Raw genomic sequence first — 69194 nt, forward strand, 5'->3', positions numbered from 1 at the left:
ATACACCATGAGCCTAGATATTTCCATATTATTAGGTAGAATTGCAGTATGATACTCTTTTTTCACCAAGATAGATAACCCCATAAAAAATTTGTTCATCCTAGACATTGATGAAGATTCATGAATTACAACATTTTTTTCTCCCTCCAATCTCACGGAAAAAAACTATCAAGAAAAGTCGTGTTGAATACTTCCCAATCTACCGTAAGTGTCTCTCATCCCTCCATCGCTCAAACCACACTTGTGCCACATCCTTGTGTTGATAAACGACTAATTACGCTTTCTCTCTAGGATTCACACCCATATCATTAACCCCCTTGAACACCTCATCCAATAAACTTTGTGGGTCTTCATCAACCCTAGTGCCAAGAAATTAGGAAGGTTCATCCTCATTAAATCCCGAATTCTAGAAGTGGAGCTACTTACATTGGGTTGAGATCCATCTCGTTTGTTAGCTTGGGCAACCAAATGGTTAGTCACTCCACGAGTTTGGGTCGTCCGGATGGGGTCATCCGTAAGGGAAGCCCTTAGCTCCGCATTAGTCATATCCCCTTCAACATAGGGAGCTCAGGGACCTTGGGGCCTAGGAGGAATTTGGGGGCACTTGAGGTCCTTAAGGTTCTTGAGGCACTTGAGGATCTTAAGGGGGAACCACCTCATTCAGTTTGTCTTGGTAAACTATAGGGTCTTGTTCACCACGATGAATGATCCTCTCATTAACTACTCCTCCATCATTCTTTCTAGTGGGTATTCTCCTTGTATTCATATCCTATAAGCACAAGAGAAGAGGTTGAGAAAGAGATCCTATTGAATTCAAATCCACGGCACGACACTTGAATAATGAATAATGTGAAACACCTATCTCCTTATATCCTCTAATTCATTTATGTGCCGTGATGCACACTGGTGAACAGGACTCTACTATACGTGTCTTTGTAGACTTTAGAACCTAAACTATTTCACATAACCTTATGCTTTGATACCAAGTCTGTCACGACCAAAAAGTACCCCCTAGAAGTTAGGGCAATCATTGGGTTATAACAATTGCGTACTTTACCTTTCGGATCTCTTGTATTAGCCTTTTCCCTATTATTCATTATATTAGACATGAAAAGTACTGTGGAATTAAATCTATTCACGATATTCATAATAACAAGGAAATATGTTTTATATATACTAAATGATAGTCTCATCATTACAAGCCAACTTGAAGACACAACTTAAATTTTTTAGTCAAACGACCATTGAAATTGAAAGAACGACATAATAAGTTTTATATAAGTCTTAAAGAAAAAAGAAAGAAAAAAAGACTGTGCACTAGAATATAGAAGGACATACTCAGTCTTGACAGAGTATGTTCCTACGTTTTCCTTCAAAACATCCACTTCCCTCAAACCTATACCTATAGAATATTGAAAAGTATGGGGTTAGTACAAATAATTTACTAAGTATGTCATTATGAAAAATCATTCAAAAGAGGATATTTTAGTAAAAATAAGCTTTCATGCTAAATAAATGAAACCTTCATGAATATAGAAGTAAAAAAAACATATCAATCATTATTTAACACAGAGAGTAGAACATCCCTAATTTTTACACCAAAATGCACATTACAGTGAACTTAATAAAACCATATAGTGAACTCATTTATTTCAAACTCACAGTGAAATCATTTCCTTTAAACTTACACTGAACTCATTTCCTTTGAACTTACTGTGAACTCATTTCCTTTAAAGTTTCCCTAACAAAGGTTATCTTATGAGTTACTACCTCCCATACAATCCTTTTGATACACACCTAAGTGATCCTCAAGACTACCCATTATAGGCTAATGTCGCAAGGTAACATGTCCATATTACTATAACTAGACACTAGAGAAACATGCTTGCATTTATGAACTTCACATAAGTTTCGTTCTCCAAGTTGACTTAAAAGTTACACAAAGTTCAATATGAAAGTAGCATCACAATATACTACTCCCACAATGTGCTCCTTGAGGATTCCATTACCTAAGGAACACGACATTCATCATTCTTAAACTTCATCATACAAGACAAGACTTTAAGATGCTTTCTTGACATAAGACATTATGTGACATAACTTCTTTATATCACATAATAAATCATTCATACATTTCCATATAGAGACACACCAATACTCCCTTTTCAAGTGCCTACTCGTGCAATGGATAGATTGAACCCCAGACCTCAACCATCCCTAAGTGGTAGACAATTTAGAAGACTTAGTTCATTACAGTATTTTGTGGGGGATAGTTCTAACCGACATAGACCATCAGACCTAGACATGGAAGTTCGATATCAACCCTTACCAAATGAGGGATCCCCGCTTGCCTAGGGGAAGGGTCAATCTCTTAAACTTTACATGGAATCTCCAATAGCTATATCAATGCGGGCGCATGGTTAAGGGATAAGCATATTGCTTTTAAAAAACTCATTCTCTACTAACGAGAAGTACTCATCTCAAGAGGTACATTGGATACAACATCTCAACTCATTAAGTGTAAGCACCATTTCTTCAAATACTTTCGGTGCTAAGCATAACTTCCCTACAGAGCCTTATACATTCATTACTATAGGTTAAGGGATAAATAATTGACAACACATCTCAACTCACAAAGGTTATCCACCCTCTAACCTATCTTAGAAATCTCTTGAGAATGGTGAGTTTGCTACTAAACACTTCATGTCAACTCACGAAGAATGTTCACCCAAAACTTACCTCTTCATTACTTGAGTCTTTTAGGAAAAGTAGGGGATGGTCTAGACACTTCATCTCTATTCACGAAGAATGTCCCTCGTAGAATCATCTATTAGCAAACATTAGCTTCATTCATTCATTCAAAGTGTGTGTGTATACATGTGAGCACACCTTTCAGATAATCACAAGTTTCATAACATTGACTTCTAAACATGCTTACATCTTTATTCATCATCTTTCACAAAGTAGCATGCTGCACATATACACATACTTCATTTAGACAAAATTTATACAAGTTATACAATTCAAGATTCATAAAGCATATCAAAAAGAGAATCATCATTTTAACTTTCTTCACACAAGATGACTTCATTGACATACTCACAACACACATGAAAAACACATTCATATACTTCAAGTAAACATTGCCACCAAAGGTAGGCTATACAACTCAAGAAAATTTCAATGGACATTATACAAGATAGAGCAACTTATAGTTCATCAAAGCATTCACCACCTTTCATCAAAGCCACATAATAAAGCACGCATAGGCGGTAGCTAACCCAAGATACATCAAAAGAAACTCAACTCTAACATTATCTGGCTAAAAGGAATAAACCCACTTCATAAGCCTAAAGTTTTTAATAATCATAAACATATGTTCATTGGGGTTTTGACATAAATATCACCATGTAACACTAAGAGCAATTAATTTTAATCATTAAAACGTTTTCATGCAAATACCCATACTTTGAAGAAGTTGAAGTTTGAAACACTTTTAGAATTGGCTCCTTGAATGAAAAAACGTCAAGAATTACTACCACACCTAAATCAGAATAAATCCATGAAATATCGATGAAGAAAACGTCCAAAGCCTTTATTCAAAGATCTAGCTTCAATGGTGTTTTGACAGGGTTTTTCTTGAGGGAGGGGTTTTGATTTGTTTTTTTAAAATAATCAGTTAAAGGAGGGTTTTAAGGCTTTAAACTATTAATATTTAATGATAAAAACCTTTTAAAATCAACCACAATTAATAAAACGTAAATTAGGATAAAGTTGAATATCCAATTTTGGACAACCCGCCCAGGGACCAGGACCACCTTCAATGTCCCTAAAGGTGTTTCATGACCCCTTTGACGGACCGTGATCCTCGATGCAGTGGCTTCATTGACTTTCCAGGTTTCCATGAGACTAAAAAAGGTAAAGTACAATCTTCATTGACCGTGGTCAACGCCACTAGCCGTGATGTAGTCCGTGAACATTGAGACAATAAGTTGCCATCTTGGGAAAGCTTTTTCCCACAAGTTTGATCCTCCTCTAGGGCCCCTTTGGTTGGTATTTTGGACTTTTTACCATACTTTTACTGCCCAAATACCGTCATACACATGTTAGGAACCCTTCATATCAGTTTCGACAAAAACTAACATATAAAACATGGCAAAAAATACTAAGACACGCAAGCACACTTCAATTAAAAAATTTCTAAGGTCTTGAATATTCTTAGATGTTTGACCTCAAAACTTAACAAAACATTAGAAAATTCTTATAGACACCATTATAAACAATTTAGGAATATATAACCTCATGACACATGTGTAAGCATCTATCTTCACCTAAGTCGTTTTAGAGGTGCTTCATGGCGTATGAGATTTGGTTTGATATGATTACTACTTTATTAGAACGTTATTTTCTCTTCGTTATTATTTAATGTTTTTATGTTATTACCGTTGTTATTTGAAATTGGCCAATGAAAAAAAATCTCTCTATTTGTTTTAGTAGCGTCCCCAATGTTAAGAGATAGAAATTTAGTTTAAATTTATATTATTTTAATGTTAAATTGGCTGATGAAGAAATTACTATCGATTTCCATGGCCTCCCATGTTAATAATATGTGTTAATAATTTTTAAGTTATTATTTTGTTTATTCATAATTATGCATTACTAACACTTTTACGAAGTATTTTTACACGTACCGAAGGTGCTTCTCATTAGAGCTATTTGAATTAGGGTCAAATTATACCCTTATTCATTATTGTATATTATTGTCGATATGAAAATTTATTCTCCTTCATATATAATTGTTTCATAATTACTTGTGTATATTACATCTTTACTGTACTTGTACATTAATTTATTCGCCTCCTCAATTTGAAAAAATCAATTCAGCAGTTGAGATCTTCACTTGTGGATTTTGAAGGATGCCTAACCCCATCCCTTCTCCATAATTTCAACCCTTACCTAGAATCATATTGGTTTTGTAGATATTTTTCAAAAATATATTTGTTAATTGGTTTCCTAGTTTTCCTTAAAAAATTAGTGGTGATTACCTTTAATCCTTATAATTGACAAGATATTAAAATTGAGTAACCCCGATGTTTTGCCGTTTCAAAGGATGTAAACATATTGACGACTCCACTCGAGATATAGTGGTTCTAATCATTATAGGTTCAATTTTTCAAATTGAGGAGACTAGTGTTTTATTGTTTTATTCATTATATCTTGCATATTTTGTTGATTATTTGCACATTATACTTATTATTTATTCATTATTTGTTGTAAATTTTAATTGTATTACTTGAAATTATTTCCTGAATTATTTCCTCCAAATTTATAATAGAATGCATTAGGATAAAGGTGGTTTTGTGGATTTTCATGAATGTCCTTCCGAAATACACCTTTGAATTATTTTTAAGTGATAAACGAGTAATTAGCTTGTGGTCATCCAACGTTGTTTAGTACACCTTACCCCATAGTTTGTCCAACTCGGGTAAGCATTTACCCTACCAAAGCCCATTCTTAGTCAGCCAGTGTCCATAGAGGCCAAAATATCGTATTTAGCGCATTTGCTTAAGATGACACAACATTCAAGACACATTTATATTAGATATTTATTCATTGTTTGTATATTATGTTGTATACCACTAATACTTGAATATATTGTATAATAGTCCTAACTCACGCTAGATATTCTATGACCTAGATTAGATCTTCGAAAAATGACTAATGATTATTTTAGACCTTAATAAGTGTTATAAAACTTGTTTGAGAATTGTTCGAACCAAAACGCTAAGAAACGACCATGACGTCCGAAAATTAGAGAAATTGAATTAGTGAACTTCCGTAAGTATTTGGAAAGTTTGGGAGTGTTGTATGAAGTCTAAGGCATGTAAAAAGACCTTAAATAGATAGAATAATGTATATATGGTTAAAAATTATAGGAACGACCCCCAAAAGATTGCCCGAGGGGTCCATGAATGGACCCCACTTTGGGCCAAGCAAACTTCCAAGAGGAAGCAACTTTTGTACTTAGAGGGAGAAAGTCTGCGTCACGAACTTGAAAAAATGAAAGCCAAAAGTATAGTATGTGTTGCTGACACATCGCAGACTCTTCTATTTTAAAAATTGATTTTTGAAATATTTCGGGAACAACTCCGCGACGTGGACTTTTTCTCTGATGAAAAATATTAAAGTTGAATTCATGTTTGACTTCATTAAATGGTCAGTTTAATTGAGGGGTCTTTTGGGTAATTTAGGGGAGAGTTATATATTAATTTTCCATCAGTTTTCGTGCACAGTGTCTCACTCAAATCAAAACCCCAAAACAATTCCCAAAAGCTCTTCCTTCTCTCTCTAGTCATCTCCCATTGAAAAAGCTTTGATGCTTGGAGAAGAACACCATATCCCACAAGTTTCTACTTAATTTCGTGGTGATTCATCTTCAAGGTATGGATTCTTTCACACTTGGGATTTATTTCTCCAAGAGGTCCCTACAAAAGATGATTTTTAAGTACTCCAAATCTAGGGTTTTCTTCCATGCATGGGTCTTCTTTAAAAATAAAATTATGAATCAATTGTGATGAATTATGATGAATTAATGTTGTTTAAGTATATATTTATGGTTACATGCTGATTTCCTATGAGATTTCCTTAGGATTGACACCCGATTTTGGCTCTCTCCTACGATAATTAATTTTTGAGCTTCTTCATTCTTAAACAATCTAAGATTATTAGTTTTTATAAAATTTTGAGGAAATACAAGCTTACAAATTTTTTGAATAACTTTGACAAATTATATTAAATAAGTTTGGTCACTTTTTTGTATTTTTAGCAATATATAGGCACGTTTAATAAAGCTTTGTACATAAAAAAATCTATTTTATAGATATTTCGAAAAGCATCTCAAAGGATTTTAATTCCTAGTAAGTATATTGGCTAAATTAATTTGGTAAATTATGGTTATAATTTCTAACCATCGCTTTTTAATTAAGTTAATTATTTTGTCTTTTTAAAAATCAAGAAGCTCCTAAATTTATTACATTGGTTCTTTTTGTTTTGATTTTAACTATATTCGGGATTGAACACAATATGGGTGATTTAATACGTCATGTAAGACCGATTGTGGGCCTGAATAAATTTTCTCAGCAGCCTACTCCCCTTATGGTTTCATCTTGCATTCGTCCAAGCCCATTCCAAATCGGCCCACATTTACCCTTAACCCGGTCCATAGCTTTGTCGCATTCCACAAAGAAAAGATCAGAACACATAGTAACCAAATACACCAAATTTCAGCGCGTCGATAGCAACCCTCAATTCCTAGCAGCCAAATCAGGTGTGTCGTGACAAAAATACCAGAACGCTCAGCTTCGTCTCCTCGCCTCTCCCTACAAGGATCCTGCGTTTACAACAACGACCAAGAACTCCAACTTGTCCTTGGTGGCGTGAGATCATACCATGTCAACGCCAAGGACGATAGAGTCGATCAAGACCATCAATGCAATCTTACCTGTTATGGGTAAAGGCAATAACCTTCAGAAAAGCTTTTCGATCCAAAATTGGAAAAGGGTTTTGAAATTTGAATTTGGGTTGGCCTTTCCCGTCATGATTTGGTCGTTTTCCCCCAAAAATCCAACCCTAATTTTCCCAATATATATATTCTATTGCTCACTGTGAAAAGGGAGATTCGATTTTTCTTGAGATTTTTGGAGACAAGGGGGATTTGATTTTTCTTGAGATTCCAAGAAGAATAGAGGATAGATTTTAGTTGAGAAGACAAGTGCAGAAGAAATTTAAAAGGATTTTAATCAAGGTTAAGAAAATAGTTTGAGCGGTCAGTCCCAAAATACATAGGCAACATATTCGAAGAAGGGTGAACCGGATTTCTCTCGCTGTTCTGTTTGGGTTTATGTGGTTGAGGTTCATCTTCCTACTCGTGTAGTGCCTGTTCCACTGCCCATAAAAAGGTAAACATTTGGAAAAACTTTATTACATTAAGAGTTCGGTGTGTTGGTGTTGAATCCTGCTCTTAATCTACTTTTATATGTCTATATGGTATGTTAAAGTCTTTAAGTCCTAAATTACATCTTTGACTTTCTGAAGTTTTATAATGTGTTTCCTTAAGTCGATTTAGCGACATTTGAAGTCTGCTTCTCTGTTTTTTTATTCCCACTAATGTTGTACCTTCTTTAAATTGTGCCTTGTTTTGTCGTTTAACGAGGGCATTGTCTATTATCTATTTGTTATGTGGTTGGAGGGAGTGGAATGCATTAGATAGCTACACTTTTGATTGTATGGATATAGATTAAGCTAGCGTTTGGCCATAGATTTTCAAATATTCTTGACAAATATTATTTGAGTGAAAATTTGGTGTTTGGCTATAAAATTTGGAAAATATATTTCACCTTTTTAGAAAAATATGATTTATCAAAACTAACTAAAAGTTTGTATTACAAGTCAATTGAATGTTGGTTACAACAATAACAAATAATGTCCATGAGACTGAAGCAATGCGGTAATTTGGAGGGAGTGCAACAAGAATTATTCGATACATCGTGAAGTAGATAAAGTACATGACTTTGTTACCTAAAGCCAATTTTTAATAATTTTCATCAACAATCATATCATTATTTAATATTCACTAAATATTTCATCACTATTTTAGTGTTCACATAAAAAATGATGTAATACAACGCAAACAAATAGTAGAGAGGGTGTTTTCGTAAAAGATAAAAGATTGGGGTAAAATTTTAATTTTTAAAATATCCCAAATAATGATATTTGGCCCAAATACTAGAAAAAACTAGTATTTGGAAATTTGGGATATTTGCCAAAAATATTTGCTAAATAATGATAAATTGTATGGACAAACATTATTTGCCAATTTTTTCCCAAATATTATTTGGAAAATTTATGGCCAAACGGGCCCTAAATTTTGGGATTGTGTCTCTTTATTATTTTTTTTATTTCTATATTCATATCATGTTCTGCATAAAATAAAGAAAATTTTTTTAAAAAATCTTCCATACATGTCCTCCGCGTTATATGCTGCTCACTGCCTTCCCTCAAGAAATTCAAACTCTTCTTTTGCATTTGTTGTTCCGGTCAGATGAGGTTGTTCATTTTTTTTCTCTTTCTTCTCTTCTGTTCTTTTTTTGAAATTTGTCCTATTTGCTGAATGGTCCTATCTTCAACTCAATCTAAGACGTTGTTATCTTGTTTAGTGATGTTGAATAGACTTTTCTTTGGTTCGAGCCTTGCTGTGATTTTCTTTTAATAGGTTTATTTAGTCGAACATCCGTCCTACTACTGACATTGTTCTACTGGTTATTTCATTCTTTGTTTAATTTATTCCTGTTTTCCTTTTATGATAAGTGAGGTGAAGTTTGAAAACCAATTAATTGGTAAGAAAGATGTGTATATTGTTTTATGGCCTACTTACTTCCATGCTCTTTTATCCTAGATTCCCACTGCCATATTAACTAAATATACGATTGTTTTCACTTTTTAGCATATCTAAGTTCTTCCTATCTTGGTTTTCTATTCCTTTTGGCCTAGCTTGTTTCCTATTTACCAAATTGCTTTCCTATAGCTAGTCATATTTTGTAGTTGGATTTTTATTTAATGGTTGTCTCCATCAGCTATCATTTCATATATCATTAGATAACTTCATTGCCTAGCAGATCTCGTTTTGTCCATGTTTTGTCTCCATTTTTACTAAGATTTTAACTGAAAAGTGCATATTTTGTTGTTCAAGTGCAAATCCTTTAGCATGTTCTCCACCTTTGTGTAATGTCGTTATAGGATTGTCTTACGTTAGTTCTTCTCTAGTAATTTTTCTTTGTATTATCTTTCATTGTTCCTTAAGATTGATTACATTTATTATACTCCAAAACACAAGATGAACATATAAAATTATTAGAAAAATTTATACACATAATTAAACACTCAGGTATAAGTTTAAGTAAAAGTAAAGCAGAAATTATGAAACCACAGATAGAATTTCTAGGGATACAAATAGATAAAAATGGAATAAAAATGCAGACTCACATAGTACAAAAAATTATCACTATTGATGAAAATATAGATACAAAAAAGAAATTACAATCATTTTTAGGATTCGTAAATCAAGTAAGAGAATATATACCAAAATTAGCAGAACATTTAAAACCATTATACAAAAAACTCAAAAAAGATATTGAATATCATTTTGACAATATAGATAAAGAACACATAAAAAATATTAAAAAATTATGCAAAAAATTACCAAAATTATATTTTCCTGATGAAAATAGAACTTTCACATATATAATTGAAACAGATTCAAGTGACCACAGTTACGGAGGAGTATTAAAATATAAATATGACAAAGAAAAGGTAGAACACCATTGCAGGTATTGCTCAGGATCATATACTGAGGCACAAGCAAAATGGGAAATAAATAGAAATGAATTATTTGCATTATATAAATGTTTGTTAGCATTTGAGCCATATATAGTTTACAATAAATTTATTGTAAGAACAGATAACACACAGGTAAAATGGTGGATAACAAAAAAGCTAGATGATTCAGTTACAACAAAAGAAATAAGGAGATTAGTATTGAAAATATTAAATTTTACATTTACAATTGAAATTATAAAAACTGATGAAAATCTTGTTGCAGATTACCTATCAAGAAAAAGGAACACAAACTGAACCAGATACAACAGAAAAAATACTCAAAGCTATTACTACACTTTCTACGAGAGTAGATAGTATGAGTAAAGAATTACAAAATTTGAAAACTAAAAGTCAGCAGCATGACTATAAATATGCGGAGCTATGTCAATCGGAAGACACAAAAATTCCAGAGCTACAAGGAGACGATGGGATACTCCAAAAAACCCATAACATTTGTTTAAATGCAGCTACAGCCAGCACATCTACAGCAGGACAATCTACAAAAAAGGAGGAGACTAAAATAAAATACACAAATACAAACTTGAATAAGTTATTCTCAAAACCATATACTCCTCAAGGTACCTAGAAAGATATATTCATACCACCACAGGTAAATACCTACAAAGCCAGCTTAGATTCAGATAAACAAACATATAACCACATTACCAGAATGTATATAGAAAACATATACAAAGTACAGACTTTTCTAAACAAAAACCCTAAAGCCAAAAATACGAGAAACCCTGAACAAGACTACATAACCCAACATCTACAAGGATACAATAAACTAATTGCACAACCAGGAACGAATCCGAACCTAGTAGCAACTTGCTACAATTACGGACTTATAAGCACAGTATATACTATTACAGGAGACGAAGTAGCTAAAATACCTGAGCTACATAAGGCATTTCTGCAATATAAAAGAATAACAAAAGGAACTTTATTTTATATAAAGTTCTACTCAGCAACAGCAGAGATACTATATGAAGAAATTAAACCTACAATACAAGTTATTAAGATAGGTTTAACTAGAGATATGATAATACTAGAAAAAATAGATACACAAGAAGAGATACAGAAGGTGGATATCCCAGATTTTTATGCAAACAAAAGGACTATTGGGATAACTACTATATTAAATGAGTTATCAAACAACTACCTAAATGAAAATGCAATTTGGAGTTATTACAACAGAGATCAGACAATGATATACTCCAATTGTAAAGACATAAGAGTAGCAGATATGGAAGAAGTACGACAATGGATATTAAGTCTACTGAAGCCAGAACAAACACCTACAACAAGGGCTATCAGAAAAAATTTCATTTCTCAAGACTTGATGACCAGATACTGCAAACTAATTGGACAAAAGTATCCAGACCATCTATGTTCAAAATGCAATGGCGAAGATAACTATGTCCCCAGAGTACAACTGGAATAGACTAAGAAAAAGAAGATAAGACATAAAAAAAAAGAGTTATTATTGTTATTGTTGTTGGCTGAATATCAGCCATATGTATAAAGTGAGAGTCTTTTTATTTTTGTCGTCTTGCGTCGGCTGAAAAAAGCCAAATGTACAAAAGTCGTAAAGTAAATAGTTTGTCGGTCAATCATGTAAAAAGTTTGTCGGCCAATTATGTAAAGTAAATAGTATGACGGTGTAATTTATGTGTATAAATAGAGGAGCTTTCCTCATAAATAAAACACACCTTCATCCTTACATCTCTCTTCTTTCTGAATACTCTCTCTCTACGCTTCCACCCCCAAATTGGTATCAGAGCTAGTTAATTAAATAATTATGGAGAACAAATCAACTATGTCGGAAGATCTACAAAAATAGGTATACTATTTTATACTTATGAGTAGCTAAATTGATTTATTCTTGAAAATCTCTTGTTAATTATAATTGTTTATCATGTTTGAATAATGTTATAATAACCATCTTTAGAAAGTTTGCTACAGAAATATTTTTCGAATAAGTATGCCTAGACTATGCCATCATAAGGTTGAAACCGGTAGGCAGAGAAGGCCGTTTAGGGAAGTAAACAAAGTTGAGGCGCTGTTAGGGTAACTTATCAAAGAAGAAAGCTGTAGTAGTGACCAGACGAGATGATTATTAAATCATTATTTTTGCATAATAAGCAAGTATAATTTATTAAGAGGTTGGAAGGAATAAAATTTTAGTGAAAATAAAAATGATAAAAATGGAAACTTACCTATTAAACGATGATGTTGATTATAAGATATTATTACTTTATATATTAAAAAATCTTAATACTGATATAAAAAGAGAAATTTATGATAAATTGGTAACATACGAGATAATAGAAATAACAACCCAAGGTTGGACTGAGTTAACCATACAAAGTATACAAGATGAACTTTATTATGACATATACGATTTATATGATGATTTAGATATTGGAGATTAAATATGACTGAATATTGGCTAAGGCGATATGGTAGAAATTACAGGTTAAAAAAGATTAAATATCCAGATAAATTAAGTAAGCTTTTTAAAATATTATATAAAAGGTTATGATGAATAAAAATAAAAATACTAAAATAAAAAGAACTAAGGTAGATAAAAAGGTAAGAAAAATATGGAAAAAATTAAGATCTTTATACATAGAATATGAACTATCACAACTAGTCAAAACAGATAATGATAGAAAAGATCAATTGATAAACATAATTTCAAAAACAGAATATAAATATGTCTGCTATTTGAAAAAACAGTATGAACAGAGAAATCTATAAACAACAATTAATAGAAGAAATAATGGAAAAAATGGCTGAAAAAGAACAAGAATTACAACATAGAAAAAGAAGATTAGAAGAAAACATATTAGCAGGAGTATGTAATAAATCACTACTAGCACAAAGAAAAGATATATCCATGTTAAAATTAGAATTAGATTGTCTTGAATATGAGTTACAACATAATATAATACATAGATTATAATGAATAAAGAAGAATTTGCAGTAGACGAAAAAACATATGAAAATCAAGACGGAATGATAATAAAAATAATATTTTCAAATCTAGGAAAAAGATATAAAAAAATTGGAAATAATTTATACTTAATGTTAGAAAAAGAAACGGCAAAATTAGAAGATAGTTTAACAGCTATGATAAGAATAACAAAAGAAAACGAAGAAATAGACAAATCAAGAGAAATTGAAAAAATAAAAATACAAGCAAAACAAGAAGTACAACAATTAGAAGAAATAAAAAAATACAAGAATAAGTGAATTAGAAAAAGAATTAGCTAGGTTAAAATTATTATATGAAAATAAGCAAAAACAAAAGGAAAAAGATAAAGAGCTTGAATTAACTAATGAAATAAAAGAAATGGAACAAAAATTAAATGAAGATATTGAGGTAAATGAAGTAAATGAAATAGATGAAAATGAAAATGATCAAAAATCAGAAATAAGTGACATAAGTGAAACATATACAGAAATCTTAGAACAGACAAATAAACTAAAAAAATTAGAAATAAACACAGGAGATATGAATAGACCTAGTACGTCAAGAGTCAAAACCCCAGATAATAGTCCCAGAAATAGCCCTAGAAGTAGTCCTAGGTGGACACCACCAACTTATTATACAGAAAGTTATCAACAATCAGATAGAAATAATGCAATATGGAACAGTAGATTAAATAAAAATTGGATACCGAAACCAATAAGTGAACAATATAATTTCTTAGATTTAGACTGCGTCACAGACATAAATAAAGCAATATTACTATGGACAGGAAATATATCCAAGCAGTTAATAGATAACAAAATAGAAACAACAAAAACACCAAGATATATAGAAAGAACATTCATAGGAACGGCAAAATTATGGATAGAAAATCTACCCCCAGAAAGTTTAGAAGTACTTAGAAATGATAAGAAAATGGATGGATCCCCATCAGCAACAAATATAGATATACTAGACAAATATGAATCAGCAATAAGAAATGAATTTGGTGGTATGACCAGGGATATAAGAGAACAAAATAGGGAAAAAATAATAAATAGACAACTTATGACAAAATTAGCTATATGTAAAATGTGTTATATAGAAGAATATACTTGTGCATTCAAAGAATACTATTACAAATCTAAATACAATTTAGACGAAGCAAAAGAAATAAGAAAACAATATTTTACAAAATTACCAGAACCGTTTAGCACAAAAATAATAAAGGATTGGAATAATGAAGGAATGGTAGATACTTTAGGAGCTAGAATAAAATTTCTATCTCAATGGTTTACACAATTATGCGAAAACCAAAAAGAAAAATTAAAAATGGAAAAAGTACTAAATAAAAATTTATCATGTTGTAAAAATAAAATGGCACCACAGTTTGGGTGTACAAATAAGAAACAAAAATCTAGAAGATATAAAAATTATAGAAAAAATAAAACTAAGTATAAATATAAACAACCAAGACGAAGGTATTATGTAAAAAACTATAAAATAAAAAGACCATATAGACCAAAAAGAAAGATATCCCAATGAACATGTTATAATTGCGGAAAGATAGGACACATAGCTAAAGACTGTAAATTACCAAAAAATCCAAAAAGAAAACAAATTGCAGAAATAGTTATAGGTAATGACGAATATATGCAAATAGAATACATAGACTATGAATTAAGTGAAAACGATAGTATATATGAAGTATCAGATATAGAAACTGAAAATGGAGAAGAAAAACTAGATAATGAAATAGAAGAAGAGGAAGAAATATAATGTCTGAAAACGAAATAATATCTAAAGAGAATTATGAAGATGAAGAATCATCACACCAAAAAATCATATTTGATAATACACTTTTTGAACAAATAAAAGGAAAAGAATTAGATTTAAGTGTTGAAAAAATACTTGACATACCTATACTAAAAAACTTTTTTAAAAGACAGAAAGAAGAATATTATGTGGTTAGTCAAAAAGAACATATCATAGACGGAAAATATACAAGTGGAAAAGCATATATACCTATAATAAACAAACGAATAATAAATAAAGAAATACAAAACATAAAAAATAAAGAAGCTATAAAATATGTACATTTAGGAGGAACAGAAATACTAATAAAAGCTTGTTTCAGAGAAGGAATAGATACGCCCATTGAAATATATTTAGCAGATGATAGAATAAAATATCCTATAGAAAAAGCGTAATAAGTGCAGTTAAAGGAAATTTAATATACCAGAAATTTAAATTTATAATAAGTGCTAATTATACAGTAGCATTAACAGATACAAATATAGACAAATCATTAGTATTATATTGGAAAATGTCAGGAATAGAGTTAGCACCAGGAAGTAAGGTATTCACAGCAAGATGTAAAAATCTTTATATATTAACAACAAAACATAAAATAACAGCAAAAAAAAAAATTGATAAAATAAAAATAGAAAATCCTTTTGAAAGAATAATTACGGTAATAGATAATAATGACTATAGTTATAAAGAAATGGATACAGAAGAAGAATTGGAGATAGTAAAAGAAAGATTAAGTACCTCAAGTATACCAAATACAAACTCATTAAATATGATGACTAGAGCTTCCTCATCAAGAATGAGTTCATCTAAAAGAAAATATGAAATATCACAAGATTTAGGAGAAATAACAATATATCATTATTTTATAACAGGAATAATGGACCAAAGAAAATATAAAATCTTGATAAACATAGGACAAGAAGAGAATCATATAACAAGAGAACTAGTATTAGAAGAAGAAATTATGAAAACAGGACACATATGCCCTGGATTACCTAGTGAAATAATAAATACAAATGAAGAGACAACAGAAAAAGAAATAATTATAGGAGGAATTCCATTGAAAATACAATTTAAGATAAATGAAGGAAATCATAATATCACATTAGGAATAAAATGGTTAGAAAAAGTTAAACCATACAACATAGAAAATGAACAATTAACAATAACTTGCCAAAATAAAAAAATAATTATAAAAAGAACCAAAAATGATTAATGAAAATATTCATACTTGCAAAAATTATTGTAGAAGGACATCACAACAGATATTATACACCTATGATAGATACAGGAGCAGAAGCGAATATATGTAAATATAATTGCTCACCAGAAGATAAATGGGAAAAATTAAAAACACCTATGGTAGTAACAGGATTTAACAATGAAGGAAGTATGATCAAATATAAAGCAAAAAATATAAAAATACAAATATGGGATAAGATACTAACAATAGAAGAAATGTATAATTTCGAATTTACCACAAAAGATATGTTATTAGGAATGCCATTTTTAGATAAATTTTACCCTCACATAATAACAAAAACACACTGGTGGCTTACTACGCCATGTGGCTATAAAATAGGAGCAAAAAGAGTAAAAAATAAACAACGAAAATCTATAGAATGGATTAGAGGTAGTGAAAAAATAAACCAGGAAATGAAAAATATAAGTGAAAAACAAATATCACAACTAGAAATCATTATATTTGCAATAGATAAAGTTAAAATAATCAATGAACAGCTAGAACAACTATATAATGAAGACCCATTACAAGGATGGGAAAAACATAAAACAAAAGTAAAAATTGAACTAATAGATGAAAATAGTATAATAACACAAAACCATTAAAATATAACTTTGATGATTTACAAGAATTTAAAGTACATATAAATGAATTACTAGAAAAAAATTACATACAAGAAAGTAATAGTAAACATACAAGCCCAGCATTTATAGTAATAAAACACAGTGAACAAAAAAGAGGTAAAAGTAGAATGGTTATAGATTACTTAAATCTAAATGCTAAAACTAAAACATATAACTACCCAATACCTAATAAAATACTTAAAATAAGACAAATACAAGGATATAATTATTTTAGTAAATTTGACAGTAAATCAGGATTTTACCACCTAAAACTAGAAGAAGAATCTAAACAATTAACAGCATTCACAGTGCCACAAGGATTTTATGAATGGAATGTATTATCATTTGGATATAAAAATGCACCAGGTAGATACCAACATTTTATGGATAACTATTTTAACCAATTAGAAAATTGTATCATATATATAGATGATATATTATTATACTCCAAAACACAAGATGAACATATAAAATTATTAGAAAAATTTATACACATAATTAAACACTCAGGTATAAGTTTAAGTAAAAGTAAAGCAGAAATTATGAAACCACAGATAGAATTTCTAGGGATACAAATAGATAAAAATGGAATAAAAATGCAGACTCACATAGTACAAAAAATTATCACTATTGATGAAAATATAGATACAAAAAAGAAATTACAATCATTTTTAGGATTAGTAAATCAAGTAAGAGAATATATACCAAAATTAGCAGAACATTTAATTCAAAAAAGATATTGAATATCATTTTGACAATAAAGATAAAAAACACATAAAAAATATTAAAAAATTATGCAAAAAATTACCAAAATTATATTTTCCTGATGAAAATAGAACTTTCACATATATAATTGAAACAGATTCAAGTGACCACAGTTACGGAGGAGTACTAAAATATAAATATGACAAAGAAAAGGTAGAACACCATTGCAGGTATTGCTCAGGATCATATACTGAGGCACAAGCAAAATGGGAAATAAATAGAAAGGAATTATTTGCATTATATAAATGTTTGTTAGCATTTGAGCCATATATAGTTTACAATAAATTTGTTGTAAGAACAGATAACACACAGGTAAAATGGTGGATAACAAAAAAGCTAGATGATTCAGTTACAACAAAAGAAATAAGGAGATTAGTATTGAAAATATTAAATTTTACATTTACAATTGAAATTATAAAAACTGATGAAAATCTTGTTGCAGATTACCTATCAAGAAAAAGGAACACAAACTGAACCAGATACAACAGAAGAAATACTCAAAGCTATTACTACGCTTTCTACGAAAGTAGATAGTATGAGTAAAGAATTACAAAATTTGAAAACTAAAAGTCAGCAGCATGACTATAAATATATGGAGCTATGTCGATCGAAAGACACAAAAATTCCAGAGCTACAAGGAGACGATGGGATACTCCAAAAAACCCATAACATTTGTTTAAATGCAGCTACAGCCAGCACATCTACAACAGGACAATCTACAAAAAAGGAGGAGACTAAAATAAAATACACAAATACAAACTTGAATAAGTTATTCTCAAAACCATATACTCCTCAAGGTACCTAGAAAGATATATTCATACCACCACAGGTAAATACCTACAAAGCCAGCCTAGATTCAGATAAACAAACATATAACCACATTACCAGAATGTATATAGAAAACATATACAAAGTACAGACTTTTCTAAACAAAAACCCTAAAGCCAAAAATACGAGAAACCCTGAACAAGACTACATAACCCAACATCTACAAGGATACAATAAACTAATTGCACAACCAGGAACGAATCCGAACCTAGTAGCAACTTGCTACAATTACGGACTTATAAGCACAGTATATACTATTACAGGAGACGAAGTAGCTAAAATACCTGAGCTACATAAGGCATTTCTGCAATATAAAAGAATAACAAAAGGAACTTTATTTTATATAAAGTTCTACTCAGCAACAGCAGAGATACTATATGAAGAAATTAAACCTACAATACAAGTTATTAAGATAGGTTTAACTAGAGATATGATAATACCAGAAAAAATAGATACACAAGAAGAGATACAGAAGGTGGATATCCCAGATTTTTATGCAAACAAAAGGACTATTGGGATAGCTACTATATTAAATGAGTTATCAAACAACTACCTAAATGAAAATGCAATTTGGAGTTATTACAACAGAGATCAGACAATGATATACTCCAATTGTAAAGACATAAGAGTAGCAGATATGGAAGAAGTACGACAATGGATATTAAGTCTACTGAAGCCAGAACAAACACCTACAACAAGGGCTATCAGAAAAAATTTCATTTATCAAGACTTGATGACCAGATACTGCAAACTAATTGGACAAAAGTATCCAGACCATCTATGTTCAAAATGCAATGGCGAAGATAACTATGTCCCCGGAGTACAACTGGAATAGACTAAGAAAAAGAAGATAAGACATAAAAAAAAAGAGTTGTTATTGTTATTATTGTTGGCTGAATATCAGCCATATGTATAAAGTGAGAGTCTTTTTATTTTTGTCGTCTTGCGTCGGATAAAAAAAGCCAAATGTACAAAAGTCGTAAAGTAAATAGTTTGTCGGCCAATCATGTAAAAAGTTTGTCGGCCAATTATGTAAAGTAAATAGTATGACGGTGTAATTTATGTGTATAAATAGAGGAGCTTTCCTCATAAATAAAACACACCTTCATCCTTACATAAGTTGGATCCCCTTCCCCTTTGCGTAATGAATCGTCACATAGAGGTCAATCTTCCTTGTATGTGTTCATTTGGATAAACATATTAGTCTCATTTTTCTTTTTGCATCATGCATAACTAAATTTTTCACATGAACATGTTCCCTATCTGTAGAACGGATTACCCCGAATATTGTGTTACATTTCTCCTTCGAATTTTTGTGCACCCAATACCGTCTTGGTAGTGATTCATGTTTTCTTTTCTTTTCATTTTTTCTTCTTTTTCTTTTTCCAATTTAAATTAGTTAATTATGAGTCAATTGTGTATATTTGGATCCTATTCTCTCTTATGTTTAAAGAATATGCAAAGTATGTTTGCGTTCTGTGGGACCTAGATAAATTGTGTCCATCCAATCACTGATGACATCTTACAATGCATTTACCGTTTTCCTTTATTTATAAGTCCGTTTTGTGGTTTATTTAATTATTTGTATCGTTGTCTTAATACATTTATATTCTCCATTTTGAATGTGAATCCGCTTGAGTACTCCTCAAACTCTTTGTCCTTACGTTTCGAGAGAGTCGTAAAGGGTCAACTGCTCCATCGAGTCTCTTAGCTTTAAAATCGACGGACAGTTTCCAAAATCAAGTTATACGGTGCAATTGAAGAGTTGAAGAATTCGAAGCCATTAAAATTAAAAATTTATTTTAAGTCATGTATGGTTAAACGTAGAAATATTTAAACGACTTAAAATCGAATCAAGATCAAGTAGTTAAAAAATAATAACTTTTGCAAGGTAGATATTTTACTTAGATAAAATCTAAGTTTTCATTTCTCAAACAACCCGAATAATTTCTATTTCTCACAATTCTTAGCCAAATAGTTAGTTGCCAGAAAATCGCATTAGTGAATATTTTAGGTGCCTAACAGCTTTCTTAAAATATAAATAAGAATACCCGAGCCCTTTTTAAAGTTTCCAATGATTTTCGGTTAAGTCTTTTGAAAACAAAGGTTTTTTGAATTCTCTAAAATTAAGTGGAGACTCTCAAAAAGTCAAAAATTCTTATTAAAGAGGTTTTTCCGATTAAAACAGAAATGACAACTCTGCTGTGGAATTGGAGGATTCTAACCTTAAGACTAAAATGTTTTGCATTTAATTGTTTATTTTTTTATCACTTTATATCAACTATTAAATTAACGACATAACATTTTTCTGTCAAACAACAAGTATGGCATTCCACTTAAAAGATGATTATGAGGGTTCACAGTCGTTCGTTAACCAAATACTTCTCATGGCACCCTTACGAATGTAGTTGGCTACTTGATAGTGAACGATCATTAACTTTCTCTGCCCAAGTAGTCTGATTTGGTTAACTTTCCACTATAAATACAACCCACTCATCATTAATCTAAGATAGAGTGAAACCAAATCCCAAAAGAATAGCACATTGGCATAAGAATACCCAACACCCAAGGAGTGTTGAGCCCATTAAAAAGACCACCTTGAGTCCAAAGAACCCACGGGTCGATAGGATGCTCATTTTGACTATCAAATATGAAGGATGTTTGCGTGTTTAAATGTTTTTTGTGTCTTGGGGGGAGGAAACTAACAAGTTGTATGTTCTGTACATGTCGCGTCCACTATACCATTTTAGGCCTACAACCACACTTATTCTGGACTACACTTGTAAAGTGTTGCCTAAAGTAGTTTTGGGAACGCTTTTAAAGCGTAGCCAAAAATTTTAACTTTTAGAAACAATAATTTTGGCAACACTTCAAAAGTGTACTCTTTAATAATATAAGATACACTTTATAAGTGTTGTTAAAATATGATATAATTGGCAACACCTATTTACATATACGACCACACTTCTAAAATGTCCTATTTTTATAATTGAAAAAACAACACTTTATAAGTGTTTCCTTACAATTTTTCACTAAAATATTATATTCCCTCCAATATTTTTAAAAATCCCTCCCATTTTTATTGGCCAAAAAAACATTAATTAATAATAAAACAAAAAGACTTTCTATTTCCTTCTCCCTTTCCCTTTCCTTTTCTGAAGAACTCACGCTTTCCCTTTCCTTTCTCTGATATTGTGCTGAAGATGGAGCTATTTCCTTCAAGTCACACTTTCCCTTTCCTTCCTTGAGATGAAGAACTCACAATTTCTTTTATCCGAGCTGAAGATCAAACTGAAGATCGAGCAACAAAACTCATCGAGCTGACCGAACTTTCTCTTTTCCGAGCTGAAGATTTTGTCAAGGTAAGAGCTGAAGATTTCATCAAGCTTCATCATATTGAATAAATTTTTATATTTTTTGTTTAAAAGGAATTGATTGGGGTTGTTAGCAAGATGAACTGAAGTTAAGCCTTTTCGTCACACTTTTCTCTCAGATTTCTCGTTGCATGACTTGATTTTAGACAGATTTAGGATTTACCTGGTAAGAATTCTATCTTTGAAAGTCTAATTTCTAGCTTTAGATTTTTGATGTTCTTGTGTTTTTGTACAATTTTTGGGAGTCTAGCTCGTAATTTAGCTGTACTAGTTGATTTCTGGGTGCCTTGAGCCTTCATACCTTGTATCGTGATGTTGAACTAATGAAAAGCAGAAAACTGAATGAACTGAGAAAACTGAATGAACTGGGTCGACGGACCTCACAATGGGACGTCATGGTCACGACGAGCCGTCATGGACCTCGCGATGGATCGGTCGTAGTCATGAGAGGCCGTCGTGGTCAGACGGGTCGTGGTCATGACGGGTCGTCGTGGTCATCCGTCGTGGTCATGACGGGCCGTTGTGGACTCCGTCGTCCCATACATGCAAATTTCTTCTGCTACTTCTCTGATCTTCATGACGAACATGCAGGACGGACCGTCATGGCTACGATGGTCCGTCACGCTTTCTGTTACAGCTGAAATTTCAAATTGATTAATTGTTAAATTTCTTAATTTTGTGTTCTTTCTTGATGGAACAGATTTGTCTACTAGAGGAATTGATATTCAAGCAGTTAACGTTGTTATCAATTCTGATTTTCCTAAGAACTCAGAAACGTATTTGCACAGGGTATGTATAACAGATCATGATCTTGCTTATTGACTTATATATTATTTTTTCTATTTCATCCTTGATAATTTATTGTTAGTGGCTAAGTTTGAATTATATAGAATATCGATGTTATAACCATAACTTTTGACATCCTAGTAGAAGGCATGCTTCCATAACTACAAACAAATAAACAAATAATTATTAGGAGAATCTAATTGTTTGTGTCTCCTCATTAATTCCTTTTTTCTTTAGTGTTCGTGTTAGTTTGGGTGCATCATGGTTATTGTATAACACCAAATATTTTATATTGTTTCTTATGAAGTTTGAACCCTAATGCAATTATTCATTGTTGTTGAACTCATTTGGAATTCTAGACACCTAAGGGAAGATCATCTACTTTGAACATCAAAAGATGCAATATAATTTTCTGTAACTCCTGGATTTCTTTCCTCTCTATATTGTTGCAATCTGAACTTCTTACCTCTTCTATATAATTGCCAATATCTTATTTGTGTAGGGAAATAGAGGTGATCAAATTTGAAGTGGACGATGAAGAGTTTTTGAACTATTGTAAAAGTTTAAATAGATATTTGATTTATTGTATACACATTTAGAATATTGATGTATAAGTATGGGTATGTACACAACACATACTATATTTTGGTTGTACATGAAATATTTCTCAAAGTTTATTTGAAATATATAGCTTCAATTTAGTGATTAATTAGTCCATTTTGTGTTTTAGGTCACTTGTATGTATGTAAATATATTATATATATTTGTGCTACATGTAGGCTTATGAATGTTGAAGTTACAATTTGTAACTGTTGCTCTAGGTAGATAAAAAGTTACACTTTGAAAGTGTTGCAATAGATGACCAATAAAAGGCAACACTTTTTAAGTGTGACCAATAAATCTGAAAAGGCAACTCTTTTAAGGGTAGTCTAACAAAAAATAGGTGTTGCTAATGCACGTCTTCAAAGCGTTCCCTTATACCTATTTGGCTACGCTTTATAAGTGTTGCCAAAGATGGCAACATTTAAAAAGTGTTGCCTAATGTCAAAGGTTACGGTTCTTTTGGGCAGCCCCTAAAATGTGTTGCTGAATGTCAAAAGTGTAGCCTTTTATCAAAGGCCACACTTTTTGCTAGTTTAGGCTACACTTACGTGGTGTTGCTGTAGGCCGAAAATGGTGTAGTGGTCAATTCCTCACTTTAAACATGGTCACCGAACGGAGATTCTTCAAGTATGGTGGAACTACCTCAATGTTTGTCAAAAGAGAGAGATTTCAATTCTCCTGGGCCACTTACCCTCCATAATGGACTTCAAAGTTTGTCCCATGTTTATTGAGGTGATTACTCTATTTTGGGATGACGAAAGGATGGTATTCCAATTTGGGGATGTCAAAATAACGCCAACAATAGAAGAAATTAAGGATTGTTTGGACTGTATTGGGACAAGGGGCACGTGGAAACACTGTCCCGATCACCACATCCTTCTATCTGACAGGCCAACCGGCCAGAAGTTGAGAAACATGCTTTTATTGGTGAATGCAAACTGGCTAAATGAACAAGATATACCGCTAAAGAGATTTTTCAAAAAATGGGGGAACAATAAATATTTCTCACAATTTCCAAGAAAATTCCATAATTACAATACTTCGAGGCAAACTCAAGTCATTCCGTTCTGTGTATGCCTCTTAGGAACAATGGTATTCCCACGAGATGAGGGAAAATGATTGATACCCAGATTGTGACAGTGGTAGACGCTATTTTCAGTGGGAATTGTAATAAAGAAGAAGAGAAGAAATACTAAAGTTTGGCTCCTTTCATTATGGTTGACATTTATCGGTCAGTAAGCCTGTGTAAGAACGGGCTCCCATTTTTCCAAGGTTGCAACATTCTGCTACAATGGTACAATGGTGGATGCCTGAACATCTTTGCAAAAGGGACGGCGAGCCATATGAGTTAGCTAAACCGAGCCATACAAGCCCTCTTTAAAATTACGAGTTCTATATGAGCGTCCAGAGGTTTCAGATTCATTCCACCCGAGAGGCATGGGCAAGGGTGTTTTATGACATAAGAGAAGGAGACATACAATGGATAATACCAGACTTCAAGTCTGAAAAGATAGCAGCGCAAGGGGACAAACTGTCATTTTTAATTCTTCTCGGCATCATAGGATTGCAACCCTACAACCAATCTAGGGTGATGCGTCATTTAGGTAGAACAAAAATTACTGGCACCCAAGGGGATACTACCCCTTTTGTCGTCGATTACAACAGGAACGACAAAATACCTTTCGCCATGAGTATTATCAAAGAATAGGCTGGACGTGTTAACATGATATGGAGTATGGCTATAAATCTATATGGGGCTGGGTATATCGATGATTACAAGACGTGGTTGCACAATAATTTGCAATGTGTTGTGGATCCAACACCACGTGTGAAGGTCGGGAAATTGAAAATTTATAGGTAAGGCTTCAGATCCACGAATACCACTTCCAGCAAGAATGGGACTGAATGGAGAAAGAATTTGAGCAAAGGGAGCGAGAGTACCATTCTAGGGAGTTGGAAAGTCAAAGGGCTTTAGCTACGATTTCACAAGAGCTAGCTGATGCGATTCTAGATGAACAGATGAATACTCTACAGGCTGTGCCTCCATCTTTCAAGGTTGTGTTTGCCGAGCCGTATGTGGTAACAAACAAGTTTGCCATCCGCAATAAGGTAAAGACAGCCAAAGAGAGAGCCAGACAGTAGAATTTCTAACTCCATTGCGTGGGATTGTTTTCTATTTTGTATTTGCAACGTATCCCCTGTCCCTGAAGATGTATCCTGTTTTTATTGAAATAATGTAACGAATTCTATAATTTTTAGTGAAAATTATTTTTCGGGGATACAACAATTTGTTTAAATGATGCAACACATCCTTCAGATCGCTAGGCCTACCGTTGTCTCATAAGGGTCACATGCATGATTAGGAAGCTAAAATATACATAAGTCTTACATAAGTCACTATTACTAATGTCCTACCAAAAGTTTCTGAGTTCTAAGTTTCTCACTCAAAAGACAAACTCCTTCTTCAAATCCTAAAACACTATTGTACTGTCTTAGTAAAGGAAAAATTCATTGCTATCGACAAAGGTATGAACATCCAGAGGTAAATCACTGGAGAAGAACTACAAAGAATGATCGAACAGATCACTCGGTTAATTCAAGAAGCCAAGTAGGAAGGGCTTAGAGTCGACATGACCCCCGCAATCTACAAAGATGTGACCACGATGATGGATGAGGATCTGGTATCACAGATGAAAAGAGAGAAAGATGTTGAGATGGAGACAGAGGACTTGCGAGAGAAGTTGTACATGCTTCGGTTGAAAGTGCAAGAAAGAGAAGTGAGAGAGGAGAGGATAGAATCAGAGACTGCTGCTCTATTTGCTAAAAGCATGTCACTTGATAAGGAGCTGACAGTGTAAATGGAAGAATTCTCTTCCATGAGAGAAAGGATGGCCGCACTGAGGAAGAAGAACAAAGTCTTCCATAGCAATATGATTGATAAACTTTAGAGAATGCACGTAAAATACCCCGTCCACAAGCAAGGGGCTAGTAGTGGTCCCAGTAACGCACACCCTGGAGCGACTAAGAAAGTTGAAGACGAGAAAATCGTCTACAAAGCTCCATCCTTGGGCCGTCTGAAAGGAGAAGACTAATGCTGCAACATGAAGGAAAATGACTAACGTGTCGTTATCATTTTATCTTTAATAATCTATATTTTTGCCTTTCAATTTCCTAGTAATCGTAATCTCAAACACGTTAAAATATTTTAAATAATCAACCTCTTTATTTCAAATGAATGTAGAATCATTCTGCGATGAATATTCCTAGGGGGAGGGATAACGTAACAACCCTAAAATGACTATTCTAAGTAATGTTTAATGTATCTGAAATGCCTACGATTAGACTGGGTTCACACGGATTGATGCACGTAGAACCAGACCTCTGAACCCTTGCACCATCCAAGCCAACAAACTTTGTGAGTTAGTTGAACTAGGAAAGGTTGGGTCCATCCATGTAGGGCACTCGAATATGAGGATTTACCTGGATGATTCTTAACCAGACATAAAAAGGGGTAATCATAGGTTTTAAGGGTATAGAGGTAAAATGACTTTTTCAGGATAAGGGTAGTATTGTAATTTCCCCAAATAATTACTTACTTAATTAATTAATATGGTGGAGGGATAATTTGGCTAGTAAGGGTCAAAAATTTACCCTTTGAGCGAAATCTTGCTCCACGCGTGTTCGTACCTTGGTGGAAACATTGATTTAATTGATTTATCGTATTTAATGAACTAGTTATATTAAATAATATTTAATTTTCTTATTTAATTAAAGGAAAATCAGATTTTTAATAAAATAATAATAATAATGATAATAATGAAGAGTCCTAGTTTGACTAAGTCTCCACCTAACTCTAATAATCCTAATACTCTTATTCTCACGTATCTCACTCTCATTCTCACGTTTTCATCAGAAAAGGACCTAAAAAAATAGTTCTTCACTCTTGAAGAGCTTACACACAAAAACTAAAACTAAAAGCTAAATTAAAATCGAAAATCAACAATATTCTTCTCGACGGATTGGGTTTTCGATTTTGGTAGTGAGGCAGTAGCATCATGGAATAGGAAGCATTGAAACAAGTGTTGAACGACATTAAGGTATGGGTTTTCTTCTCTCTTGTTCCCTTTCCCAAGAGACCCCTAAATTCAGTTTAAATTCCAATCGAGAAACTAAGGTTGTCCCCGTTGCATGCCCTTGTCATTAGATCTACTAAACGATTAAAAGCATGCGTTCGTATGTCTTCTGGTAGATTATTTTAAGTCTGGTTGTAAGTATATGTTGAATGGTTATTTGCAAATTATGTAAGGAATGAAAGATGTATTCCGAAAAAGTGTATTAAATTAACTGTTTGAGAATTTATGTGCTGTAAATTAACTATGTTGTTGCCTGAAATTTGCATGATAAAAATGTTGTGTTTTCATGTATGAAAATGTTAAATGTATGATGTTCATATAAAGGTAATGTTTATGGAAAAATGTCGCCCGAATTACTCCAAGAATCAATGTAAAAACTTGAGAGAAAGATGGATTGAAAGAGATTGGAATATTTCCAACTAGGCCAAAAAAATTGTAAATTTAGCTATGTTTTAAATTTTTAAAAAAACTGTGAGGTCATTGGGGATTGAACCCAAGACCTCACCAAATGTAAACTACTTACAAATTTCATAGAAAAATGAAAGGAAACATAAATGTGGAGAGTGGGGATTGTACCCACAACCTCTTGAATAGATGAGAGAGTAAGGAGAAAAATAAATGTGGAGAGTGGGGATTGAACCCACGACCTCTTGAATAGATGAAAGAGTTAGGAGAAAAATAAAGGCAAAAAATAAATGTGGATAGTGGGGATTGAACCCACGACCTCTTGAATGGATGAGATAGTTAGGACAAAAATAAAGGAGAAAAATAAATGTGAAGAGTGGGATTGAACTTACAACCCTTTGAATAGTTGAGAAAGTTGAGAGATAAATTAAGGGAAAAAGAATGAGCTTGCTGGGGGTTGATCCCACAACCTCCTTCCTTAAACGAAAAAGAGTAAAGGAAAAAGAAAGGAAATATTATAAAAGTGAAGGGGATCGAACTAGGGTCCCCCAAATCTGAAAAATGAAATCATCATGTTTAATATAAGGTTAAGTGTTGCTCAAGCAATTCAAAATCGGGTTCCCTTGCCAAATTCCGTATTAATACATATGTCATACGCGAACAAATATTTAATGAATGGAGCCTCCAATAATCGAAATCAATAACTTTGCGTATCTACAAGATGCATAAGTCTTGTACCACATAATCTTGGGTAAATATGAATCGGTTAGACAAACTATGATTGAAGTCTCATGACTTGTATGTGTGGACTCATAAGTCTAGCGTACATTAAAAAGTAAGTTAACCTAAGATGTTATGTGATGAGATGATGAAACCCCAGAGGTGTTAAGTAAGTGTGAGACACACATTAAAGGGGCAAGTGCATTGGCATACAAAGAAATGAACATTCACGTAAAGCGGTGAGTAATTATGAAGAGTTAATGTGCTAAAGTTAAAGAATTTGGTGACACTCTTTTAAAAGTATTGAAGCTAAGATGAATCTCAAATGAGCCTAAGTAAATGTTTCCAAGACATACTCACCTATGTGAATGTAAAGTTAATGAAGAGACCAGCCTCTATGAACACTCTTATAAAAGTATTGAAGTTAATGCATACTTAATACTAATGATGAGATGAGAAATAATCTAATTAGATATGATTCCCTCATGCTAGAAGCCATCTTGTATGATGTATGAGATGAATGTAATGGAACTTTATGCTTAGCACTGATAGTCTAGATATTAGTTGTGGTTCTTTCTTTCGGGAAGGCAGAGGTTTGTGTAATTCTCATGAGATGAGACTGTCCGTCCAGACGGGAATGGGTATCCTTATATCTCCTATTCTATGAACTTATATTGTCAATATAAGGTTCTAGCAAGGTTCGATTCCCTATATATGCTAGCATGTTTTGGTTCACTTTGGCCAGTGATTCCATCTCTTTTTTGTGTTGGGTTAAACACTGGATTTCATGATGCTCACATGATCTATGCTGGTTAAGGAGAAAGTTCCCAAAGAAACAATGAGGCCAGCCTCAAGTAATGCACATATTGAAATGAACGATACGAAAGGTTCTAAGATAGGATAATCAAGAGGTAACCTAGTCTTGAGTAATAACACTAGGTCATTCTTTGTCATTACACAGTGAACCTGATGGAAGTGTTAAACTACATACTAGGTATGGCTGGCGTTTACACTAGCTTATGAATGAATGAAAATGAAGTACGTATGAATAAGTGAAACACACTCTGTGTTTGCTAAAGAAGGCTCCCTATTTGAGGTCTCATATGTTGAGCCCTCATTTTGGGAAGTCCTATGTTAAGTCCATGATTCCAAGGTCTCGTGGAATATGAATGAATGAAATGAAATATGATAATATGTTATGTGATGTGTGCAATATGATACGTATGATGATGCATGTTACTCTCATGGCATGACTTTCCTAATCCGATTTGGCAAGTCCACTGAATTGACTTTCCATAACTCCTATCGTTAGGAGAGAGATTTTGTAAATCATGCATGTCTTTGGTGTGTGCTTGCATATAACCATATTTAGTACATGTGTGTACTAATTCCATACATTTATCTACTTTTAGGTGCAGGTACAACTAGACGCTGGAGCTTACGAGTCGACGCTGAAATTATCCTGATGTGGACCTTTTATCTGGATTTGGTAGGCACTCATGCTTTTGAAGACGCTTGCCTAGCTTAGATGTAGGCTTGAGATAGTGGAGTATGTTCCACTAGAGTTTCTTTCTCAATTATTTTCAGACATTATATTGGTGCCATTCTGACAACTTCATATTATACGTTATAACTATTTCATTCAGTTGAGTATCTTGGCATTAGATGGTTGTTGTGAACGGTTATTAATTGATGTAGAAAAATCTTATATGAGTATAATGTATCCTACTCTGAAGTCTATGAATACTTCAAGTAATTAAAAGTTTCAAATTTTTTGCTAAGATCAACCTAGGTGAAGTAACGATGACGTATGTAGGCTTTTCTACGACCTATGAGAGATCAACGACGCCGGTCTCGTCTGGGATCTAGGTTCCGGTCATGACAGATACATCTTTCTAGATTCCAGATGAACGGAGTAACAGGAAACATGAGCTTCCTCAAAAATCCAGTATCTGAAGTCATCAACTTTGGGCACACACAACCTTCCTTGATACCTAAAGATACCATCGCACCCTAAGGAGAATGACTCATTAGGCATACTAAGAATGATTTTCTTTAAATCCATCAATGATTGATCAAGGTGTTTCTTCGACTTCACCTCAACCACCAAAGATGATTCGGAATTATGATGAAGCATAAAGCCAACATTTGTCGAATATGCTAATCTAACACCCAAACGAGCCTACCTTGGAACATATTTTTCTAGGTATTTCTTGGCTTCTTCTAAATGAGTGGACTTCGATCATCCACAACCATTTTGGCCTTGCCGAAGTGTTAGAGAACACTCATATAAAATGCTTCAATAATTCCAACAACCTTGTTTGTCGGAGTTAAATTCCTTTTAAGTAAACACATATTGAAGACTCTTAGGGTTGGTATACACATCAACATGGATACCATACAAATAATGCCTCCATATTTTAAAATTAAATACCCCAACTGCTACCTCATTGCAGGAGTTGGATAATTCTTCTCACGCACCTTAAGTTTTCTAAAAGCATACTCTACTATTTGCCCATGTTGCATAAGAACAGACCCTAAACACACAGGGGATGCATCATAATACACAATGAAACCCTTGGTACGCTCCAATAAAGTCAACCCAGAGCGGAGGTAAGCTGTTCTTTCAAGATTTGGAAGCTTATTTTTGATGCCTTTGACCACTCAAATTTCATAATCTTTTGGGTCAAAGCATTCAAAGGAGATGCAATGGATGCAAAACAATCCAAAAACCTACTATTGTATCCATCTAGACCCATAAAGCTTCTAATGTAGGTGGAGTCAATTGTCTAGGGGAATTGTTAACCGCTTCGGTTTTCCTTGGATCAACATCAACTTAATCACTAGGGATGATATGAGCAAGAAGCGCCACCGACCTCAATCAATTCTCACATTTTCTATACTTGGGAAATAGTTAAGTCTCCTTATGAAATTGTAATAGAACCCTTAAATGATCCATGTGTTCCCCCTCATTTTTCGAATATACAATGATGTTGTCAATGAAGACAATGACAAATGAATCTAGGTAACTTTGGAAAACACTATTCATGAGATCCATATATGCTATCGTGGAATTAGTGAGGCCAAATGACATTACTAAGAACTCATAGTGACCATATCTAGTCCGAAATGCAGTTTTTGGTATGTCCTGACCTCTCACCCTAAATTGGTGATACTCCAATATCAATGTAATCTTAGAAAAATAGGTTGACTCTTCGAGTTAATCAATCATATCATCAATACGAGGGAGAGGATACTTGTACTTAATATTGACTTTATTAAGTTGTCGAGAATCAATGAACATTTTAAGGGACCCATCCTACTTTTTTCACAAACAACACTGATACACCCCATGGAGAAATACTTTGTCTAATGAAGCTTTTTTCTAGTAAGTTATTGAGTTGAGACTTGAAGTAATCTTTCATTTCTGACGGATCCATCTAATAAGAAATTAAAATGGGGTTTGTATGTGATAGCATGTGAATCCCAAAATAAATTTTCCGTTCAGGAATACTTCCAAGAAGATCATAAGGAAATACCTCCAAAAATTTCCTTACTACGGGGACTGACTCAATGGGAGGATTTTTGAAGCTTAAATCTTTGACTCATAGAATAGGTATAAACACCCTTTTGAGATCATCTTTCAAGACTTTAGACAATCAATAATACGATCTCTAACGATAGAATTTCCTTCCTTCCACTCTAAGACGGGTTCATTTGGAAAATTAAACTTGACAAATCTTGTTCTACAAACAATTGAAGCAAAACAATGATGCAACTAATCCATCCCCAAGATGACATCATAATTGACCATATCATGTTCTACTTATTCAACAATAGTAACTCTATTGCGCAACATTATATGACAATTTCTATATACCCTCTTTGCAGCCACCGACTCACCTACCGGGGTAGTTACCATGAATGGTTCATTTAGATATCGGGAAAACATCAAACTTTGTAACTATAAAGGGAGTAACAAAAGATAATTTAGCACCCAGATCAAGTAAAGAGTCAACAACAATATAGAAGACTTTTAACATTCTGGTCACAACATCGGGAGAACTTTTTTTTTTACCCCTAGAGAGGAGCATAGAAGCAATTATTCTTTCGAGCATCAAAATTAGAACCGCTAGCTTGAGATTTCCCACTTCCTTTGTCTTGCTCCTTCAAATTTTGACAATCCTTAACCCTGTGGCCGCTCTTGCCACACCTATTGCAATTTTCCATCCCAACAAGGCAATCACCATAATGTTTCTTTCAACACTTTCCACAAGTTGACATCTTACTTGGTGAACTAGTACCTCTTCCCTTTTAAGACTTAGGGTTAGACACCCTAGCACACGATACTTGGTAAATTTTGAAGTTACTTGATTATAAAACCTCTTCTTAAACCTAGGCTTGTCTTGAATGTCAAGCCTACCATTAGAGGAACAAACTTCATAAGACTTGGTCTTCTTGGCATCCCTACTCTTTCTCCTTATCCTAGATTTTTCAATTTGTTGAGCATGAACCACGAGACAAGAGAAATTCATATTATCTTGAGAATAGCCAAACGGCATACTTTGACAATTTAGAGAACTTCAAAGAGTAGTCAAGTACACTCATACATCCCTCATGAAGGTTGATAAATTCTTTCACCTTCGCTTCCATCATCTCTCTATGAAAAAACCTGTCGAGGAAAGCCTTTTAAAGATCTCCCAAGTCACCGGACCACCCCTTAGTGTTGTATTATCCCTCCATTGCACATACAAAGTTTGGGCCACATCTTTGAGTTCATAAGCCGCCCACTCAGCCTTCTCAATTGAGGTCGCACCAATAGCATAGAGAATCTTATAGACCTCATCAAGGAAATCTTGAGGGTCCTTTTAAAACATCAACCCGAAGAACATAGGTGAATTTATTTTAGTAAAGTCTCTCAAACGGGAGGCCATATTGATAGAATGTTGAGGCATTCGAGGTCCAACCTCCCAATTCATTTAATCGGTCATGGTTTGGACTTGTGAAGTGATGACATTAGGTTGAGAGGTTATGTCTTGGTTTAAAATGAGAAAATCTTCCATTATCTCTCCATTGGTCATCGGTGGAGAAACAACCGGAACTTGATCACCCATAGAAACTTATTCAAGTGCAGGCACTTGGTTGCCTTAAGGACGTAGTTGGTCTTCATGAGCTCCCACATTTGCCATTTCTTTCTTAGACCTTCTAGCAACTGCTTTTCGAGTATTCATACATATAACCAAGATACAAGGTTTAAGTGAAAGAACATAACAAGAATCTAGAGGCACGATATATGAATAAAAGAAAATAAGAGTTTTTATGCATCACATAGTCTATGATTCATAAGTGTGTCACGTTTCACAACTATGAATAAGAATCTACATAGATGTGGTTTAAGGAGACATCTTTTCCAGGTATATTCAACCTCATGCTCTGATACCAAACTGTTCACATTCGAGGATTACCCCCTTGAAGTAACCGGTGTTCTCGTCCTTGAAGACGACTAAGACTAGCCTCTTAGCATTCATCATTACATTTCATAGGTAAAAAGTGCAAAAAAATCAAAACTTTTCATCTACATCTATCGCATTAGGTTTACTTAGACCTTTCACTTCCACATAATATATTTATAGTGAGTATACATAGACTCCTCGTATAAGAAGACTACATAGTCTTCTACTTTATGCCACATATAGAAAACATAAATAATATTGTTTTAAAAGTGATATCTCATATTAAACCATCTAAACAGAATAGAACAATATGGGCATAGCCCTTACAGAAATGTAAAAGTGCCACTTAGGGCTTACAACAATGTCTTGAAACAACATGAGTGAAATGCGTGTATTTCGACTATATCAATGTAACATAGAACGTGGAGACATACCCACACTTTGAGTAATGATGAAAGCATTCCTTGAAAGTTGTCACGAACCCTTCAACGACCGGAACCTAAAATGTTGGGATAAGGGAGAAATGCAGGTTAGCACATCACTTCTACTAAGTGTGGAATAATATTCTCATACATTATAGAAATCATGTTAAAAAGGACATTTGTTCAAAACCATGCCAAGTTACTTTCGAAAGCCAATTGCATAATCAATAACAAATATAAGAAGATAATCACCTATTCATTAAGACAATAACATAGTAAACACAAGAACATTATACTAAAGTTAAGCCATGATTATAGTCTTAGCATCTATTAAGTAAATTCAATATAATAATAGGTATAATAAATTCCATCAATAGTAATTAATCACTACACATGATTCATCCCTCGTTCATAACCTAAGGTTAAATGGAAATAGGTCATCTTCCAGAAAGTAGGTCAATACAACAAGAACTAGCATAATTGAGTCATATTACATCATTATGTAAGTATAACAACAAAAATAAACCATAAACAATACAAGTTATAAAGTAAATTTCGTAATTGAAAGAAACCCTCATGAAACTCATCTTATTGAAATTATTTTTGGAACAACCCTTTGGGGAAAGGAATTCCAAAGGTGAAAACATCTCATACCTTGTTAATTGGTGAAGATTGATGGAGAAAATCACCCTTCTTTATTCCCTAATACATTGACCTATACTTTCAGTAGATTTCTTCTTTTTGGGAGAGAGAAGGAAGATAGAATGAAGAGCCATTGGCTTTTATGAATTATGAGAGTTCGGTTTTGTTTAATTAGGTTTGCGTATTTATATAAGTAATTAAATAACTTAATATACCTTTATTAACCCCTAACTAATTTACTCACCACCAAATCAATTTATTGAACAAAATAAAACAATGCAGCCAAAACAGTGACCTGACCTGCAAGATCCTGACCTACGGGTCGGAGGTAAGTCGATGACCAGTATCCTTTTTGTGCAGCACATCAGTAATTTATGTCAAAGGATTTCCAAAATTAACCCTTTTACAAAATGTCTAAGTTTCTAACGACGGTAGACATTGATGCCCTGTCGTTGGCATCATTAATGGACACTGTCCGTTTGATAGTTTTTGTCAAGGTGGAAGGTTCCTCATGAAGGACCCTTTGTTGGTCCTTGATGAATTATATCTAGATGTTGTGACTATAAACCAACTTTAATATGTGTTAGACACCTTACTACAAAATTCCATTTGATACCGATTAATAAAACCTTGTAAAATAGGTTAATAGACACTAGAACCTCTTGAACTAGTTTGAGGACGTCATGGACGTTTCTTGACGCATTTATTATAGAACTTCCTAAAATTACTTATATACATTTTATTTGACCCTCAAACGTTCTTATAACTCTTAGACTCTCATGTTAAGTTCTTGATTAGGCATTACACTTTATTAGTATTACATTAAGACAACACATTCGGATGCGTTCTTAGTCAACGTGATGAAACTCAAAATAAGAAGTGTTCTATCTACTAAATGAGAAAGAAATTCAGTCGATCCGAGGACAATGCATTGTATTGGAGTAGACATATTGTGCTTTGACGTGGATTGATCAAAAGTTGAGACTTTATTTACTTTCCTATAGAACATATCTCATTTCAAGGATGTATATGTCGAAATACATTTTTCAAAAAGAAATATCGACTGAGAAGTTGGCTACATGGAAAATTCTATTGAGTGAGTTTGGTTTTGTGTATGCAAATTAAAACACTAGAAAAGCACAACACTTGGCTGATCATCTTGCAGAGATGCAGTTGATGAAGTGTATGAACCGATCAAGACGTATCTCCCCAATGAAGAAGTGACATTTTTGGTAAATAATATTTTTGAAGAATACCCTGGTTAGAGAGTATTTATTGATGGAGCCAACAAACCATCAACAGAAAGGTATCAGAGTGGTCTTAGTATTATAATATGATAATTATTTTCCTATGGTACCTATACTCCAATTTAATTACACAAAAAATATGTATGAGTATGAAGCTTGCATCCTCGGTTTTAAAGTTGAAATTAACATGAAAGTTCATGAGTTGTTTGTAATTGGAAATTCAAATTTGTTGATTTATTATGTTCAAGGAAAATGGGATGTGAAGAACCCAAGGATCATACCATAAGTGCAATCAATACAGAAGTTGAGCAACAGATTCCGTAAGATTAAATCCAACAAATTCAAAGGATACAAAATGATTTGGATGATGTTCTTGCCACCATTGCCTCATTTATGAACCATTAACACATAAGTTATATTCATCCCTTGAATATAAAGGTAAAAGAAAATCCTATCCATTGTTCACACGTAGAAGCAGAACCATATGGGTTGCTTTGATATTTTGACATAATGAAATATTTCTAAACTTTATTTACCGTGAAAGTGCAACTTTCAACTAGAAGAAGTCAATAAGCCGTATGACAAACAATATCATCCAAGTGGGGAAATTCTATGTAGGAGGACTCTAGATTAACGTCTTCTCATAAGTTTTAATGCTTGTAGAGCTGCAAAGATTCTTTAACAGATACATGTGGGAGTTTGTGGTAGTCATAAGATTGAAATCACTTTGTCTTGGAAAATCTATCGAGAAGGTTATTTTTTTATTACAATGGATCTTGATTGTTGCAAGTATGTGCATAAATGACATAAATGTCAAGTACAAGGATATTTTATTTGAGTACCGCCTCATAAGCTAAATTCTTTAACATTGTCGTTGCCCTTCGTATATTGGGGATTGTATATCATCGGTTCAATATATCAAGTCACTCTAACAGATAAAAATTCATATTGGTTACTATTAATTACTTTACAATGTTGGTGGAAGCAACTTCGTATAAGTTAGTAACCATGAAAGATGTAGGTTATTTAGTTTATTACATTTTGATCTGTATGTTCGGTGTTCATGAATACATCATTACTAGTAATGAAGAGAGTGTCAACAGACATTTGATGAACGATATATGAGAATAATTCAATATTACTCACCAAAACTCAACCACTTATCGTCCATAAATCAATGCATCTATAGAAGCCGCCAAAAGAACATCAAGATGATTCTCGGAAAAATGATCAGCAATAACAAACTTTGGCATGACATATTATCATACGCTTTGTTGGGATACAGAACAGCTACCAACACGTCAATTAGAACTACTCCATACTTGTTACTATATGGAACATATGCAATTACTCCTGCTGAAGTTGAGATACCATTATTTAGAATCATTGCAGGAGACAAATAGAGTGATGTTGATTGGCTTCACAAGTGAATTTATCAGATATCATTGATTGATGAGAAGAGAAAGATTGATATTTTTCTTGGCCAACAGTATCGACAGAGAATGATTTGTGCTTTCAACAAAAGAGTAAGAGCAAGAATTTTTAAAATTGGTCAGTTTGTTCTCAAATGTATTTTCCCCTATCATAATGAGTACAAATGTAATTTTTCACCAAATTGGTAAGAACCCTACATGGTCCGCAAAATGTTATCTGGCGTTTCCTTGGTATTTTCAAATATGGATGTAAGTAAAAGGCAAAAATGATCAACTCAGTTCCGAGTAAAAGATATTATGTGTGCAGTTTCAATTTGTATGTCTATCATTTACTGGTACTGTTATAATCATTTAGAATTTTATCTCTTCGTAATATAATATGTTAGACATGAGTTATAAAGAGTGAAATAAGAAGGTTGACTATCTCCGTCATCCCCTCTATCCCTTTTAATATATTACCTTTTGCACTTCAACTAGTTTTAACTTGAGTTCTCAAGAATGAGATACATAAGCAAGCTATACCGGCCTAATTTTGTTCCTTGGTAAAAATTTGGTATTTTTTGTTAGTCCTCTAGAAGGAGAACTATGTAAAACATTATTCCTACATTAATATGATATGATGGCTCCACAATGGCTTGGTCATGTCTCCTGTAAGATATATGTTTTTCTTTACAACAAAACAGGGATAGAATTTTTTAGAGGGGTCACAAATTCTCTATGATTAAAAATCTCTCCAACAAGTCAATACATAAGTAGCATTGATAATTGTAATTGGGAAAGATTTTTTTATAATATCTCAAAAATTCTATGATTAGTTCATCAATAGTTCAAGATACATCGAGATAGTAAACTCAGATAGGAAATTATAAAAATGAACTCAAAAAGTTCAATCGGTTTCATAAGAAGTTTAGAGCAACTTTGAATACTTCCCACCAAGTTATTAATGGACCTCGAAGTATCTAGTCCAAAGGTGTTTGCTAAGCTCGACTGATATGACACTTTTTGTTATGCCTCGTATTTTTTTATACGTAGTGCGCATCGTGATCTAGAAGACGTAAAGAAATATTAGGCAAGGATGTTATTTCCAAATGTGATATTAAGTATGAGTTGGCTAATGTAAGTGCCATTAACTTTAAGTGTGGGATTAATTAGTGGCTAATTTGGATTGATTTAATCCAATGGGCCCCACCACTCATAATTGGTGGCTGGTTAGGATTAATTTAATCCAGCGGGCCCCACCACTCAAGGCAAAAATTAAAAAGGGATCAGATTGTGGGCTGGCCTTAGTGGACAGGTGTAGAGGGGGGCTGCCTCCACTTCATACTATTAAATAAGGTGGAGAAATCCACTCCATGCTAAATAAAGTGGTGAAATGCATTGCTGCATATCATCTTCTTCTTCACCACTTGTCTTAGGCAGCCGTGGAAATGGAGAAACCAACCCTGCAACTCTTGGCCTGCAGCTGCAAATAATTTGGTTAGTAATCTCCTTGTTTGGTGTGTTAATTCTTTAGAATACCCTTGTTAATTATCCATTAATTTTAAGAAGGGGGCGTGACCAGTAGCTTAGGAAGTTTGTTTTAGTTATTGAATGTGCTAAGTATGAATAGAAACCATAATCGGATTATTAGTGGTGTCGTGGTGGTGCTTGGGCTGTTTAATATGATTCTTTGGGTTATATGTGTTATTGGTATTGCTGTGGATAATTTGGATTGTTGTCGGATTGGGACGAAGTAAGGAAAATAGGGGAGGTGCTGCCGAATTTTCATTAGATTATTAGCTAGCTTACAAGAAAGTAAAGCACGACGTTTATCTAATTGCGGCACGATTGTTGCTTGTTATAGATTAATAGCTTGAGCAGTAAATATTGGACGTGCGGCTCGATTATATGGTATGTAACGCTGTCCCTTCTTTCTTTGCTTGGCATGACTTTTAAAAATAAGCGAATAACGGACAGATTTGATACTTACCTCTAGAGCGTCTATGTGACGTATATTCTTGCTTCCACAATTATTCCTCTATATATCGGCTATGTCTAAGGCTATGATGATCTCTAATATCTATGGTAATGCTTCTTAGAGTCATTGAGATTTTACGTTTCCATATCGTATTAAAGGTTCATAATCTTGATAAAACATTAATCTTTGGTAATACTCCTTGCTGGTTCACGTTGATTGTTCTATTGAGTTATAAGAAATGATTTTAATTGCATATGGTTGCTCATAATATTCTGCTCGTGCATAGAGTCATTTATCATTTCACCGAGTCCCGGGCCGGGTAATGTTCGTGCGGAGTTTCTTGCATATGTCACCGAGTTTCTCACTAGAGGGCCGGGTATGTATATTATATATATGATTGGTGATGAGGATGGTTATGATGATGATGATGACGGAGATGACGTGATGATTATTTTGCCGAGCCCCTTACTAGGGAAGCTGGGCACCTTAAATGTTAAATATATGCATGATTTTCACTTAAAAGGGTATATGTGTAGCGCTATTTTGTTTCGACTTGCCATATTGGTATCCTGTCATCTTTACCTTATGCTTTACATACTCAGTACATTGTCCGTACTGACCACCCTTTCCTCGGGGGGGCTGTGTTTCATGCCCGCAGGTGTAGACGCACAATTCGGTGATCCTTCCGCCTAGGATATCTACTCTGCTGATTGGGAGAGCTCCACTATTCCGGAGCCCAGTCGTTTTGGTACATAAATTTTTTATAGTCTTTTGCTCGTCTATGGGTGTGGCGGGGCCCTGTCCCGTCGAATTTCACTAATGTACTCTTAGAGGTCTGTGGACATTATGTGGGTTGCATATATATGTTTTGGATAATGGTTTGGACATGGTTTGTTTGGAATGTCCGCTTGTACAGGGGCAGCCTTGTCGGCTGCGTACATCATTGTGTATTGTGTAGTGGCAGGCTTGTCGGCATACGTATGTTATTATGCTTTGAATAGTGGCGACTTTGTCGGCTCGCGTATGCTGTTATGGTTGAATGGTTATGACTCCTTATGAGACAGGTCCTCTTATATATATATGACGTTGCGGTTGGCTTGATTTGATTAAATTCCATATTGTCTTAGTTTCAGTTGGTTATACTTAGCAGGTTTGATTGTGGGTGTCCAAAACGGGCACTAGTCACGGCCCATCGGGTTGGGTCATGACAAAGAGTGGTATCAGAGTGGTTCTTCCTCGGAAGTGTCTACAGACCGTGTCTAGTAGAGTCTTGTTTATCGATGTGTTGTGCACCACATCTATAAACAGGAAGCTACAGGACATTTAGGATGTCATTCTTTCTTCTTATTCTAGATCGTGCAATAGAGCTATATTAACAGGATAATCCCTCTCTAACGAATCTGTGTGTTTTCAGCTATGCCTCCAAAGAAAGCGACAGCCGCCCAGAAGGGAAAATCGGTAGCAGAAGGTACTAGTCAGACCCGAAGAGTTACTAGGGCCCGTGCCCAGTCTATGCCTGGTATTATGCTCCAGTCGGAGAGCTCTGCTACACCCCCACCGCCAGAAGAGCTTAGCGCAGCAGCAGCTCCAGTTCGGGGGACACCACCAGCCCCCGAGGCCCCAACATCTGAACCTCCAGCTCCTCAGTTAGGGGCGGAGGATAGGGCCATGAGAGATGCAGTTCAATTGCTGACTAGATTAGTGGCAGATCAGGCTCGCAGGCATGGACTAGGAGTTGATCATGCGGACAGATCTGATAGCTTAAGGGCTCGTGACTTCTTAAGTTGTAATCCTCTAGATTTCTTTGGGTCAAGGCCCAAGGATGATCCGCAAGAGTTTATTCGTCAGATGCAGCGTACATTGAGGATAATCAAGGCTTCGGAGACCGAGTCTGTTGAGTTGGCTACGCATCATTTGCGGGATGTAGCTATTAATTGGTATGAGTCTTGTGAGTTATCTAGGGGTGAGGGTGCTCCTCCAGCAGTGTGAGATGAATTTGTGGAGGCTTTCCAGGGCCACTTCCTGCCTCCAGAGATGAAGCGAGCTAGAGTCGATAGATTCTTGCGTTTGAAGCAAAATGGCAGGAGCGTTCGAGAGTATAGCCTCGAGTTTGATTCATTGGCTAGGCATGCGCCTACAATTGTGGCTGATATGGCAGACAGGGTACATCATTATGTGATGGGATTGGATCGTTATTTGATTGACGGTTGTATGGCAGTGACTCTTCAGCCAGGTATGGACATTGCTCGGGTGCAGGCATATGCACAGGGGGTAGGGATAATAATAGAGGCCAGCATAAGAGGGCTAGATTAGCAGGTTATCCTGATGAGTTTCAAAGCGGGCAGTCTCAGCAGTATGTTAGATTTTCTTCCCAGACAGCACAGAGTGCACCCCCACGTTTCATGGGTAGGGGGTTCGATCGTATGGGATATTCGGAAGCTGGTCAGAACTCTAGGGCGTCAGGGTCACAGATGGGCAGGGGTTTGAGCCAGTCGAGGCCACCTTTGCCTCGGTGTTCTCGTTGTGGTAAGTCCCATCCTGGGGAATGTCGTTGGGCTACAGGTGCGTGTTTTTCTTGCGGCCGTCAAGGCCATACTATGAGGGAGTGTCACCTTAGAGGTAGTGCAGGTGGTATGGCACAGCCTACATGGTCCGTTGTGGTTCATCTTTTTCTGTGGCTATGCGCCCTACGGGGCAGGGTATTCAGGCGCCAGCAGGCCGTGGTAGATGATGTGGTGGAGCTTCCAGTTCTAGCGGTCCCTCAAACCGTATATATGCTTTGACTAATAGGCAAGATCAGGAGGTGTCACCTAATGTGATCACAGGTATATTATCACTATTCTCCCGAAGTATGTATGCATTGATAGACCCAGGTTCCACCTTATCATATAGATCAGAATAGAGTCTGAGTTGATAGAACCATTTGAGGTAGCTACACCTGTAGGAGATTTTGTCATAGCTACGCGAGTATATAGGAATTGTTCAGTAGTTATATATAGTCGTCGTACCGTAGCAGATCTAATAGAGTTAAATATGACTGAGTTTGATATTATCATGGGTATGGATTGGTTGGCTGCTTGTTATGCTAATGTTGATTGCAGAGGAAAGATAGTTCGATTTCAATTTCCAGGGGAACCGATTATAGAGTGGAAGGGAAGTATAGTATCGCCGAAAGGTAAGTTCATTTCATACCTTAAGGCCAGGAAGATGGTTAGAAAAGGCTATATTTACCATCTGATTCGGGTGCATGACATAAAGGCAGAGGCACTGACTCTTCAATCAGTCCCTGTAGTTAATGAATTTCCCGATGTATTCCCCAAGGAACTTCCAGGCCTTCCTCCAGAACGGGAGATAGAGTTTACTATAGATGTACTGCCAGATACCCAACCTATATCTATACCTCCTTATAGAATGGCACCTGCTGAGTTGAAAGAATTGAAATAGCAATTGAGGGATTTGCTAGAAAAGGGCTTCATCAGGCCTAGTACGTCACCTTGGGGAGCACCGGTACTGTTTGTGAGGAAGAAGGATGGGTCGCTGCGGATGTGCATTGATTATAGGCAGTTGAACAAAGTAACAATAAAGAACAGGTATCCCCTCCCAAGGATTGACGATCTATTTGACTAGTTGCAGGGTGCAAAGTGTTTTTCAAAGATAGACTTGCGGTCAGTTTATCATCAGGTGCGGGTAAGGGAGGCAGATATTCCAAAGACGGCATTCCAGACCCGATATGGGCATTATGAGTTTAGAGTGCTGTCTTTTGGGCTGACTAATGCTCTAGCGGTGTTCATGGATTTAATGAATCGAGTATTTAAACCATTCCTTGATATGTTTGTTATTGTATTTATAGACGATATTCTGGTCTATTCACGTTTAGAAGAGGAGCATGCAGATCATTTATGGACGGTACTTAGGGTGCTTCAGCACCAGAAGTTGTATGCTAAATTTTCTAAGTGCGAGTTCTGGTTGACTTCAGTGGCATTCTTGGGGCATATTATTGGAGCTGATGGTATTCGGGTAGACACGCAGAAGATTGAGGCAGTAAAGACTTGGCCCAGACCTACGACACCTACTGAGGTACTCAGCTTTTTGGGGTTAGCAGGATATTACAAGAGATTCGTTGAAAAGTTTGCCTCAATTTCAGAGCCTTTGACAACGCTAACTCAAAAGGCAGCCAAGTTCTAGTGGACAGATGCTTGTGAGCGAAGCTTCCAGCTATTGAAAGACAAATTGACTACAGCTCCAGTCCTAACTCTTCCGGAGGGACCAGACGGCTATGTTATTTATTGTGATGCTTCGGATGTTGGGCTAGGATGTGTATTTATGCAGCATGGCAAAGTTATAGCCTATGCCTCCCGATAACTTAGGAAGCATGAAAAGAACTATCCTACTCACGATCTGGAGTTAGCGGTCGTGGTTCATGCCTTGAAGATATGGAGACATTATTTATATGGTGTCCATGTGGACATCTATATAGATCATAAGAGTCTCCAATATATCTTTAAACAGAAGGAGCTGAACTTACGACAGAGGCGGTGGTTAGAGTTGCTAAAGGATTATGATGTTGATATTTTATATCATCCAGGGAAAGCGAATGTTGTAGCAGATGCTCTTAGCCGTAAGTCCATGGGTAGCTTGACAGATGTACAACCAGAAAGGAGGGATATGTTTCGGGAGATTCAGCGGCTATCCAGCCTTGGAGTCCGTCTAGCTAATTCGGAAGATAGTGGAGTTTCTATTCAAGAGGTTGCTGAGTCCTCAATCATAGATGAGGTAAGGAGACACCAATACAAGAACCCTATTCTGGCACAGTATAGAGATGCAGCTCTTCAAAAGGAAAAGACCCCATTTAAGGTTACACCTGACAGAGTGTTACGATATGAAGGCAGATTGTGTGTACCCGATACTGCGGGGCTACGACGGCAGGTTATGGGAGAGGCACACTCTGCCCGTTATTCTATTCACCCAGGGTCAACAAAAATGTATCATGACCTCAAATGCTTATATTGGTGGGATGGCATGAAAAAGGACATAGCGGAGTTTGTTGCTCAGTGCCCAAATTGTCAACAAGTCAAGATCAAACATCAAAAGCCTAGTGGATTATTACAGGAGATAGAGATCCCGACTTGGAAATGGGAGATGATTAATATGGACTTCATTACAGGCTTACCTCGCACTCAACGGAAATATGACTCTATATGGGTTATTGTAGATAGGCTGACGAAATCGGCCCATTTTTTTCCAGTCAGGTTTACTTATTCGGCTGAAGATTATGCAAGGTTATATGTCAGGGAGATAGTGAGACTTCATGGGGTTCCCACGTCCATTATATCAGACAGAAGAGCTCAATTTACAGCCAACTTTTGGATATCGTTTCAGAAGGGATTGGGGACACAGGTGAACCTTAGCACAACATTTTACCCTCAGACTGATGGGCAGGCTGAGCGTACTATTCAGACACTAGAAGATATGTTGCGGTCCTGTATTATTGACTTCAAAGGCAGCTGGGATGACCACTTTCCGCTCATTGAGTTTGCCTATAATAATAGCTACCATTCTAGTATCCAGATGGCACCATACGAGGCCTTATATGGGAGGAAGTGCAGATCACTATTGGTTGGTTTGATGTTGGCGAGACTAAGTTAATAGGCCCGGATGTGATTCAGCAAGCTGTTGACAAGGTGAAGCTTATTCAAGAAAGATTATTAGAAGCCCAGAGTCGACAGAAGTCATATGCAGATAATCGGCGTCGAGATGTGGAGTTTCAGATTGGTGACTGGGTATTCCTGAAGGTATCACCCATGAGGGGTGTGATGAGATTCGGCAGGAAGGGGAAGCTCAGTCCGAGATACATTGGGCCTTATCAGATTGTTCGTAGGATAGGCAAGGTTGACTATGAGTTGGATCTACCATCTGATTTGGAGGCGGTACATCAGTCTTCCATGTATCGATGCTACGTAAATGTATTGGTGATCCTTCTAGAGTATTCCCTGTAGATGATATTCAGGTAACAGAGGAGTTGTCATATGAGGAGAAACCCGTGGCTATACTTGATCGTCAGGTTAGAAGGTTACGTACTAAGGATGCGGCTTCCGTCAAAGTGTTGTGGCAAAATAACAATAGGGAGGAGATGACTTGGGAAGCGGAAGACGAAATGAAGAATAAGTATCCTTACTTGTTCCCCGTACCTGCAGGTAATTCAATTCCTAGCTTGACTATATTGATAGATAATGAGATTATGTAGCTGTGAGGCATCTGTAAGTTACGGAATGCAGGTTGATAGGTATAACTTTTAGAGAGACCTCGCTGGAATTTGTTTTTGCAAGACGCTAACTTAACATTCAAGGACGAATGTTCCTAAGGAGGGAAGGATGTTATGCCTCGTATTTTTTTTATATGTAGTGTGCATCGTGATCTAGAAGACGTAAAGAAATATTAGGCAAGGATGTTATTTCCAAATGTGATATTAAGTATGAGTTGGCTAATGTAAGTGTCATTAACTTTAAGTGTGGGATTAATTAGTGGCTAATTTGGATTGATTTAATCCAATGGGCCCCACCACTCATAATTGGTGGCTGATTAGGATTAATTTAATCCAATGGGCCCCACCACTCAAGGCAAAAATTAAAAAGGAATCAGATTGTGGGCTGGCCTTAGTGGACAGGTGTAGAGGGGGGCTGCCTCCACTTCATACTATTAAATGAGGTGGAGAAATCCACTCCATGCTAAATAAAGTGGTGAAATGCATTGCGGCATATCATCTTCTTCTTCACCACTTGTCTTAGGCAGCCATGGAAATGGAGAAACCAACCCTACAACTCTTGGACAGCAGCTGCAAATAATTTGGTTAGTAATCTCCTTGTTTGGTGTGTTGATTCTTTAGAATACCCTTGTTAATTATCCATTAATTTTAAGAAGGGGGCGTGACCAGTAGCTTAGGAAGTTTGTTTTAGTTATTGAATGTGCTAAGTATGAATGGAAACCATAATCGGATTATTAGTGGTGTCCTGTTGGTGCTTGGGCTGTTTACTATGATTCTTTGGGTTATATGTGTTATTGGTATTGCTGTGGATAATTTGGATTGTTGTCGGATTGGGACGAAGTAAGGAAAATAGGGGAGGTGCTGCCGAATTTTCGTTAGATTATTAGCTAGCTTACAAGAAAGTAAAGCACGACGTTTATCTAATTTCGGCACGATTGTTGCTTGTTACAGATTAATAGATTGAGCAGTAAATATTGGACGTGCGGCTCGATTATATGGTATGTAACGCTGTCCCTTCTTTCTTTGCTTGGCATGACTTTTAAAAATAAGCGAATAACAGACAGATTTGATACTTACCTCTAGAGCGTCTAGGTGACGTATATTCTTGCTTCCACAATTATTCCTCTATATATGGGCTATGTCTAAGGCTATGATGATCTCTAATATCTATGGTAATGCTTCTTAGAGTCATTGAGATTTTACGTTTCCATATCGTATTAAAGGTTCATAATCTTGATAAAACATTAATCTTTGGTAATACTCCTTGCTGGTTCACGTTGATTGTTCTATTGAGTTATAAGAAATGATTTTAGTTGCATATGGTTGCTCATAATATTCTGCTCGTGCATAGAGTCATTTATCATTTCACCGAGTCCCGGGCCGGGTAATGTTCGTGCGGAGTTTCTTGCATATGTCATCGAGTTCCTCACTAGAGGGCCGGGTATGTATATTATATATATGATTGGTGATGAGGATGGTTATGATGATGATGATGACGGAGATGACGTGATGATTATTTTGCCGAGCCCCTCAGTAGGGAAGCTGGGCACCTTAAATGTTAAATATATGCATGATTTTCACTTAAAAGGGTATATGTGTAGCGATATTGTTTTTCGACTTGCCATACTGGTATTCTGTCATCTTTACCTTATGCTTTACATACTCAGTACATTGTCCGTACTGACCCCCCTTTCCTCGGGGGGGGGGGGGCTGCGTTTCATGCCCGCAGGTGTAGACGCACAATTCGGTGATCCTCCCGCCTCGGATATCTACTCTGCTGATTGGGAGAGCTCCACTGTTCCGAAGCCCAGTCGTTTTGGTACATAACTTTTGTGTAGTCTTTTGCTCGTCTATGGGTATGGCGGGGCCCTGTCCCGTCGAGTTTCACTAATGTACACTTAGAGGTCTGTGGACATTATGTGGGTTGTATATATATGTTTTGGATAATGGTCTGGACATGATTTGTTTGGGATGTCCGCTTGTATAGGGGCAGCCTTGTCGGCTGCGTACATCATTGTGTATTGTGTAGTGGCAGCCTTGTCGACATACGTATGTTATTATGCTTTGAATAGTGGCAGCCTTGTCGACATACGTATGTTATTATGCTTTGAATAGTGGCGGCCTTGTCGGCTCGCGTATGCTGTTATGGTTGAATGGTTATGACTCCTTATGAGACAGGTCCTCTTATATATATATGACGTTGGGGTTAGCTTGATTTGATTAAATTCCATATTGTCTTAGTTTCAGTTGGTTATACTTAGCAGGTTTGTATGTGGGTGTCCAAAACGGGCACTAGTCACGGCCCATCGGGTTGGGTCGTGACACTTTTCAATGACCCTTTTCAAATATTTCTTTTGAAAACTTATTTATAATATTTTTCTTTATGTTTCAATTGTTTTGTACATGCATGTTTTGGCTTATCTATTAGGAAGAAGGATATCGCAGTAATCAACAGGATTGTTCCAAGACAAAAAGAAGACAAATAAAGCAATTGACACAGATCAACTCACTTTTTAACTAAAAAGTTTTTTGTGGATTTAGGAAAAGTGTTGTGCATCTTATACCCAAGAATTAGGTTTTTAATAAGCATGAACATACAACTGTGTTTGTTGATGGTACAAATGAAAACCTCACAGAAAGTAAAATTATTTTTTTCCAACAACTAAAGTTACATGGATGACACTTTTCTGCATCACTCTATTAGACATTGTAATATTCTTTTCGTGGGACTCATTTTTAATATACTGACTAATGAGATTATACAAACCACTCAAAGGGTCATTTATGTTGTATTGTCATATGAGACTACCCCCACAGAAAGGTATTTTCCTCGCTCAACAAACCATACCTTAATCTGGTGACATGAAGAAAGAAAGTGAGATTGATGCATCAAGAGAAAGAAATCATGTGTCGATGGGAAGATTTATGCATCGTCGGATAGAGATCATGCATCGTATGAAGAGATTCATGCATCATGTGAAATAAGTCAAGAAACAAGGGGCACAATTCATGCATTATATCAAAGGATTAATATATAAAAGGAAACAAGTCATGCATCACAGGGAAAGATTCATGTATCGTGAGAAAGAAGTGATGCATTGCAGGAAAAGATTCACACACCACGAGAAAGAAATAATGCATCGCTCGAAAACATTCATGCATCAAGAGAAATAATTCATCCATCAAAAGAAGTCATACATTTCAAGAAAGTCATACATCGACTACATCATTTTCATTTGCAAGAATAAGATCAAGAGAACCTATGAACAATGATGTCAAGCGAACATCAACATATTACAGTATCCTATTTCAATATTTCAAAAAAAGGAAGATTACATTGAAAAGTTACATCGAAAAAAGAAATACAAATTTTTGTTCTTTACATCAAACTAGAAGTACGTAATGTAAAGGGTTGAAGTAGAGTACTTAAGAACGCACATGGTAAAAGAGACAATCTCTCCATTTCAATTAAGTATTAAGATAATGAGTTTTATCTCAGGTTTTTTAGAGCATCCCAAGATGATGAATTCTCAAAAGAACCAAAAAGGCGGAAGATATCAAAAAGATTCAGCACAACGTGGATCCTTTTCTTAGTAACAAACTAGAACATAGTCCGAAGAGGAGTACTAAACTATTAGTATGCAAGCAGCAGAGTGACTTCCCCCATAATCTTTCATGCACCGAGATCACCCCATAGACGTGATATGGCGTAATTGGCCCCGAAGAGATCTTTTACAAGCATCTTATAATTCATAACATGAGATAGTCGAAATAATGCAGAATTAAAACATTATTTAAAACAAAAAATCAAAATAGTCATTAAAAACTCTTAAAAACAGAGTAGATGTCAATCATCTCAGCATGTATTTCTAAATCACATAGACCATCAGAGCTAGACATAACAATATTAACCCCTATAGGATGAGGGATCCTCACTTGCCTAGAATGAGGTCTTTCTCTTAGCATTTACATGGCTTTCTCGATAGCTACACCTATGCAGGCGCATAGTTAATGGATAAGGAAATTGATACTAAGTAACTCATTATCTGCTAACGAGGAGTACTCATCTCAAGAGGTACATAGAAATACAACATCTCAACAAACGAGTTGTATAGTTTAAGGATAACTAGTGAACACCAAATCTCAATCACGTAAGGCATTCCTATGATGTAGTGGGGTTGCTACTAAACACTTCATCTCAAGTCATGAAGAGTGTTCACCCCAAAACTCCCCTTTTGTACTAAATTTAGATTCATTCATTCATTCAAGTGTGAGTGTGTGTGTAAATGTGAACACAACTTGCACGTAAGATTCATTTCATTTACATTTCATTTTATACAATCTTAGACCTTCCTTCATCACATCACACACTATACATACTTCATATAATCATATAAGTCCTTTAGACAAAATCCTTGACATACTTTTCTTAACAAGCTTCCTAAACACTTAACAAGAATATCTTTATTTAAGCATACTCTCAAGCCTTTTTTACATAATAGCTTTATAAGGTACATTTAACAAGAATAGCATAATTTTCATCTTACTTCACGTAAAAAGCCTTCATAGACTCATTCAAAATAAACTAGTAACTTTACATTCATACAATTCAAATAAACACCGCCATCAAGAAGGTGGACCATACCACTAAAGAGCATTTCAAAAATTAAAGCTAATAACCATAAACAACTTACCCTTCAATCAATGATTTCATCACCTATAACATTTTACTCTATATTTCATCAAAATAAAGCCCTTTGGGCAGTAGGTAAACAACAATAGTAAGCACAAGAATTCATGCTCATATAACTCATTTCTTAAGCCAACATTAGATTAAAAGCTTTAAAAAGATATTATTGAGGTTTTAACCTTAAAATCATCAACTAACATCATAAATACCATTATTAATTCATTAGAAACGTTTTCATGCAAGACCCATGTTTATATTTGAAGATAGTAGAAACTAGGGTTGAAAACCCCTTTCGAAAAATAGTTTGAAGGGACTTCTTGAATGAAAGAGAGTTCAAGGAGGGATACCATACCTCACATATAATCAATAACAATGGTTTTTAAATGGAGAAACGACCACCAACAGCCCTCCTAGAACTCCCTGACTTCTAGCTTCAATGGAGAGTTGAAAGAGTCTTCTAAGAGAGAGGGGTTTTGGATTTAAGAAAGAGGGGTTTAAAATGAGGTCATTGGGTTTAGAAAACTTTAATATACCTAATGAACACTAAAACTAACGTCCTAGGGTCATAAAATACTTGGGATGATTTACAAAACACCCCAAGCCAAGGCAGTCAACTTTACAGCTTTTTGGGCAGTCTAACCAACGGACCGTTTGTCGAGAGACGGGCCGTTGGTGAGGTATGGTTGGTTGATACTTCGCTCCATTTGGAGCCTCCACAATGCCAGCATGTAGGGACAATCGACGCCCTTGGTCAACGGGCCATTGTTGGACCAACGGACCGTCCTTAGGGTCGTCGTTTGGTCACTGCTGTAGCAGCTTGCTGCCAAGTCTTGGGCTCTTTATCTAGGGCCCCTTGTGGGTCCTAGGTGGGGTCGTACCTGGACGTTTAACCCCTAAAATAAGTAGTTTAGGTCTTAGGAACATCTCATTCAAGTATCAAGAAAAACGATCCAATAAAACTTACTCAAACACCTCAATACACACAAGCTCTATCAAAACCACACCTTCCGAACGTCATGGACGTTCTTGGGTGTTTGAACTCAAAACTTATCCAAAATTCACACACATACTATGAACACTAAATTAACTCATCGTAACTTCAAATTTTGTCAACAGACAACCACGAGGCTCTAGTTCACCTTAGTTCGTTTTGGGGCGTTACATTCTCCCCAACTTAGAATAACATTTGTCCACGAATGACACTAAAACATAAAGAACAACAAGGACTCACTTAGAATCACATAAAACATTACAATAAATTTTCAAACACTCAAAATGAAAGCATCAACTTAAATGCGCATCATTTCACATTTTCAAACACTTAGCAATATAGGGGACTCTTGTAAACTTCAAAATTTTCAAAACTCACACTTAACCTTCTTTTATGGAGGAACTACCTTCTACAACTTTAAACATGCTCATGTACTACAATTTTGCACACATTGAAACTTCAATCAAAGACAACACAAATTTTCTCAAAAATCACAAATCTTACAGTGAACATGCATTGTGTCATTGGCAGCATACTTAAAATTTTCAAAAAATCCATTCTTTGAGCAATTCATAAAGAGGGCATGATCACATGAAGTATATTACCATACAAATTCATCTTATAACACATTGAAACCATCATTCATAAAAAATACATTTTTTGTAAAAAATTTAAACTTCATTACAGGGAATTCAAAACATCACTATGTTACATGCTTAAGAAACTCATAATGCACCTTTCAAGCTAATTTATCAAGATGAAATGACAATATGAGGGACAACACCAAACTAAATTACTCCAAAGAGACTTGGTAATTTTCCCTAACAACAATGTGACAGTATCATGCCATACTACCACCCCCACTTAGTGATCCTTGGGGATTCTCTTCGACTAAGTACATTACATGACATTTTACCCGACATGCATTCTCCCCCACTTAAGGTAAAGCCATCTTCAAGATATCATACTTCAAAGCACCATTACTCCTCAAACAAGGTAAGAACTCACACTACCCCAAACTCGTGCACATCAAGATTAAACATCAACCTTACAAGTTAAGCATAACACTTTCCTAGTGAATAAAAAATGCCCTTACATTGAACTACAATGAACTTTAAAAATAAGTCATTTAAGACATTCACAATGAATTATGCTATTCTAAATGAGTGAAATTCAAAGGCAACGTGAAAGTTAAAGCGAACTCATTTTTCGTAAGAGTTTCCCAAACTCGGAATTATCCTAAGACTCACTAAGGTAAGACATGACAGAAGTATGCATATGCCTCCTTCAGTACACACCAAAACAATCCTCAAGACTACCCCTTTCGGCTTACTCAACTCAGGAGAAACAAGCCCCTTAATCAATGGCAAGACATTAAAAGACACCCAACAAACCACCAAGGTCTTCCCTTTCAAAATGCCTAATTATTGCAATGAGTAGATGGTGTCCCATACAACCACCTACCCTAAGTAGCTTATTCTTGTAGAAGGTTTGGCACCAAGTATTCCCTTTCAGAAGGTCCTACATAGTGGAGTTTATAGATAGGGTTCCATACAACCACCTACCCTAAGTAGTACGTTGTTTTGGAAGACTTAGTTCATTCAATTCAAATAAGTGTTACCAAGACTCCCCTTTCATATTGCCTACCTAGTGAAATGCATAAATAACATCATATTCCACTACCTAACCTAAGTAGAACACTCCTTTAGAGGACTTAGCACGTTCATTTCTTTTGTGGGAGCTATCTTAACCAACATACACCAGGAGATCTAGGCATGGAATCCCGATATTAACTCCTATCGTATGAGGGATCCTCACTTTACTATAATGAGGTCACTCTCTTAAGGGATAACGAGATTGCTATTAAGTAACTCATTCTCTACTAACGAGTAGTACTCATCTCAAGAGGTAAATTGAAAAAAAAACATCTCAAATAACGAAGTATATTCCACCACTCCTTCATATCCTCTCGGTGCTAGGAATAACTTCCCATGGATTCTCAACACTATAGACTATAGGTTAAGGATAACTAGTGAACACCACTTGTCAACTGACTATTGGCATTCATCCTCCAACCTATCTTAGAAAGATCAGGGGATGTAGTTGGTTTTCTACTAAAGTCTTCATCTCAACTCACAAAAAGTGTTCACCTAAAAACTTCTTTATTGGACTTAACTTAGCTTCATTCATTCATTCAAGTGTGAGTGTGTGTGTACATGTGAACACACCTTGCACGTAAGCTTTATTTCGTTTGCACTTAATTTTATTCAAGATTAGACCTTCCTTAATCACATCACACACTTTACATACTTTACATAATCATATAACTCCTTTAGATATAATTCTTAACATACTTCTCTTAACAAGATTCATAAAACACTTAACAATAATATCTTCATTTAAGCATACTCTCTAGCCTATTTCACATAATAGATTCATAAGACACATTTAGCATACTTTTCATATTACTTCACATAAAAATCATTCATAGCATAATTCACAATAAACTAGTAACTTTACATTCATAAAATTTAAGTAAACAAGGCCACCAAGAAGGTGGACCATACAACTCTAGAGTATTTAAAAAATTAAAGCTAAACAACATAACCAACTTATACTTCAATCCAAGCTTTAATTACCTATAACATTTTACTCTATATATCATAAAAAGAAATCCCTTTGGGTAGTCACTAAACAACACTAGTAACCACAAGAACTCAAAGCTCAAAGACTATCAATTCATGCTAATATAACACATTTCTTAAGACAATATTAGATGAAAATATTTAACGTGATTTATACTTAAAATCATCAACTAACATTGGAAATACCATTATTAATTTATTAGAAACGTTTTCAGGCAAGACACTTGTTTACATTTTAAGATAGTAGAAACTAGGGTTGGGAACCCTTTATGAAAATTAGTTTGAAGGGATTCCTTGAATGTAAGAGAGTTCAAGGATGGATACCACACCTCACATAGAAGAAATATCAAATATTTTTTATGAATAAACAACCACTAACAGCCCTCCTTTCACTTCTTGACTTATAGATTCCATGGAGAGTTGAGAGTCTTCTAAGAGAGAGGGGTTTTGGGTTTTAGGAAAAGAGATATAAAATGAGGTCATAGGGTTTATAAAACTTTAATATAACTAATAAACACTAAACTAATGTCCTAGAGTCATAAATGACTTGTGGAGAATTTACAAAACACCCTAAGCCAAGGTAGTCCACTTTATAACTTTTTGGGCAGTCTCACCAATGGACCAACCAACGGACCGTTTGTCGAGAGACGGGCCATTGTTGAGGTATTGTTGGTTGATACTTATCCCTTTGGAGCCTGCACAATCCCAAATTGCAGGTCCAATCGACACCCTAGGTTGACGTGCCAATGGTGGACCAACGGACCGTCCTTAGGGTCGTCGTTTGGTCACTGCTTTGGCAGCTTGTTGCCAAGTCGTATGCCCTTCATCAAGGCCCCTTGTGGGTCCTAGGATGGGCTGTTCTTGGAATTTAAACCCCTACACTATGTATTCTAGGTATTAGTAACATCTCATGAAATTTTAAAGAGAAATGAACAAATAAAACTCACTCAACAACCTCAAGACACACAAGCACTATCTAAGGCACACTTTCCGAACGTCATGGACGGTTTGTGGCGTTTGACCTCCAAACTTAACCGAACTTCACACAGTGCCTAATAACACTAAAATAACTCATTTTAACTTCAAATCAACTCAATAAACATCCATGAGGCTCAAGTTCACCTTAGTTCATTTTGGGGGGTTACATTCACATTAAACCTTCACCTTAGGTAACCCTCAAGCTATACCTTTTTAATGTTTGAATGGTGTCCCATACAACGATCAACTCTAGGCACCACCTTGAAGTTACTAAAAGTGAACTTAACTTTAAAACATTTCATGTCTAGAAAACAAATTCATAGTACACATAAATATTACACAAGTCATAGCATCACATTAATATCATTATCTAAGACCACCCCTAAGTCATACTTTTGCAGTGCATCAGTAGCATCCCAAACTACTGCTCACACTATGTAATTTTTTCAAGCCACCATATACTAGGTGCATTCATATTAGTTAAGTCATATCAAGGAAAGTAATGCATACATACAATACTAGATAAGCATGAACATTTTCATTAAACCTTTGTATCAACATTCTTCATGTAAAAAACCAAAAATGATTATGCTAAGTAATGCGTAAACATACATAAAATGCCTAGATTAGATCATGTCTACATGAATTGATACGTGTGGAACCAAACCTCAAAGCCTATGCACCAGCCAAGCCAACTAACTTTTTGAGTTAGTTGAGCTAGGCAAGGTTGGGTCCAGCCATGTAGGGCACCCGAATATTAAGAATCTCAAGGTTGGATCCATCCATGTAGGGCACCCCAATATTAGGATTCACCCGGATCAGTCTTAACTTGACTGGAAAGTGGTAATCTTAAGTTTGGAGGGTCTAGGGGTAAATGGTGTTGTCCAGGCAACGGTAGTATTGTAATTATCCTAATTAATTAATAAATTAATTAATATAATAAGTTGGACAATTCGTGTAGTGTAAGGCCGAGTTTATATTAATTATGTGATTTAAGTTAGGGCATGATTACACATTTCACCTAAGCCTTTAAAAAAATTAAATTTTTAATAGTAAATGGCAAGGAGTCCTATTTTGAATAAGTCTTCAATTAAAACTCCTACTCCTATACTTACTCCAATCTCCCTCCACTCTCTTTCTCACACTTATTTACTCCCATTCTCACGTTTATTATCAGTAAAAATAAAAAAATCAAAAGTTCATCACTCTTGAAGAAATTGAACGCTAAAACTCTTAAGAAAAACTAAACTAAAAACGAAAAGCAAAAAACATTGTTCTTGACGGGTTGTGCTTGAAGTTTGGTGGTGAGGCGTTGGTGTCGTGGAGTGGGATACCATTGCAGAAGAAATGGAGGGTGTTGATCAACAAAATCTATGAGTTTTTCTTCCTCTTGGTACCTTTTCTAAGAGACCCCTAGGATTCAGTAAAATTCTAATTCAAAAACTAGGAATGTTCCCCGTTGCATGTCCCTATCACTAGCACCAATCAAATTTTGTAAGTTGGTGTATTTTGCTGGTACAACATAGGGATGTGATGTGTTTTTGTAATGATTATGTTCATTTATGTATATTAGGAATTATGTGATTAATAAGCAAGCTTTCCAAAAATATGTGTTAAAGGTGTGTGTGCATTGTGTATTATGTGACCTTGGTCACTAGTTGAAGTGTGTAATATAAATGTTAAATTCTTGTGTTTTGTATGCAAATACTTGAAGTATATCATGATGTTCATAAGTAGTGTAATGTTGCTGAAATTGCACAAAATAAAAATATAAAATTGTCCAAAAAACTAACGTATAAAATGTTAAGGAAATGGACTGGAAAGCGTGATCAAATTTCAAGATTTGCTGGAAATTTGGTTTTAAGTAACTTGTACAATTGCACATTTAATTTTTTTTAAAATAAGGAAGGTCATCAAGGATTTAACCCGAGACCTCACTATATAAAGGCTACTGAAAAATTTAATATTTAAAGAAAGGTTGGGGATTCCAAATGGGGTAAAGCTGGTGAAGAAACAAGAGAAATAGGGAAGATAAATAAAATGAGGTGTGTGGGGATCGAACCCACAACCTCTCGAATATATAAGGAAGTAAGGAAAAAATTAAATAAAATAAAACTAAGGTTGTGGGGGATCTATACCACATCCTCTCGGTCTAAACGTAAAAATAAATGAAAGTAAGAAAATAAAAGGGATGTGGGCGTGGGTATTCGATCTTTGGTCTCCAAGTCGAAATGTTTAAGACAAAGTGAAGAAAACAAAGAAAGGAAGTGTAGGTGTGGGGATTCGATCTCGGGCCCCTAATTCGAGAATTCTAAATCATGAATATATATTAATAAAAAAAACATGTTATACGAGGGATTCGAAATCGGGTTCCTTTGCCCAAATGCCATATTGACACATAAGTCTTACGTGATTAAATATTTAATGAATGCTGCCTATAGTAATAGAAATTGAGACCTTGGCATACTTACAAGATGCATAAGTCTTGTACCATATAATCTTGGGTAACTATAAGTCACTTAGATGAATTATGAACGGATTCATAAGTCCAACCTACGTTAAAAGTAAGTGAACCTACGATGTATGTGATGAATTGATGTGACCAGGAAGGTCTTAAGGGTGTGAAACACACTACAAATCCAAGTTAATTGGCATATGATGAAATGAAACATTCACGTAAAAGGGGTGAGTAATTATGATGAGCTAATATGCTAAAGTTAATGAATGTTTTGACAACATGATAAGAGACTAATGCGAAAGAGGAGATCAATCTCAGACGTACCTAAGTAAGTGTTACCAACAAGGTACTCGCCTATGAGAGTGTAAATTTATTGAGGAGACCAGTCTTGAAGAAACACTCTAAAGAAACTATTGAGAATAAATACACAGTTAATACAAATGATGAGATGAGAAATCATCTAACGAGCAATGATTCCCTCATCCTAGACTCCAACTTCTATGATGTGTGAGATGAATGTAATGGAACGTTATACGGATCACCGATAGGCTAGCTATGAGTCGCAATTTCTTCTTTCGAGTAGGCAGAGGTTCGTATAAATCTCATGAGATGAGACTTTCCGTTTAGGAGGGTATGGGTCATCTTTTATCTCTTAGTCTTTGAACCTATGCATCCAACATATGGATTTAGCAAGGTTCAATACACTATATACGCTAGTATGTTTTGATTTCACTTTGTCCGGTGATTCCACATATTCTCAGTGTGAGGTAGATACTTTATTTCATGGAGCTCACATGATCTATGTCGGTTAAATTTTAAGTTCCCAAAGAAAGAACGAGGCTAGTCTCAGTAATGCACAAAATCAAATAAAAAGGATACCAAAGGTGTTCGGCTAGGTTAATCAAGAGGTGAACTAGACTCAAGTAATGACACTAGATCCTTCTTGGTCATTGCATAGTGAACCCGATGACAGTCTTAAACTGTATCCTAGGTATAGCTGGTTCTTGCACCAGCCTATGAATGAACGAAAAGTATGAAAATGAAGTATGCATGCATGAATGAAGTATACTCCTTGTTTACTAATGAAGACTCCATAGTTGAGGTCCCATATGTTGAACCCTCATTTTTGGAAGTCCTAGTGTTAAGTCCATGATTACAAGGTCTCATGGCATATGAATAAATGATATGTGATATATGTATATGATATATGAAACATGTTATGTGTTGTGTGCAATATGAAAAAAATTACGATGCATGTTACTCTCATAGCATGACTTTCCTAAACCGCTATGGCAAGTCCAACTGACTGTGCTTTCCATAACTCATATAGTTAGGAGAGAGCTTTCCTTAATCATCCATGTCCTTGATGTGTACTTGCATACACCCATATTTAGTACAAGTGTGTACTAATCCCATACAATACTTTGCTTTTAGTTGCAGGTGCAGGTGGACGCTACATCTTACAAGACTACGTTAAAGCCATATGGACGTGGAGCATTCATCCGGACTTGGTAGGCCTTCATGTTTTCAAGGATGATTATATTTTATATTCTAGATTATAAATAGGCATGAGCTAATAGAGAGTGTTCCACTAGAATTTCTTTCTTACTTATTTCAGACGTTGTACTGGTGCCATTTTGACAACTTTATATTTATGTAGTTATGAACTATTTCATTCATTTGAATATCTCATTATTAGATGGTTGTGGTGAACTGATGTGAAATATTGCAATTCTTACTATGAAGTATACGTATACTTCAAAGAAAACAAAAGTTTTAATTTTTCCACTAAAATTAACCTATGTGATTTAATGATTACGTATGTTGTCTTGTTTGCGACCTCTATAAAGTCAACGACGCCAGTTTCGACCATGGTCGTGACCCCGATCGTGAAACTTCATTAGCTTTATTTATAAATGTTTCATTCATTTATTATTATGACCTTAGAGAACTCATTGTAGCCTTCTTGAAGCCTACTCAGGTTATGTAAGAATAACATCCCATACTACTATCCACACTCTACAGAACTTCTCAAGTGACTACAACTCACATCTAAATGATGGAAATAAACATTTAACCGACATTGACAATGAGAGCTAGATCTTTGAATCTTGTGTCATAAATCCCCACGCCGTAAAAAGGTGGTCTAATTTTTTTAAGGCAAAATAGTATTTAGCTTAAATTGATCGACATTCTATCCTATGCGGGAACATCTTTATGGGATAAGGAGGTTTCTCCTAGATACCCTACCTCTACTCATAAATAGGCATACACCTCAAAATATTTATATTAGATACCCGACTAAACTTATGGCTGAGTATCTATCTCGTTCAATTTCAACCCGCTGAATAGCCTACGTTCCTATAGAGTAATTTATTATTTAGCTCATCATTAAGGGAAACAATATTGTTACTAGACACTCTGCCTCAGCTAAGGTATGATTATCCATCTCATAGGATTGCTACTATATACTCCGCCTCAACTCATGGATGAGTATGCATCCCATCCATTAATGACCCAAAGTATCCCATAGAAGTTAGAGTACTCTTAGATCACCACACGGCGTACTCCACCTCTAGGAGGTCTTATACAAGCCATATGACATCTTCATAGCATAATCCTGGTAAAATAGCAGCAGAATATTTAAAACTGTTCATAGCACGTCATATGCTAGAATCATCACTTCATATATATAAAATAGCATAAGTACATAAGTAGACTCGAAGTTTGTTTTCGATCTAAGAAACAACTCAATAGAATAGTATAGGGACATGACCCTTAACAATATAAAATATAAGTCTAATCTACTACATCAACTTAAATAAGCATCTTGACAAAGGCAATTCTTGATTCATAAAGGGTACCTTCACTTTGAACATGACAGATCTATCTAAGCTCTTCACTTAGGAGAGAACATATACTCATCACAACCTACACTTTGTGTAAAATGATTAAGAAGAATGGTTTTTTTTACAAGATTGCACTAAATCTGATAACCGTGAAAAAACATGCTTTAAAGAGAACATTTAGTTAGAAACCATGCAACATGACTTTTAGAGAAACTTGATGAACCTTTGATACAACAAGTACAATATAGTTCGGATACCTTATATTTTACATGGAATAACATTCACAATAACACATTAATCCATACATCACATTTTAGACACATTAATATCTCCAATACATTAAACTTTTCTTTTTTACATTACGTCCTTTACTTAAACAAACCCTTAAGCAATACTTTAGTGCAATGCATGAAAAATGTCCCATTACACCATTCAAACAAATGTATCCCATTAAGGTCACCAATGTGAACAATCATACCACTTTAATCAATTCAAGGATATACATTTATAAGGACATAGAATATTATAAAATGTAACCTTCACATAAGAACCATCACCTAAGCCAATCTAGTGAAATGTGCAAGTAGCATCCCATAATACTATTCGCACCAAGTGCTCCTATGAAGTCATCCTAGACTTGGGACATCACATTCAATAAGATACCTTACATGTATTTAACATTAGAAATCAGACCAACATAATTCATAGACCTCATAGAAGAATTCATTCGTTCATTATACCTTAATAATAATCTCTTTAGTCTTTATACACATCTCAAAACAATATACAAGTCCATACTCTAAATATCACCCTAATGAAACCATAGTAAACATTGAATATTTAGAGTTCGTTTCATCAATACAACACAAGAACTTACTCATAACCCCAATTTAAGTCTACTAGTGCAATATAAATATGAAGTGTCATAACCTGACGCATAACAAACAAGCTAACAAGGACATCAAAAGCATTGTCATTTACCTCATACATCATCATGACAAGTATAACAAACAACATGCATACTAAGTGAGACCATCATCATGTACATCAAATAAGACAAACACGACGCATATTAGTTAAAACAATTTTGTTAACACCATAATGCCATTCATAAGATATATATATATATATATATATATATATATATATATAAACTAACCCTAGAATTACTTCAACACCTACATGTGCAATGCATAGGTAAAGTCACATCCCCTTACACACATTAAGTAACATATCTTAGGTGTTCCTAAATTACTTTCATTTATTCATTTTAACTTTCAGGAAACTTTTCCACAACTGACATAGACTGTGTGAGATAAACATGGAATCCGAAGTAAACGCCTCACACAGAATTGAAGGTCTCCTACTTTCCAAAGTAGGGAATATGCATTAATATAGAATCTAGGTGGATCCACTAGCTAAGGTTCCTATGGGGGCACATTGTTAAGGAAATTGAAGGTTTTTTCTAAAAACTCTATTTATGCTAATTGGTATTGGATATTCAGTCTCATGTGAACATCAGGGGAAACTTCCTCGTGAAGAGACCCTTCTCATAGTAAAGTTTACTCGGTGCTATGCTAACTATCTCTTTGAATAGCCTTTAAGTCTTCATTAATCAGTAATTTAGAAGATAGACCTTAGGGAATTAACCCATTATATAACATGTACATAACTCATAGGCTATATGGTGAGAATGTCCTTTCATCAAAACGAATATAATGTAAGAAATTTCTGTTAAATAATTATAACATTCATAACATAGTCTAGATTAGATTCAATTAAGGAAACCATTCAAGAACTCTCTTTCACTAGATTAGCATTAACCTTCTTCATTCATACATTCATATGTGTGTGTACACATATGATAAATCATTTCACATAAAAATCTTTAGACAACACATGATCATTCTTAACGAATCATATTATTTTAAATCATAATAAGATATAAAGGTGCATATGAGAATTATTTTTTTAGTTGACATCATAAACATATCATACTCATGGTTATGCATGGGATATGTGTGTACATATTTACCATCATGATCACATAAGTGAAACAACCTAGTCTTAATGAAACCTCCCTTCAAAGGATCACAAACAAATACAATATAGAAAAATTCATGAGCAACTCACATCTATATAACATTCAGGGATTTTGGACCACTCATCCACATTTCACCATAGGAGCAAAGAGCACATTATTCATTGTACAATTATACTTAACCTAATCAGTCATGTACACCACACCTTATCCTTAACATTATCATCCATATTATACTTCATAATATCAAGACACCTTATTAATGTTACTAACATTGGGACTACATGCAGATCCTTCATAACACATCTTCACACTCATTATCATCACTTTAAATATATTGATATCAAGTTAATCAACATAACATGTATAGATAGATAAGAAGTAAACACCGTCACCATAATTGGCCCAAACCATACAACACCAATTCCAATATTATAGACAAAAAGTTAGGCTAACATTCCAATTATCAAAGCCATGATAAATTATAGATAAATATTACACAATTCATAATAAATTTAAAGATTATAATAGAATCAAACAATAAATCACAATCGAAGAATAATTCCATTAACATCATATTAATAAAACAGAACCACTTTACAAGCTAAGTTGAGAGATAAAGGACATCATGGGGTTTTGAAGGAATTACACTGAAAATCATCTTCAAAACCTTGAGTAAACAATAATTTATGATTATAATTATTATGTAAACCGTTGAACAATGAATCCATGTTTAGATTGGAAATTGGAAAATTTGAACTTAGAAACTCTTTGGAAAATCATTGATAGAACTCCTTGAATGAAAGATTATCCTAAGATCAAGGTTTAACATACCTTATCGATTGAAGAACCATGAAAAATGATGAAGATATCAGTTGGAAATACATCTGCTATATTGAACATGAGCTTGGTGTCAAATGGAGTTCGAGAGAAAATCTTTTTGAGAGGGAAGGGTTTAATTCGAAGGATGAATTATAATTTGAGTATTAAATGTTTTATGTAACTTAAAATACCCTAAAATAGGTGAAATAACCGTCCACCCTTTAATTATAACGTGGGGTGAATTTAGCATTGTTAAAGGTGCTATCGACTTCCCTCCATCGATAGGTCGTCAATGGGTTGACAAGGCATCCTTCTAGTACATCGTCGTTGAATGAGGCTCCTCAAAGTGGTGTATAAGCTACCATGATTGAGTGTCGATCCACGCACCTCTTTTGACGAAGGTGTGAACCATGGTCGTCAATGGGTCTGTTTTGAAAGCTTCTTGACAAACGTTTGGGTTTTCCTCAAGAACCCTAAGGGTGGTCCTTGTGGAGTCGGACCCAAAAATTCCACTGTAAGAATCACAGTCTCGATACTAGGGTCCCCTGTCATAATTTTAGACTCCAAACGACACTCCAAAACAAGACAAGCATACTAGGACACAAAAGACTAGTTTCAAGATTACTTTGTCGTCCTTTGACGTTTGACCCCAACCTCTTCAAAAAAAAAACTATTACAAGTTGTTTATCACATTTTTAACAAGTCATTATCTCATAAAACACATGTGAGGCTCTATTTTATCCTTTTTCATATTAATGGTGTAACTAGTTAGTTTCTAAAACAACTTAAATATCGATCTAAAGTCACAGTTACCCAAATGTTAAGGCTATTTTACAACATATCATTTTATGAGTCGTAACACAATTAACCCACACCCTTATAATAAGTCAAACTGATTTTTCCTAGTTTTATCGGTTTTGGTTTCAGTTTGCATATTGAAATTTCAAGTTTTCAAATGAGGAATCTTTTCAAATCCGAATGAAAATGTGCCAACATCCTCGGAAATTATATCAGTGTAATTTGTTATTTATATGTGTAAAGCGCGAATCGGTCATGCTAAGAGGTTGAAAGCATCCTTTTCATACTTGACTTACATTCTAATCTTCCCAACCGAAGGTTATATTACATAATTTCCATGTCAATCATCCGAGTCAAACTACAAGAAGCCTGATTCCTTAAGTTAAGAGATATGTTGATAGGATGATATTTTTAGGATGCTTCATATCAGGATGATATTTTAATTATTTCAAAATCGTACATCAAATCAATCATATAAAACTATAAGTTGCCTGAATTCTCATATTGCCTGTGTTCGGGCATAATTTCTAATGTCCGCACAAAAATCCCATTTGTAAAGAAAAAAAATGGCTACTCAAAATTGGATTCTTAAATTTCATTTTTCTCAAATTTTGTCATATAATTATGTAGATGATTAAGACATTTTATCCGAAAACCAATTGTCATGACAGGGGTCTAAAACCTAGTCTAAACCGGCAATTGACCTCTCACAGGTCGCAGACAAGCCTACATACGTCATCATTACATCGTATAAGTTAATTTTAGCAGAAAATTTTAAAGTTTTGTGCTCTTTGAAGTATATCACATCAGTTCACCGCAAACATCTAATATTGAGATATGCAGAATAAGAAATAGTTCATATCTTCATAAATATAAACATGCCAAAATTGCACCAATACAACGTCTGCAATAAGTAAGAAAGAAACTCTAGTGGAACACTCTCCACTAACTCATGCCTACATCTAAGCTAGAATATAAAAGATAAGAATACTCCAAAGCATAAGAGCCTAAAATGTCCAGATGAATGCTCCACGTCAGGATAGCTCCAACGCAGTCTTGTAAACTCTAGTGTCCACCAACAGTTTCACCTAAAAGTAGAGTATTATATTGTATTAGTACACACTTGTACAAAGTATGGGTGTATGCAAGAACGCACCAAGGACATGCATGATTAAGAAGAGCTCTCTTCTAATGACATGAGTTATGGAAAGTCAAGTCAATGGACTTGCCAAATCGGATTAGGATAGTCAATCTATCATAGTAACATGCATCATCATTCTTTTCACACTATACACAACAGATAACATATTTCATATAGCACGTACTTATACCACAGATCATTTGTTCATATGCCTTGAGACCTTAGAATCATGGACTTAACATTAGGACTTCCCAAAATGATAGATCCACATATGGGACCTCAACTACGGAGTCTTCTGTAGCGAACAGAAATTCTGCTTTACTTATTCAAGCATGCTTCATTTTTGTTCGTTTCTTTCATTGATATACTAGTGCAATACAAGCTATACCTAGAATGTAGTTTAAGAGTAACATCGGGTTCACTGTGCAACGATCAAGAATGACCTACTGTCATTACTTGAGACTAGTGCACTTCTTGATTATCCTAACCCAACACCTTTCATATCATTCATTTCATATTGTGCATAACTGAGGCTGGCCTTGTTCTTTCTTTGGGAACATTAACTTTAACCGACATAGATCATGTGAGCTCCATGATATCCTTTGTCTACCCCAAAGAAAAAAGAGGTAGAATCACCGGCCAAAGTGAAACCAAAATATGCTAATGTATATAGGGTAAAAAACACAGCTAGATCCTTCTGTTGGCTGCATAGGTTCAAAGACTAGGGGATTTAACGAGAGCCCTACCCGTGTGGACGGACAATCTCATCTCATGAGAATTACACGTTTTACCTCTGCCTTCCCTAATGAAAGAATCGCAACTCATAGCTAGTCTATTGATGCTCAGTATAAAGTTCCATTACATTCATCTCACACATCATAGAAATTGGATTTTAGCATGAGGTCATCATATCTCATTAGATGATTTTTTATCTCATCATTAGTATCAAGTATACATTAACTTTAATACTTTCATTATAGTGTTCATAGAGACTGGTCTCTTCATTAACTTTACACTCTCATAGGTACGTTATTTTTGGTAACATTTACTTAGCCTCATTTGGTATCGCTCTCATCTTTAACATTAGCCTCCTATCATTTTGTCACTACATTCATTAGCTTTAGCACAAGTGCTCTTCATAATTACTCACCCCATTACGTGATTGTTCATTTCATCACATGCCAATGCACTTGGCCTTTTTAGTGTGTTTCACACTCTTACATAACCATTCTAAGGTTCATTAATCACATAAACTTGTAGGTTCACTTACATTATAAACGTATGTTGGACTTATGAGTCCATTCACAAAAGCCATGGGGCTTCATTCATATTTCATTTATGTGATTCTTCTTTACCCATGTTTATGTGGTACAAGACTTATGGATTCTTTAAGTATGCCAAGATCTCAATTTTGATCCTTATAGGAAGCATTCGCTTAAACATTTATTTGCGTACGCTTTATGTTCAATACTGAAATGGGCAAGGGAACCTGATTTTAAATCCCTTGGACAACACATAATTCCACTTAATGTTTGGTTTTACATTTCGGCTTGGGACTCGATTTCGAAACCCTACATTTGCATTTCTTTTTATCTTCTTTTTTTCTTTACTTAATTTAAAATGTCTAAGCTTGGGATCCGAGATCCAAACCCCACACTCACGTTTCATTTAATTATTTTTTTTCTTAATTATTCTTCGTTGAACCGAGAGGATGTGGGATCGATCCCCCACAACCTTGCGCTATTTTTAATAATATTTCTCCTTTTTTGCGTTCGTCCAAGAGGTTGTGGGTTTGAACCCCACATGACTACTTCTATTTATGTCTTATTTTCATTCAACTCACACATGTTCGAATCCCCTATACCTCATTTCTTTAATTTACCTTTTTTTAAGCTTTCATGTAGTGAGGTCTCAGGTTCAATCCCTAATAACCTCACATATTTTAGTTTCTTCTTAAATTTCAAGAATGTCCAACATTTAGGAGAAACCAAATTTCCAAAAGCTTGAAATTTGATCACCTTTTTGCAGTCCATTTTGTCAACCATTAAACATTAGATTTAGGACAATTTTCGTGTAGCATCTAGTGCATCTTTACGTGCACTTTCGTGGTTATTTTGATCAAGATTTTGCACTCAATTCAGCAACATTGCACTCGTATGAACATTAGGGTTTTAACATATTCATACACCTAAAGTACAACAATTTAACATGTCAATTTCAGGCTTCAAACAAAGACCAAGGTCACGGCACATACATGCACCCATAAGTTAACATATTACACATTTTCGGAAATACTTTATCATTTCTCACATAATTTCCGAACACACATAAAAATACGTAATCACAATCAGCCCTAAAATCATCTACCAGAAGACATACAATCGCGTGCATCAATTCTTTTAGAGGATCTAGTGACAGGGGCATAGGACAGGGACAACCTTAGGTTTTCGATTGAGATTAAACTGAAACATAGGAGTCTCTTGGGAAAGGAGGGACGAGGATATAACAAAAACCATACCGTAGTGTCGTTCAACAGTTGTTTCAACGCTTCCAATTCTCAAGAAACCAAACCTCACCACCGAAATGTCAGCACAATCTCGTCGAGAAACCCCTTTTTGCTTTACATTTTCATATTGTCTTTACTTTTGAGTTGTAGCGTTCAAGTTCTTGATGAACTTTATTTTTTTTTAATTTCGTTCTTTTCTTTTACTGAATAATAATCGTGTAAGTGAGGTGGGAGTAGAGAGAGACGTGAGAATGAGTTGTACCTTAGGATTAGGATACTTAGGTAGAGAATTAGTCAAACTAGGACTTCTCCTTAACTTATTAAAAATCTGATTTTTCAATTGGTAAGTGAAATTACCACCATGCCCCTACAAAATCAGATAATATTAATCAATTTAATCGATCTAAACGTTGCTTCCATCAAGGATCGAAATGGGGTAAAACCTCCATCGCAAAATGGGTCATTCCCGGTCGACAAGACTAGAACCATTCCTCTAATTAAATTAATTAATTCCTTAGAATAATTACAATATTACCCTTGGCCTTGAAAAGACCATTTTACCCCTAGACCCTCCAAATCTAAGATTACCCTTTTTAAGTTCCGTAAAAACTCATACGGGTAAATCTCTATAATTCGGGTGCCCTTTTTGTTTGGTTCCCACCTTGCTTAGCTCAACTAACTCACAAAGTTGGTCGTCTTGGCTAGTACATAGGTTCTACGGTCTGGTTCCACGCGTAACTAGCTGTGTGAACCCAGTCTTATCTAGGAATTCTAGGTACATTTAAGCATTATTTAACATAGTAATTTTCAGGTTGTTACACCAATTAAAGAGGTTTTACACATTTTAGGATAAATATTTTATTAATTTATTCTAGTATAAGATAAAATTATAATTTTAACTAATTAAGTTTGTTAGTTTATAATTAAGTTAACAATTTTTTTTGGTTTAAATTAATAAGCTCTCTAGTTAATATTATATAAATTTGTCATATTTAAGTTGTGACAAAAACCAAATAATTATATCAATTTGGTTATTTTTAACACCAACTAGCTATGATGGAATATCATTGGTCGAATCCTTAATTTGCAACAATAAACCTTTTCTTACATCACTTTAAACCATTTAAAATACTAAGTTTAGGGACGTTCCTTC

General features: G+C 34.9%; 2 long non-coding RNA genes across 2 annotated transcripts; both read left to right on the forward strand.

Moving 5' to 3' along the window:
* Positions 1 to 6784: 6784 nt before the first annotated feature.
* Positions 6785 to 23554, forward strand: LOC104649806 (uncharacterized). The gene is made up of 5 exons (XR_743635.4): positions 6785 to 7958; positions 21889 to 22047; positions 22179 to 22225; positions 22760 to 22848; positions 23348 to 23554. It is a non-coding gene; the product is annotated as an uncharacterized lncRNA (long non-coding RNA).
* A 23043-nt stretch (positions 23555 to 46597) lies between these two features.
* LOC138338980 (uncharacterized) lies at positions 46598 to 48308 on the forward strand. The gene is made up of 4 exons (XR_011211904.1): positions 46598 to 46706; positions 47074 to 47120; positions 47852 to 48193; positions 48238 to 48308. It is a non-coding gene; the product is annotated as an uncharacterized lncRNA (long non-coding RNA).
* Positions 48309 to 69194: the final 20886 nt, after the last annotated feature.

The sequence above is a fragment of the Solanum lycopersicum genome, chromosome 10, assembly GCF_036512215.1.
Source record: "Solanum lycopersicum chromosome 10, SLM_r2.1".
In the NCBI taxonomy this organism is placed as follows: domain Eukaryota; kingdom Viridiplantae; phylum Streptophyta; class Magnoliopsida; order Solanales; family Solanaceae; genus Solanum; species Solanum lycopersicum.